The sequence below is a fragment of the Zingiber officinale genome, chromosome 4A, assembly GCF_018446385.1.
Source record: "Zingiber officinale cultivar Zhangliang chromosome 4A, Zo_v1.1, whole genome shotgun sequence".
Classification (NCBI taxonomy): domain Eukaryota; kingdom Viridiplantae; phylum Streptophyta; class Magnoliopsida; order Zingiberales; family Zingiberaceae; genus Zingiber; species Zingiber officinale.
In genome coordinates, this window is record NC_055992.1 from 81407648 (window position 1) to 81479736 (window position 72089).

Genomic DNA, 72089 nt, shown 5'->3' on the forward strand with positions numbered 1-72089 from the left:
AAGTGGAGGAGATCAAGACTTGGATTCTATCATGCAAGAAGCAATAGAGCTTATATGGGGTTACGTTGATGTGTGATGGCTAGACAAGACCTACACGGATGAGCATTATCAACTTTCTACTATACTGCAATAGAAAGGTGATATTTCATAAATCTATTGATGCAACTACAGACTATCATGATGCAATCTACATATATCGTTTGATGGATAGTGTAGTTCAAGAGATAGGTGCAGAACATATAATACAGGTGATTACAGATAATGGTGCCAACTTTAAGAGGGCTGGAGTAGACCTGACCACGGTTCGGAACCGACGGTTCGACGGTTCGGAACCGCCGGTTCGACGGTTCCAGGCAGGTCGACCCTTAACCTTAACCGCCCAAGACGGTTACGGTTCACGGTTCAGAACCGCCGATTCACGGTTCGGTTCACGGTTCGTCACGGTTCGTCACGGTTCAAGATTAATATGTTAATAAAAATTAAAAATTAAAAATTAAACATTAAACATTAAAAATTAGAAATTAAAATTTATTAAAAAAAGGGCTTGCACTTATTTAAGTTGCCTACGTATCCCTTTAGGGGAATCAAAGCCCACGTAGTTCTTTTACATTTTTATCCTTTTACATTTTCATTCACTTCCATTTCCTGTTCCTGTCGTATTTGTTCCTTCAGTATCAAAATCTTCAACTTCGTCATCTGAAAGTTGCATTCCTTGGATTCTTTTCTCCGCTCTGGTCCAATCGTCCAGTAATGCTTGGGCTTCCAATGAGTCAGGAGACAAAGTTGATCGTCGTTCATCTAATATGTTGCCTCCGACACTGGACAAGCTAAAATTTCTTTTGCGATCACGGAGAGAACGGGAAAGCTTTGAGCCTTCTGTGACCACCACTTTAAGATATCGAAGTTTTCGCTATCTGCTTCATTAAAATCAAAAGAAGTCGTAAAATAATTCTCGTGGACGTTTTGTCCGTTCTTTTAATAAGAGTTGTGCTTTTGTAAGTTTTAAATTACTACTAGTAGTTTGTTGAATTTCAGAAATATTAATTTGTGTTCCATATTTTGCATAATATTGATTATAAATATCATATAAATAAATTCTAACATTATATATAATATTAACTGGATCAGGGGAAGAAGAATCTTTAATTGGAATTAAAGCATTATAATATAAAGTTAACATTTCTTGTAAAACTTCTAATTTAAATCTAGGATCTAAAGCAAATGCAATTAAATAAATTTCAGGAATTAAATAAAAATATTTTTCCATTTAGTTTTCATAGCTAAGATGCAAGGAGATAAAGATTCATTATTAATATGTTCATTTAAAACTAATACTATATTAGAAAAATTTTCTAAAACTAATTGAACAGTGGGATAATAAACACCGGAAAGTTGTTGGTTGCATCATTAAATACTTTTAAAATTTCACAAATACTACTACAAATATTCCATTGTTGTGAAAATAAATATATATTAGCATTAGTGTTTTGTGCAAAAATGAACATAATAATTCTTTATATTGAAATGAATCTTGTAATAATTGGTATGTTGAATTCCAACGTGTTGGTACATCACGTGAAATTTTTAGGTCTCATTCCATTAATTTTACAAAACCTACCCCATTGTTTCATTATAGATGGATGAGACCATAAATAAGAAATTGCAATTCTAATTGGTTTAATATAACTTTCTAAAATTTTTAAACCATCTTGAACACATAAATTTAAAACATGGCATACACAACGAATATGAAAAAATAAACCTCCAATAATAGGTTGACAAACAAATTTTAGATCATCTATACAAGCGGTATTAGAACTAGCATTATCTAATGATATTGAAAATATTTTATGAGTTAAACCATATTCTTCTAAAATTAAACATAATAATTGTGCGATATTATGAGCATTATGTGATTCATCAAAAACTCTATAAGCTAATAATCTTTTGGAGATTCCAAGAGTTATCGATCCAATGGCAAGTCACACCCATATACGAATGTGTTTGCCAATGATCACTCCAAATATCGGAACATAAAGAAACTTTATTATCTAATTTACTAAATTCATCAATTAAATTCTTTTTTCCTTATTTTACTAATTTTTTAATTGTACGAGTAAGTGTAGTCCTAGGAACACGTTTAGCACATGGATTAAGAGATTCTTTACAAAAATCTTCAAATGTGCATTTAGATCCAAAACTAAAAGAAAGATGTTCTACGGAAACAAATTTAGCTAATGATTCTCTTAATTTATTATCCGAATATAAAAATAAACCGGAATCGGTACTACCGCTAGTTGAAGAAAATCTTGATAATTATGTTTGAGAACGGTCGAGTCCATATTCCGTCGGGTGCTTCGTTTCTACATGTCGTTTCAACGACCCATAGCCGCCGCCGGCTTGGAATTTGTAGGAAGCATTGCAGTGCTTACATTTTGCACGCATTTCTCCCGACGGAAGAGTGACCTTCTCAAAATGTTTAGTAAAAATAGAAGATTTTAGAGGAGGAAGTTCCCGAACCTTAGAAGTAATTGCATCGGTACTTCCTTGTGTGTCGGGTGTCGGATTCGGAAGATGCTCGATCTCATCATCGGTGGATTGAATGTTGGGGTCCTCCTCCCGCGGATTCATTATTTGCTTTCCCTTCCGAGCTCGAGATGATGCACCTCCGCGGCCTCCTTCCATTGTAATTGAAAACGAAAGCGTGTAGAGATTAGAGAATACGAAAATGAGATTAAGAGTAGAGAAGATGTGTGAAAAATGATGAAATAAGCTCTCTATTTATAGAGTTTTGATAGTGGACACTAAATCATAGCCATTGATCAAAAACGGTCAAATGATCCTAACCGTTGAAAAAAATACCTAAAAACCCTCCCAACGGCTACGAACCGCCGGTTAACCGACGGGTTGAACCGCGGTTAACCGGCGGTTCAAGCCGTTAAAAAAAAAATTATGAACCGGTTCAACTCCGGTTAACCCGCGGTTTACATCAATGAACCGAGGGACTTCTGCGACCAGGGTCAACGCAACCGCCGTTGACTATGTCGGTCGTCGCCGCCGGTCGGGTCTAGGCTGGAGAGTTATTGGAGCAACAGTATCAAACATTATTTTGGACACCATGCGTAGCACACTGTATCAATTTGATGATGGCAGATATCGATAAGCTTGATATAGTGAAGAAGGTAGTAAAAAAAGGTCAATCTTTAACAAAATTCCTCTATAACCATCATTGGGTCCATGGATTAATTAGGAAATTTATTGATGGGAAGATTCTGCGACTAGGAGCGGCTAGATTTGCTATTCACTTTCTCCTATTAAAGTCGTTGAATCAGAAAAAAATCGGATTAAAGGCTATGTTCTCTTCTGAGGATTGGGGGACCTCTCGATATTCTAACACGGCCAAAGGTAAGGAGGTGCAAAAAATTATTATATCTGTCAGATTTTGGGACTATATCGTAGAGATTCTTATAGCAGTAGAATCATTGTACGTTGTTCTACATAAAGTTGATATGGACAAAAAGCCACAAATGGGCAACGTTTACCGCCTAATTCATGAAGCAAAAGAGGAAATTAAGAAGCGTCTACAATCACCAACCAAGTATCAACATTACATTGATATAATCACTACAAGATGGGACAATCACATGGGAAAATATATTCATTTAGCCGGTACGTATTTTTTAATGATAAATAATCTTTAATATTATTATTAATAATTATATATGTTTAATTATCACAGGTTATTATCTCAATCCGGCATATCAATACCGTTATAATTTTGGCACAAATGATGATTTATTAGTGGCTCTCAGACATGTAATATCAAGACTGTATACAAATAGAGAATCAATTGCTGAGACTATTAATGAAAGTCGATTATTTCGAGAGGCATATGGTTCTTTTAGCGATCCTATTGTAGTGTCATGCAGATATAAAATGGATGCAAGTAAGTACAGTAAAAATTATTACTAATTATTGTCAACAAATATAAATAATATTTTAATTTTATTCTTATTTATCTTACAGCTGAATGGTGGTTACAATATAGAGGATCAGCTCCAAATTTGAAAAAGATTGCAGTACGAATTCTCTCAAAAACAACGTCTTCAAGTGGTTGTGAAAGAAATTGGTCAACTTTCTCCCTCATTCATACAAAAGTACGAAATCGTCTTTCTTATCGTCGCTTGGAGAAGATGGTCTACGTTCATTATAATATGCGTCTTCAACTAAGAGCAATAACAGAAGAGAATGAAGAACAAGAGTCTGGTGATGTAGACCCATTTGATATTGGATTTGTCCAAACTGAAAATGATCCAATGATGGATTGGTGGAGCGCTGTTGAGGCTGAGAATCCATTACTTGATGAAGCAGGAGACCCACCACGACCATCTCAATTTCTTACTCAAGAAATTGAAAAAATACAAGCTAGAGGAGATATCTGTGAGGAAGGAGATAATGATGAAGCATTTGATCAAGAATTTCAATTTTCTGGATCTCGGTCTAGACATTCTCAAACATCTCAACCCCAAATCCAATCAAAGTCTATAGATAAAGGCAAAAGCAAAGGCAAAGTTCCTGCAAATTTTACTAAAAAGAAAGAAAAACGTAAACCTCCTGCTTTTACAAGAAAGGGTCAATTGAGCATTAGAGAAAATCCACTCGATGCAATTGATGAGCAAAAACATGATGACAGTGATGAAACTTCATCACCTTCTGACACTGTGGTCCGACAAAAAGTTCGAAATGAGGATAGTGATATTGATAGCAGTGCAAGTACTCATGAAAGTGACGACAGTGGTGATGCATCTAGTGGTAAAAATTATGTTCCCCCTACTCTAGCACCGGCGGAGCCATGGACATGTGAGATAGATTACACACATGCAACTCAAGATTATGATCATGGAGCTAAAAGTAACGTTATTCAATATCAGCATCGATATAAGGGTGGCAAACAAAAGAAAACTCATAATTATCAAGATATGCGGGAGAGTTTAGCTGAGATTGATTCTGGTCGAAGTTCATCATACTCGCAACCTTCTTATTATAACTCTGATGCATCTATGGTGATCCATCATACCAGAACTCAAGGACGTATGCTTATCCTTATCCTTATCCTGTGCTTGTTCTTGTACCCGTTCTGATTTCAGTGGTGCCAGTTCAAATCCAACATCCAGTGATGAATCGAGACACACTGATGGACATGTGGAAAAATCAATATCAATATTGCATGTCATGGGATGATAATTTAATCTGGGCGTTGGAGAATTATGGAGTTGACCTAAATAGAATGTTACAAGAACCAATGTTTCCATCTGATTCACGCCACTCATTTTGGTTAGTAAGGTAACATATTATAATGTATCAATTTAATTCAAGTTATTGATAGATCAAATTTTTTAAATAAAATTATATTTAATTATTTTTTCTAACAATATTAAGTTGTTCAATAATTGAAAATTTATATAAAATCAACATATAACTTATTTTTAAATTATACACAATAAACATATTTATCTAATAATTACTATATATAAATAAAAAAAAACTGAAACAGTATCGACACGATACGATACGATACCAAAACCATATCGTTCCGGTCTGGGACCGAAACCTCGACACGGTTCGAGATTTTAAACCTTGAGTTAAACTAATAATGTCAGTCTAAACTGTATATCCTATATTGATAAAGCCTTCAGTTTAACCACCAAACACATTTTTCCTCCAATGGTTTTTACATGTTTTCAGTTGTCTAATGATCAATTACTCTTTCGTCGTGAATCACAGATGATCATTATCAATAAACCATAAACTGCTATATACCTCATGTTTCACCTTTGCAAATCGTACTAAAGATATACTCCCAGAATAAGCAAATTACATATAAAAACAGAACCATTTTCATCATGGATTGGTGAGAATATGTTAGGATGTATACTAAAAGCCTAGCTTTTTGTAAACATTTATTTTAAAATAAGAATCACATTGGTCAAATGTCTATATTTATGTTAAATGTAGTTGTCCATTTAATTTATATTGTAGATAACATGATGTCTAGTGCCCCACAGAAGATTCTTATAAATTATAAATAGTAGCTCACAACTATGATGAAATGAGACAAACCATTGGAATGGTTGTAGTGTAATTTGGTATTAGTTTATCTTAACTATAAAATTACACTAGTACACTATGTGTGTATTGAGCGGGACCATTTGAGGTTCTTTCTTTTTATACTGACTAGATAAAAGAACAAAACCTCTGTTATTATGGATGTACGTACTCTTAATCCTGATATAATAACAAACACATATACTTAGTATGTGTTTCTTTAATTTATCAATGGGTGAGATTTAGTTCGTTAAATCAATAGGCCCGATAAGTTGGGAAATAATATTATTTATATAGTGTATTATTGATTATAGAAGGAAACTGTGTCCTAGTAATCTAGGTTGATGATATCCCCTTGAGGAGCTCATAAGGATTGTCATGTAAAACCTGCAGGTGAACCTAGTCCGACATGATAATGAAGTCGAGTGGTACTATTCTTGGAGCTAGATATTAATTAAGTGAGTTATCAGTAACTCATTTAATTAGTGGACATTCGATATCTTAAACACAAGGAGATTAATGCACTCATGATAAGAAGAAGTTCATAATATAATTTGGGATTTGTGCGGTAGTTCAATAATAACTCTTTAGTGGTATGAGTTATTATTGATGAACTTAAGTTGGGTGTTCGGGGCGAACACAGGAAGTTCAAGCTCATCGGGAGACCAAAATCAATTTCTCCTCTCGGTCCCTGTCGTAGCCTCTATAAAGCATATCCACCAACTCCACTTCTTACCCAAGCAATGGGTCGGACACATCCTTGCTTGGAGCAAGGGGGTCGGCCAAACATTTGCTTGGAGCCCAAGAGGTGGTCGGCCAAGCCATGCTTGGTGTCCAAGCATGGGGTCGGCCACACCATTAGAACTAAAGGGAGATTTTATTTTTTGTTAAAATCTTTCCTTTTGTAGTCATTCATGAAGGGATTTAAAAGAGAAATTTTAATTTTAAAATCTCCTTTTATAGTCATCCTCATGGTTTTAAAAGAGAGTTTTAAAATTTTAAAATCTTTCCTTTTATAGCTATCTACAAAAGATTAAAGAGAGATTTTAATTTTGTTAAAATCTTTCCTGATTTGTAGTTATCTATAGTGTTTAAAAGAGAGATTTTAATTTTTGATAAAACTTTCCTTTTTTGTAACCATGATTTAAAAAAAGAAGTTTTAATTAATCTTTCCTTTTTTTGTAGTTGTCTACATGTTTTAAAAGAGAGAAATTAATTTTAAAACTTTCCTTTATTGCCATGTACAATAGCAAATTTAGAAAAGTGATATTTTAATTGTTGTTAAAATTTCCTTTTTTAAAGGGAGACCATAAATAAGGAAGTTTTAATTATGTTTAAAACTTTCCTTTTTTGCCATGACCAAGGATTATAAAAGAGAAGGAGAGGGTGACTCATGAAAAAACCTAAGTCTTGCCCCCTCTCCTCTATTCCTTGTGGCCGACCCTCTCCCTTCATCTTCTTTCTTTGTTTTCTTTCCCATAAGGGTCGGCGGCACCTTTCTTCTTGTCTCCTCTTTTGTTTCCTTAGGGTCGGCGACATCAAGGATTGGTAAATCCTTGTGGCTGGTTGCTTGGAGAGGAAGAAGAAGAAGAGGAGAAGCTCTTAGTGGTCGGTTGCTTAGAGGAGGAGAAGAAGAAGAAGGAAATTTCCTATTTTGGCATCCCTTGGTGGCTTGAGAGTCTTGGAGGAGAAGAAGTGGTTCGGGTGGATTTCATCTTGGTAGATCATCACCCACACGACGTCCAAGAGGAGGAGAGGAATACAACAAAAGATCAAGAGGTCTTTTGTCTACAAAGAAAGGTATAACTAGTCTATTATCCCGCTGCGTACTAGTTTGTTTTCTTTGTGTGGATCCTGAAATACCAACACAAGAGGTTATCATTTTTAGGTTTTCGATTTCGTGTTTCGATCTTGTGCTTCTATTGAGGTTTCTTTAATTAAATCTAGGGTTACTGTAAGAAGTTAAATATCCAATTTCTTTGAAAGACTTTGTCTAGGAAGTGGTGGATGATCCCATAACCAAGAAGGCCTAGTGTCTCGCCATGTTTAACCTGGAAGCCAATATTTGAAATAGATATTTAATTAACTTCTGTAATATGGTTTAACTTCTGAAGAACGCATAGATTAAACTTGGAGTAAAAATGTTAAGTATCATTTCAATCCAAGTTTAACTTCTAAAAAGCAACTTGGATTAATAATGTTAAGCATCGTTTGCAATTCAAGTCTAATTTCAGTAGAGCACATGGGTAGCTAAGTTAAGTTCTGTGCTTGTACAAATCTTTGTACATGGAAAAGAACGGTGTTCCAAGTAGCAACCAACAATTGGTATCAGAGCGAGATTTATGCCTCTGTGTGTTTGGTTTTCAGTTAAATTATGCACTTTTCATACACATATTTAGGCGGGATAATAGTAGGATGTGCAAATAGATTAACTCTGTGGTTGCAGACATCCTAGATCCAACTATTATGGTCATATTGTGTTTGTGCATGATTGAACCATTGGACATGTCGAGTACATTTTATGTGTGTGCATGATTGTAATTATTAAATACAACAGGAGTTGTATTAGTTATTAGGATTTTACATTCTGTTCGATCTAGATTACATGTACATTCCTTCGTGGAATATAGGATCGATAAATGTAAAATTTTATTTTTGTCGCGGATCGTATCCTTGCAAGCCGTGGTGCTATTTGAGAACCAGAAGCGCGGCGGAAAAGAAAGCATGATGGACGCGACAACGTAAACCCTTTGGCGACAGCTAGGGTTGGTGGCATACGGAGGACAGCATTGGATGAGGCCATAATAGTTGGAAAATTAGTTTTCATATTTATTGTCTTTTATGCTGTGATGTGTTTGTGTGCTTGTGTGCATGTTAAAATTCCTCATTTCTAAATAACTAAGTGGGAGAGGAATTAATTAAATTCCACGATCTCCATTACTGGTTTGTAATTGAAGCATTCAAACTTGCGCATTGGCTCTGAGTGTCTTCCTCCATATCGGATGAGTTTGTTTACAGATCACTAGATCAAACTTCCTTAATGGATGGTTATATGAAATTATTTAGGAGCGTGTGATCTTCTCCATCTGAAGAGGCACAATCCTATTTAATGGACTTAGTATCAAGTAATGGTATACACTTAGGCGCATTTAATAGTATCCTCCCCATCGGAGTCACTGTTATTATTTGTGTGACCAAAGAAAAACCAATTATTAATTTTATTTATCATAAAGTTAGGTTGACAAGATAATAAAATTAATGGGTAAAAACCCCTCTTACAAATGTTCGAATTTGTATATGACCACACTATCGTGGCATACAAAATTCACGGTGTTTGAGGTGTTGGTGAATTTAAATGATATTGTTTAAGGAATCAATATTATTTTAAATTCTAAAGTATTAACCAAATATTTTGTGATTCTTAGGATTTCAAATGGCCTTCAAATCTCCTGCTATTATATTAGAGAATAGATTTACTAGTCTCAATTATAATGATTGGAAACAAAACTTGGACACTAAGGTGGACTGTCCTCTCAAAAATGAAAACAATAAAGGTGTATCTTATTTATTAGTTGTTGAAACATATTTAGTGGTGTTATCTACCAGTACCTGGTGTATAGATACGGGAGCCATTGATCATGTTTGCAATTCATTGCAGGTTCCAGGAAACCCGACGAGTACATGAAGGGGAAATCACCGTTTACATGGGCAATACTACGAAAGTGACGGCTGTTGCAGTGGGAGATGTTTATTTATCCTTTGATAGGAATAAAACATTGATTTTGAGAAATTGCCTTTATGTACCAAGTTTTAGAAAGAATTTGATTTCAGTTTCTAAACTATTTAAGGATGGATATTCTGTTTCTTTTGATGTCAAAGTAATTGTCAATAAAAATAGAGTAGTTATCTATTCTGATACATTGGTTGACAATTTGTATACTCTACATCCAATAACTCACACGATGCAACAAATGGAAATTAATAACACATCTTCTAATTCTAATAAGAGAAAGCATCCTTCGAAAATGAACCAAACATATCTTTGGCATCTAAGGCTAAGTCATATTAACTTGAATAGGATTCAAAGGTTAATAGCCGATGGACCTTTGGGTTCATTGGTGGTGGAAAACTTTCCAACCTGCGAATCTTACTTAGAATGAAAAATGACCAAGAGACATTTTAAGGCTAAGGGATATAGAGCCAAAGATGTATTGGAATTGGTTCATTCTGATTTATATGGACCTATGACTATCCAGGCAAGAGGTGGTTTCGAATATTTTATCTTTTTTATAGACGACTATTCGAGATACGGGTACATTTACTTGATGCGCCGCAAGTCTAAGTGTTTTGATAAGTTCAAAGAGTACAAGGCTGATGTGGAGAAACGCCATGGTAAAAGTATCAAGACACTACGGTCTGATCGTGGTGGAGAGTTTAGGAATTACTTATCAGAGGCTGGGATTCAATCTCAACTATCTGCACCTGGTACACCCCAACAGAATGGTATGGCAGAACGAAGGAATATGACTCTTATGGAAATGGTTAGATCAATGATGAGTTATTCAAAATTACTAAGTTCGTTTTGGGGATATGCCCCGGAAACGGCAGTGCACATTCTGAACTTGGTATCTTCTAAGTCAGTACCCTCTACTCCCATAGAGTTGTGGAATGGGCGTAAGCTTAATCTGAAACATATTCGGATTTGGGGTAGTCCAGCACATGTGCTGAAGGGAGACACTAATAAGTTAGAATTATGAATAGAAGTTCGTTTGTTTGTGGATTATCCTAAAGGAACGAAGGGAAGTTTATTTTATAGTCCTAAAGATCAGAAGGTCATTGGTAGCAGCAATGTCCGATTTTTAGAAGAGGACTATATATAATGAACCACAAGCCCATGAGTAAAATTGATTTTTGAAGAAATAAGAGAAGGCACGTCTACTTTAGTACCAACGGTACAAGATGATATACCATAAGAAACTGCAACACGTGTCACAAAAGATGCACAATTACTAGGAGGATTGTTTTTGGAGAGTCTTCAGGACTTGATCCTTGGTGAACATGAACCTGATCCCTGGACATATGATGAAGCAAGAGATCTTGGAACATCCGGTTTAATGAAGTGATACAGTCTTATGGATTTATTTAGTGACCGATGGGTCTTGTGTATATAAGAAGAGTGACGGAAACGTGATGGTATTTCTTGTACTATACGTAAATGACATTTTACTCATTGGCAACAATGTCAAAGTGTTGTCAGACATAAGGGTATGGTTGTCCAAGTATTTTGATATGAAGGACTTGGGAGAATGTGGACATATTCTTGGAATCAAAGTAATAAGGGATCGCAAGAAAAGGATATTGTCCTTATCCCAAGCTTCATACGTCAATATCATCCTAGCTCGTTTTAGTATACAAAACTCCAAGAAAGGTTTTCTACCTGTAGTACCCTTTTCTAAAGAGATGTCTCCTCAAACATTAAAGGAGATAGAGGAGATGAAGACGGTTCCTTATGCTTCGGCTGTAGGAAGCCTAATGTATGCAATGTTATAGATTGGATGTCTGTTCTGCCGTGGGCATGGTTAGCAGATATCAAAGTCACCAAAGACCAGGACACTGGACTGCCGTAAAACATATATTAAAGTACCTGAGAAGGACTAGAAATTATATGCTAGTTTACAAGGCAGATGATTTGCTCCCTGTGGGTTACACGGATTCGGACTGATAAGGACAATAGTAAGTCGACCTCGGGGTTTTATGTTTACTTTAGGAGGTGGAGCCATAACAATTAAGGAGTGTTAAGCAGAAATGTGTTTCAAGACTCCACCATGGAAACTGAGTATGTGGCAGCCTCTGAGGCAGCCATAGAAGTTGTATGGCTCAAAAACTTCATGATGGACTTAGATGTGATTCCTGGTTTATCCAAAATTATTACAGTTTATTGTAGTGGTGCAGTAGCAAACTCGAAGGAACCACGAGCCTATAAGGCAAGTAAACACATAGAGCACAAGTACCACATAATACGAGGAAAGGTTGTTGTCGTCAAGATTACATCAGTAGATAACCTAGAAGATCCTTTCTCTAAGGCCTTTTCAGCGAAAGCTTTTGATGGACATGTTGAGAGGATGGAAATCATATGTATGGCAATATATATGGCAACATAGTCTTTTAGTATAAGTGGGAGATTGTTAGGATGTATACTAAAAGCCTAACTTTTTGTAAACATTTATTTTGAAATAAGAATCACATTTGTCAAATGTCTATATTTATGTTAAATATAGTTGTCCATTTAATTTATATTGTAGATAACATGGTGTGTGATGTCACACAGAAGATCACGTTATCAGTTCCTTATAAATTATAAATAGTAACTCACAACTAAGATGGAATGGGACAAACCATTGGAATGGTTGTAGTGTAATTTGGTATTAGTTTATTTAAACTATAAAATTACACTAGTACACTATGTGTGTATTGAGCAGGACCATTTGAGGTTGTTTCTTTTTATACTGACTACATAAAAGAACAAAACCTCTGTTATTATGGATATGCGTACTCTTGATCTTGATATAATAACAAACACATATACTTAGTATGTATTTCTTTAATTTATCAATGGGTGAGATTTAGTTCGTTAAATCAATAGGCCCGATAAGTTGGGAAATAATATTATTTATATAATGTGTTGTTGATTATAGAAGGAAATTATGTCCTAGTAATCTAGGTTGATGATGTCCCCATAAGGAGCTCATAAGGATTGTCATGTAAAACCTGCAGGTGGACCTAGTCCGACATGACAATGAAGTCGAGTGGTACTACTCTTGGAACTAGATATTAATTAAGTGAGTTGTCAGTAACTCATTTAATTAGTGGGCATTTGATATCTTAAACACAAGGAGATTAATGCACTCATGATAAGTGTTAGAATAAGTATAGGGGTAGTTTGGTCTTTTGATTTATTTCTTCTTTTCTATATAAAGGCCTAACTCGTGGTTCCTAAAGATACACGAGATTTTAGGTTTTACTTTGTACATGGTATCAGAACCAGGTTAAAAAAAACCTAAACCTAATTTCCTTATCTCTCGCCGCGCCTCTCCCTCGTCAGCGCCGCGCATCCCCCTTCCGTTCAGCACGAGCTTTCCCTCGTCGCGCCTCTCTCGCCGCGCCTCTCCCTCGCCGCGAGCAGCACCTTGCGCCGCCGCCGCCTTCCGTTCAGCGACGACATCTCCCTTTGCGCCGCCACCGCCTTCTGTTCGTCAACGCCGCCCGATCTTCCTCGCCGCGAGCAGAACCTTGCGCCGCCGCCGCCTTCCCTCGCCGCGAGCTTTCCCTGCGCCACCTCCCTTCTGTTCGTCAGTGCCGCCCGATCTTCCACGCCGCGAGCAGAACCTTGCGCCGCCGCCACCTTCCCTCGCCGCCCATTTCTTCTCACGCGAAGCTAGGGCCTGCGAGCTTTCCCTGCGCCACCTCCTCTTTCTTTCTTCTCTCCTGCCGGAGGCTTCTTCTGCTCTCTCGCTCTCTTGCGAGTTGCGTTGCGCAGGGAGAAAAACGTGACCTTTGGAGATCCGCTGCTGGTACGCCTCCGACCAGATCCTTCCCGACGGCCGAGTCATCATTATCGGAGGCCGCCGCCAGTTCTCCGGCGAGTTCTTCCCCCGAGACCAGTACTCTGGTGCACCCCTGTTTTCCAACCCTCCTACCTGGTCGTCTGCCGCTGTTAGTTCTCCTGGCAAAAGCCTTTCCAAAACAGATCCGTCTGGTTCACAGCTCTATTCATGGCTGCATCTGGCGCCCCAAAGCCAGATACTTCAATCATTACCAACCATATAACTACACCTCTTTCTTCCGAGCAGTTGGATGGTAAAAAATATATCTCTTGGGCATCTCACATTGAGCTTTGGCTTGTTGGACAAGGTTATGAGACACATCTCACTCAAACTGAAGAAGATGTTCAAGTCGTCGATCGTCCTCTGTGGAAGAAGGTTGGCGCTTAGTTATGTTGTATTATCCGAGCCACCATCCATTCATCTTTTAGGAATGTCTTCCGTACTCACAAAACCTGAAAAGCTGTTTGGACACAAGCTCAACAACTCTTTACAAACACCTCTCGGCGACTCTATCAAGTTTGTGAAGATCTCATGACCATCCTCAGCGCCCATCAGATTAAGGATTCAATGTCGACTTATCTAGGTTCAGTTTCTAGCCTTCTTTGTAACTTCAATGAACTGCTCCCACCTGCGGCCGATCCTGTTGAAGAGCTTGAAAATCGGAAGAAATTTTTTATGTCTTTGGCTTTATATGGTCTGCTCACAGATTATTCTCATGTCCGTGACCAGATCCTGGGCAGCCCCACAGAAGCTACCATGGAAAATACCTGGGCGACTCTTCTCCGTGTCACGGCCAAAGACTTGACGATGCCTTCTTCTGTTCCTGTCGACTCGTCAGCTTTGGTCTCTCGACCCAAAGGACCTCCACCTCGCAAGGGTGGCAAAGGACGCCCTTGGTGTGATCATTGCCACCGACCGGGACACACGATTGATAAATGCTGGAGTCTACATGGTCGTCCTCCTCGTGCTGCTCAGATTGTTCAGAGTTCTGCTGCTCCTTTAGCTTCCACTTCACAGTTAACACCTGATTCGACTTCAACACCTTCTTATACTGACTTTCTGAAATGGTTTGAGGATCGACAGGCTTCGGGTTCCACTGCTACCATTACAGACGCTGGTACTTCCTTTGCTGGCATATCTCATTCTTCGGGTCCTTGGGTTCTTGATTCTGGGGCCACCGATCATATCACTGGTAATAAATCCCTTTTTTCCTGTCTCGCTACTTCTGGTAATTTACCAATGGTCACCATGGCCAATGGTTCCCAAACTCAATCCCAGGGTATTGGTATTGTTCATCCTTCTTCATCTCTTTCAATTCATAATGTTCTTTATGTTCTCGGCACTCCTTTTAATCTATTGTCGATAAGTCAACTTACTCGATCTCTTGATTGTGTCATTTCTTTTACTAACACGTCTGTTTTCTTACAGGACCGGAGTACGGGGAGGATGATTGGCTTCGGATGTGAATCTCATGGCCTATATCGGCTTCAACAACCCTCTTTTGTTGGTTCGGCGGCGGCATCTCCACTACTTATTCATGCTCAGTTGGGACATCCAGGTCTTAATAAGTTGAAACAGTTACATCCTAGTCTTTCTCACTTAGAGTCTTTATCTTGTGCGTCGTGTCAGTTAGGCAAGCATCTTCGTAGTTCTTTTTCTCCTCGTATTGAAAGTCGGGCTATGTCTCCTTTTGCTTTGGTTCATTCTGATGTTTGGGGTCCGAGTCGTGTTTCTTCTACAATGGGGTCAAGGTATTTTGTTACTTTTATAGACGATTTTTCCCGTTGTACATGGTTATATCTAATGAAGAATCGTTCAGAATTGTTTTCTATTTTTGAATCCTTTTTCCTTGAAATAAAAACTCAATTTGGTACTTCCCTTCGAACTTTACAAAGTGATAATGCACGCGAGTATTTGTCTACTCAGTTTCGTACCTTCTTGACATCTCATGGTGTGATACATCGCACGTCTTGCCCTCATACCCCTCAACAGAATGGGGTTGCAGAACGCAAGAATCGTCATCTCCTTGAAACCACTCGGACTCTTCTTCTCCATTCTCATGTCCCTCATCAGTTTTGGGGTGATGCGGTACTTACTGCGTGTTATCTCATCAATCGCATGTCTTCTTTCACTCTCCAGGGTAAAATACCTCATCAGGTACTTCATCCACATCAGTCCCTTCATCCTCTACCACTTCGGGTCTTTGGTTCTATTTGTTTTGCTCATGCTCTTGATCCCGGCATTGACAAACTCTCTCCTCGGTCTCATAAGTGTGTCTTCCTTGGGTACCCACGGTCTCAGAAAGGGTACAAGTGTTATTCCCCTACTCTTCGTCGGTATTTCATCTCTGCTGACGTCACATTCTTTGAGTCGGTTTCTTTTTTTGGTCCTTCCGCTTCACAGGCCGAGGTTTCTCCCTCTCCACCTGCACCAGTGACTATCTTTTACCCTCCGGAGGCGCCTCTATCACCTCCAACCTCGTCTCCTCCTTTGCAGGTTTATCAGCGTCGTCCTCGTTCTGCTTTGCCGCCGACCAACACTGACACTGCTGTGGGCACATCTTTGGAGCCAAGTCCTTCGTCGTTTCCTCCGGTCCCATCTCCTGACTCTGATGTTCCTATTGCACTTCGAAAGGGTATGTGTTCCACTCGTAATCCTTCTCCTCACTATGTTTCTTTAAGCTATCATCGTCTTTCCCCTTCCTATTATTATTGTCTGTCTTCCTTGTCGTCTGTTTCTCTTCCAAAGACTGCAGGTGATGCCTTTGCTCATCTAGGATGGAAACAGGCTATGCTTGATGAAATGAGTGTCTTACAGAGCAATGGGACTTGGGATCTCATTCCTCTACCTCCTGGGAAGTCAGTGGTTGGTTGTCGATGGGTGTTTACAGTAAAAATTGGTGTAGATGGCACGGTTGATCGGCTTAAGGCTCGTCTTGTCGCTAAAGGCTATACTCAGGTATTTGGATTGGATTATGGAGACACCTTTTCTCCTGTTGCCAAGATGTCTTCTGTGCGTCTTTTTCTGTCTATTGCTGCAATTCGCCATTGGCCTCTTCATCAATTGGACATCAAGAATGCATTCTTACATGGTGACCTGCTCGAGGAAGTCTACATGGAGCAACCTCCGTGTTTTGTTGCTCGGGGGGAGTCTTTTGGTCTTGTATGTCGCTTGCGGAAATCTTTATATGGTCTCAAGCAGTCACCCAGAGCATGGTTCAGTAGATTTAGTACCGTAATTCAGCAGTTTGGCATGACTCGAAGCGAGGCTGATCATTCTGTTTTTTATCGCCACTCGTCTACTGGTTGCATCTATGTAGTGGTTTATGTTGATGATATTGTCATCACAGGTAATGATCATCTTGGGATTTCACAAGTAAAACAACATCTTTTCAAACATTTCCAGACAAAGGATCTTGGCAAACTCAAATATTTTCTAGGGATAGAAGTGGCACAGTCTAAAGATGCGATCATTATATCCCAAAGGAAGTATGCAATGGATATTTTGGAAGAAACAGGAATGTTAAACTCAAAGATAGTCGACAATCTCATGGATCCTAATGTCAAGCTCCTACCAACTCAGGGGGAGCCTTTTTCAGATCCTGAACGGTATAGGCAATTGGTAGGGAAACTAAACTACCTTACTGTCACTCGTCCGGATATCTCATTTGCAGTGAGTGTAGTAAGTCAGTTTCTTAGCTCTCCATGCAAAAAACATTGGGATGCAGTGACTCGCATTGTTCGATATATCAGGGGTGCACCAGGAAAGGGTCTTCTATATGAAGACAAAGGACATACTCAAGTCGTGGGATATTCTGATGCAGATTGGGCAGGATCTCCCTCGGATAGAAGATCCACTTCTTGATTTTGTATATTTGTCGGAGGTAACCTTGTTTCTTGGAAAAGCAAAAAAACAGAATGTTGTGGCAAGATCCAGTGCAGAGGCAGAATATCGAGCTATGGCTATTGCTAGTCAAGAACTTATATAGTTAAAACAGTTGCTTCAGGAACTAAGGTTTGGAGAGGTAACACAAATGTCACTCATATGTGACAACCAGGCCGCTATGCATATTGCCTCAAATCCAGTCTTCCATGAGAGAACAAAGCATATTGAAGTTGACTGTCACTTTGTCAGAGAGAAAGTCATATCTAGAGAAATATCTACTAGTTTTGTCAACTCAAATGATCAGCTAGCAGATATATTCACTAAATCACTTAGAGGTCCTCGGATTGACTACATATGTAACAAGCTTGGTATATATGATCTATATTCTCAAGCTTGAGGGGGAGTGTTAGAATAAGTATAGGGGTAGTTTGGTCTTTTGATTTATTTCTTCTTTTCTATATAAAGGCCTAACTCGTGGTTCCTAAAGATACACGAGATTTTAGGTTTTACTTTGTACAATAAGAATAAGCTCATAATGTAATTTGGGATTTGTGCGGTAGTTCAATAATAACTTTTTAGTGGTATGAGTTATTATTGATGAACTTAAGTTGGGTGTTCGGGGCGAACACAGGAAGCTCAAGTTCATCGGGAGACCAAAACCAATTTCTCCTCTCGGTCCCTATTGTAGCCTCTATAAAGCCTTGTATCCACCAAGTCCACTTCTTACCCAAGTAATGGGTCGGACACATCCTTGCTGGGAGCAAGGGGGTCGGCCAAGCATTTGCTTGGAGCCCAAGAAGTGGTCGGCCAAGCCATGCTTGGCGTCCAAGCATGGGGTCGGCCACACCATTAGAACTAAAGGGAGATTTTATTTTTTGTTAAAATCTTTCCTTTTGTAGTCATTCATGAAGGGATTTAAAAGAGAAATTTTAATTTTAAAATTTCCTTTTATAGTCATCCTTAGGGCTGTAAATGAACCAAGCGTTCGTGAACAAGCTTGGTGTTCGGCTTGGTAAAAGCTTGTTTATGTTCGTTCAATATACATAAGATTAATTAAACAAACAAGCTTGAACAGCTCGTTAAGTTAAACAAACAAGCTTGAACACATATGTGTTCAGCTCGTTAACGTTCGTGAACAACGTTCGTGAACAATGTTCGTGAACAACGTTCGTGAACAATGTTCATGAACCATATTTATTAATAAAACTCTTTTCAATATGCTAAATAAATAATAAAATAAAATAAAATAATAAATAAATAAATTTAAATTATCAATCTTAATCAATCAAACAATTAAAAGTTTCAAACAATCAAACAAGCTTGAATTGAGAGTTTGATAACATCTAAACGAACCAAGCTCAAACCAAGCTCAAGCCAAGCTCGAACCAAGCTCAAACCAAGCTTGAACCAAGCTTGAATTGAGAGCTTGATAACATCTAAACGAACCAAGCTCAAGTCAAGCTTCAAACAAGCTCAAGCTCATAAAAAATAAACCAAGCCAAGCTTGAACACTCATTTCAAAAGCTTGGTTCATTTTAAGCTCGGCTCGGCTCGGCTCGGTTATCTTATCAAACAAGCTTGAACACCTCAAAACTCGGCTCGGCTCGGCTCGTTTACAGCCCTAGTCATCCTCATGGTTTTAAAAGAAAGTTTTAAAATTTTAAAATCTTTCCTTTCATAGTTATCTACAAAAGATTAAAGAGAGATTTTAATTTTGTTAAAATCTTTCTTGATTTGTAGTTATCTATAATGTTTAAAAGAGAGATTTTAATTTTTGATAAAACTTTCCTTTTTTGTAACCATGATTTAAAAAGAGAAGTTTTAATTAATCTTTCCTTTTTTGTAGTTGTCTACATGTTTTAAAAGAGAGAGATTAATTTTAAAACTTTCTTTTATTGTCATGTACAATAGGAAATTTAGAAAAGAGAGATTTTAATTGTTGTTAAAATTTCCTTTTTTAAGGGGAGACCACAAATAAGAAAGTTTTAATTATGTTTAAAATTTTCTTTTTTTGCCATGACCAAGGATTATAAAAGAGAAGAAGAGGGTGTCTCATGAAAAAAACTAATCCTTGCCCCCTCTCCTCTATTCCTTGTGGTCGGCCCTCTCCCTTCATCTTCTTTCTTTGTTTTCTTTCCCATAAGGGTCGGCAGCACCTTTCTTCTTGTCTCCTCTTTTGCTTTCTTAGGGCCGACGGCATCAAGGATTGGTAAATCCTTGTGGCTAGTTGCTTGGAGAGGAAGAAGAAGAGGAGGAGAAACACTTGGTGTTCGGTTGCTTGGAGGAGAAGAAGAAGAAGGAAATTTCCTATTTTAGCATCCCTTGGTGAGAGTCTTGGAGAAGAAGAAGTGGTTCGGGTGGATTTCATCTTGGTAAATCGTCACCCACACGACGTCAAAGAGGAGGAGAGGAATACAACAAAAGATCAAGAGGTCTTTTGTCTACAAAGAAAGGTACAACTAGTCTATTATCCCGCTGTGTACTAGTTTGTTTTCTTTGTGTGGATCCTGAAATACCAACACAAGAGGCTATCGTTTTTAGGTTTTCGATTTCGTGTTTCGATTTCGTGTTTCAATCTTGTATTTCTATTGAGGTCTCTTTAGTTAAACCTAGGGTTCTGTAAGAAGTTAAATATCCAATTTCTTTGAAAGGTTTTGTCTAGGAAGTGGTGGATAATCCCATAACCAATAAGGTCTAGTGCCTCGCCATGTTTAACCTGGAAGTCAATATTTGAAATAGATATTTAATTAACTTCTGTAATATGGTTTAACTTCTGAAGAACGCATAGGTTAAACTTGGAGTAAAAATGTTAAATATCGTTTCCAATCCAAGTTTAACTTCTGAAAAGCAACTTGGATTAATAATGTTAAGCATCGTTTGCAATTCAAGTCTAACTTCAGTAGAGCACATGGGTAGCTAGGTTAAGTTCTGTGTTTGTACAAATTTTTGTACAGGGGAAACAAAACGGTGTTCCAATTAGCAACCAACAGAATAAAAATCCATAAATCCGCCAAAATAGAAATCTAAAGGAGTATAACAACATAAACAAACATGCAGGTCATCAAAAAAAATCAATTGCATAAAAGAATTTTGTTAAGAAGATCAAAATCATCAAAATTCAACATAGTTGAAACAATAAATTTTAGCAAATAGTTTGGGATAAGATTATATTTGTAAATTTCAATTAATATAGAAAAGCCTCATTAGGAGAGTAAGATACTCAAAACACCACATTTGATCTAACAGGATATTCTTTTCTCTGGCCCAAATCACTTGCTCGATCACGAAGATGATTGAGTCGCAGTGTCTCACTTGCTAACCACTGCAGCTCAATCACAAAATTCATGAACCATGTAATTATTCAGGAATCATTAACAGAAAACTTTTTGATACAACAAAATTTTTGTTGATTTACTCACATCTTTAACTCTCACTTCTTGTATAGCTTTGGCTTTTGTCAAAAGATCCCCCTTGGCATTGAAAATGGAAAAGAGATTCAGAAAAGGTATTGGGAAAACAAATGACTCTGAACTATTAGCCTAAATGGCACATGTTACCACAGTCAATCTTCTAATCAAGCCACATTTTATGCTCTGCCGCAAGCGCCTGCATTCCTCCTGAAAATATAAGAATAATCCCAAGGACTTCAGAAGGGAAAAAAAATTCAAATTATGAACCATAGATGACTTTAGAGAGCTAAATGCATTATTCATTCTTCTGTTTATTTTGTTCCTCCTCGATTTACATAGGGAAAGGTCAGATATGTTCAGCATTGATATATGAAATAAAGCATCATCGAATGCGATTCAAGATATCATTTTTTATACAGTTATATATCAGGGCCAATGCTCTGGCTTCTGCTGATTTGGCCGGTCTGGTCCAATTTTTATAACTATGCTTGAAAGTGCCTCCACATCAAAGAGACAAACACCTTACACCTGTGGTCAGTATATACATCAAGTACCAAGATAACTTCCATGCCAACAAAACATCAGTCCATAGATTGAATTTGAGTGGACACTTTCATAGATGTTCATACGATACACCTAAAAAATGCCTTATTGTTTATAGCTGAGTAAATAAAAACATTTGTAAACTTTTATCTTCAATCACTTCTGCAAGCAATGCAAAAAAGTAAATCCAGACTTTAGACCATAGGGCAGGTCCTCCATTTAAGTCTTTCTTTAAGAAATGGGATGACAATTTTACATTTTGAAAAGTTAATGAATTATGGTATGATGTATATGGCATAAAAAAAACGTACCTTTAAAATGCATATTAGGTAAGCATAAAGACAAAATCAAATAGAAATTAAACAAAATCCAGGGAAATGTGTTTTTTAAACTTTCAACCTCTGTAAAACCTTGGTTTGAGATTGCATCAATGGATGAAGACTCCATCTTGTCTAAGTTCAAAATATCCAGAGCAATGTCAGTTGATTTCTTGCCCACTTTGTATTTTTCAGAAGCTAAATGTGTGCCTGTATATAGAAATCATGATCCTAAGAAAGACTTTGATCTTGAATAGAAGCTATGATCAGTAAAACTTACCAATAACTTGAACAAGCCTATACATCTCTTGCTTTTGACCAGAAGCTGGAATCCTTATTCTAACAAAAGAGCCAACAACCTTCTCAGTGAATTTGGCATCATCGATTAAATCCTCCAACAAACTACGACGTAAATAAACAAGATTAATGTTATGGACATCTATTGCCGCATAATCATCAAGATTAGATTGCAGTTCTCTCTCTCCAACTCTTTTACGGTTTTTCTGGCGTTTATCAGAACCTAGATTTGTTAGATTACTGTATACTTCATCATCCATATGACCACGATCAGAATCAATAGCTCCTTGGTTATCATCAGTACCTGTCTGTTGAACCTCTTTGATTAAAAAGTGAGACTCCAAAAGCTTTAACATTTCAAAGTGTCCAACACATTCTTTACCAAACAAATTTTTGAGTCTTCCATCACACACAATTTGACTTTTTTTTCGAGGATCACGAAGGTTATTTTTCTTTATGTATTCCAGCAAAAGGGCTTGAACATCAAATTGAGAAAGAACAGAATTGTCACCATCCTTCATATGTGCCACAAATTCTAAGAGCACTGGTGAAGCCCATCTGTTGTCTTCAGAAAAATATTTCTTCTCCCTCTCAATGCCTTTGGCAGCAAGCTCTTTATTGATGGAGCTTTTAGAACCTCTCCCAACTCTTTTCTTCGAAGAAATGTATTGATGAAGTCCTGAAGAACCATCAGAACTGGCTTCTTCATCGTCATTAGCATCATATAACTCATCAGATGTTTCCTCTTTACACAAAGAAGCATCAAATCCTTTCCATGAACTTCTAGCATTAGTAACCTTTTCTGTCGTGAGTGATAGTTTTACTTTAAGAGTTAACCAATACACTTTGAACAAATATTCCCAGCTACTCCTGTCATCAAAGTCTACCCTGATCTGCATAAAGTAAAGAATATACTTTAAATAAAATAATGGAGTAAAGAGACGATGCTTTCCACTTTAAATTCTCTAAATCATCAATGTTTGTAGAAGTCGGTGCACATGGTTCATAATATCATGTCACTAACACAAGCTTTTTTAAGGATAAGTGTAACGTCCGAAAATTCTCAAATCAATTTTAGAAATATTTTATGATTTTTCTGGAATTTTAGAATATTTTTATGAAATTTTTAGAGTAACAGAAGTAGCAAAAATAAATAAAAACGTAGAACCGCTTAAGCGGGAATCGAACCCGAGACCTAGCGAACCCTACGACTTATAGATAGCTTTAGTAACCATGTGACCCCAGCAGGGGTGTGCTGAAAGAAGAGAGGAACAATAATATTTATGATTGAGTTGGGGTGAAATTAATCACTTAATATAAATAGGAAACTTAAGTGGGGATTGAGTTTTTCATGTTTCGGCAACTCCTCCTCAACCCTCACGCCGCCCCCTCCTTTTCCTCACCTCACGGCACACCAAGGCCCCGAGAGACCTAGGGTTTCACTCCTAGAGACGTAAGGGCACCTTCCGGCAACGACTCCGACACGAGGGCGTTCCTCTCCACGAGAAGAGCACGTAGACGCAAGAGGATCGTCGAGGGAATCGTCTCCACCGGAAAACCTAGCGATTGGATTATAAGAAAAACTAGCGCAGGAGGTAAGAAACCCCTCACCTGCAGTATAAGTAGTTCTCGTGTGATTTCATGCTTTAGTTTAGTAGCATATGAATTTGTGACACATAGGTTGCGCAATAGCGCACACCAAGTGTTCGAGAATATGTTCAGCGCAGGAAAAAGGGCAACTTAGACGCTTTAATAGCTTAGCTAAATGCAATAGAGACATTTATTTAGTGTATGCAGTTTATTACAGCTTATATGGGACTACGGTCCAATGGGTGGGCTCCTACAGTCGCCTCTAGGTTCAGACAACCTAGCTCTAGGCTCAGATAACCTAGAAATAGCAAGATAAGAAAAATTCAGTTATAACCAGTATTTTATTTTCAGCAGTGGCACTGTACTGGACTAGATGTCCATTGGGTTGGGCTCCCATAGTCGTCCCCAGGTTTAGATAACCTAATACACTCTACTAAATTCGGAATTTGCAACCCCGGATCTAGTTAGGGATGCGCGCACAGCAAGTACAGTTGTCGGGCCCATCAGCAGCATGATTATGTATTTTCATCTATTTATGATAATTAGTTTTCAAAACTTCACAAAATAGTTTATGAAAATATAGAGCAGCTTAGCATCAGTTAGCAGTAGTGTAGTTCAGCTTTCATTTCAGTTTAGTCTTATGAATCATCATGATAGTTTTATGCTTAGCTATGGTTGCCATGTATCGTATGAGATTATGCCATGTTTTAGAATCCATGTTTAGCAAGGTTCAGCATATTTTTCAAATAGCATGTTTTAAAACTATAAAGTGCATCGTTTGCATGTTTTGTGAGGTAGATGGTTTCTTACTAAGCGTAAGCTTACAGATACTTCTTTTCCTTATACTGCAGATAAAGGTAAAGGAAAGATGGACTAGCAGAGGCTGGAGGGCAATGCTACAAAGATGTGTGTGGGCAGGAACTTGGAATAAAGATCTTAGGGATCTAGCGAGTTTTGTTTTAAGCATTATAACTTTCTAGCATTTTATCATTCCGCACTTAGTATGTTTAAATGCCCTGAACTAGTGAATTATGCACTATGTCATGCTTAGAATGTCAGTTAATTGTTATTAGTATGTTTATAGCCATATTAGAACTCATGTGTGTAAATTTGGCACGAAACAATGCTGAAATCAGACTCCTGATACGAAATCAGAAACCCCGATCGATCAGCCGATCGATTGGGGGTCTTCAGTCGATCAGTTGATCGATTGAGGAGCTTGTACCGCGAACAGTAAGCTCCGGGATCGATCCGCCGATCGATCCGGACGCGTTCTGTCACAAACAGAATGCCCTGGAATCGATCACCGGATCGATCAACAAGTCTGGATCGATCAGTCGATCGATCCAGAATATTACCCCGCGCACAGTAGCGCGCTGAATCGATCAAGGGATCGATTAGTCAGGATGGATCGATCAGCCGATCGATCCAGAATCTTGTCCGTGCACAGTAGCACGCTCAATCGATTAGTGGATCGATCAAACGACTCCAATCGATCCACCGATCAATTGGAAGGCCTGATAATAGCTGGAAACCCCTCATCTCAGCTCTTGATCATATGGGAAGCCTAGATTATCTCCCTTAGCATAGGAACAGTATTCAAGATGTAGTTTAAACATGAATTCAAGATCGAATAGCAATTAACAGAAAAAAATTGTATTAGTTAGCAAAAATTTTAAATCAGATCAGTTTTCCGCACATTAAGAATAGTTAGTAACAGTATAATGTGACGATCCGGCCTTACAGCTTAGCCAGTAGAAGGCGGGTCGTTACAGAGTGGTATCAGAGCAAAAAGTTCCATACTTCCTATACACACATCAGCATTGAACCTGCAGCTTCCAAGTAAGAACATCTCTCACTTTACTTATGTCTTGTTTCATATTTAGAGATAACTAAAGCATGTTTGTTTATAATAGTATTTAACATGATAACAGTAATTACGCAATTATGATTGTATTAGTTATGTATGTCCTCTATGTCTCTAGAAATGGTACGAGGACGCCCAGCTAGAAGGGCACCAGCCACTGAGCCCCAGCAAGAGGCAGGCAGTTCAGTGCCTCCTCCAGACCTTACAGCAGTAGTGGCTCAGTTACAGCAACAATTAGTTGAATAGCAACAGGAAATAGCTACTTTAAGGGCTAATCAGCAGAACACTCCCACTGTCACTCCAGACCCTAACTTGGCAACTCCAGTAGTGATAGAGGTTCCACCAGTCCAACCTGCAGCACCAATGGCCCCAGCAGCAGGAACACAGAGAGAAGCCTATCTGATCCAGTGACAGAAAGTCAAGCCAGAGAATTTCTCAGGCACCAGTGAACCATGGGATGCTCAAGCCTGGTTCAAAACACTAGAGAGTACGATGGAGCTTTTGGACTGGCCAGAACATGAGAAGGTGAAGTGCGCCTCTTTCTGTCTGACAGGAGACGCACGTATTGACAAAATAGCTTTGAAATTCCAGAAAAAAGTGTCCCTTTCTTCTCCGGAGCTTTCTCATTAAATAGAATTGCTTTACAATTTATCTTTAGTAACAAAGTAAATATAGCTACCATATTAATTACTGATAATCTAATTTAAGTATGTACTAATTACAAATAATCTACTCTAGGTAATAATATATACACAGCTAATTAGCACAATTATGGCAAAGTAAATTCCATATTTGATAGGCCATAATATCTGCCATTGATATCCCCCCTCAAGTTGATGCTGGATGATCAACAAGCATCAATTTGTCAATAAGAAAGTGATGACGATGTCGGGAGAGAGCTTTAGTAAACACATCAGCAATTTGAAATTCAGTGGTTATATGTGGAAGAGTGATGACACAAGCATCATATGCCTCACGAATAGAATGACAATCTACTTCGATGTGTTTGGTGCGTTCGTGAAATACTGGATTTGCAGCAATTTGAATAGCACTAGTATTATCTGCATGAAGTGGAGTAGGTTCAAGTTGGGAAAACCCAAGTTCACCCAACAGTCCCCGAAGCCAAACTATTTCAGAACAAGCAGAGGACATAGCGCGATACTTTGATTCTGTGGAAGACTTAGACACCCGATCTTGCTTCTTACTTTTCCATGCAATAAGAGAGGTACCCAAAAACATGCACCAACCTGTAACTGAGCGTCGAGTATCAGAACAACCAGCCCAATCAGCATCACTATATGCAACCAAACGAATAGGAGAGCCCGCAGAGAAGAAAAGTCCCCGGGAAGAAGTGCCATGCAAATAGCGAACAATGCGTCGAACTGCAGCCAAATGAAGATGTGTAGGTGCTTGTAGAAATTGACTAACTTGTTGAATAGAAAAGGCAATATCAGGCCGGGTAATAGTCAGATAGTTCAAGCTCCCCACTAGTTGTCTATATAAAGATGGATCTGGGAGAAAATCACCCTCATCACGGCGATATTTAACGTTCACCTCTAAAGGATGATCAACAGAACGACCATCCTGTAGACCAGCCAAAGCCACTATCCCTTGAAGATATTTATGTTGGTGTAAGAAAATTCCAGCTGGACTAGAGTGTACTTCAAGCCCCAAAAAATAGTGTAAAGATCCCAAGTCTTTCATATGGAAAGACCCCTGAAGATGCTCTTGAAGCTGAGAAATTAAGACAGAGTCGGACCCTGTAATAACAATATCATCAACATATACCAGGAGCAAGACGATTCCTTTTACAGTTTTGCACAGGAATAAAAAAGAATCATACTGACTTTGGACAAAAGAGAAATTAATAAGCGTAGAGCGGAACTTGTCAAACCAAGCACGTGGAGCCTGCTTTAAACCATAGAGTGAACGTTTTAGTTTGCAAACATCAGAAGAGGGTGTAGAAAATAATCCTGATAGTGGAGTCATATAAATTTCTTCCTTAAGATCTCCATGCAAAAAGGCATTTTTCACATCCATTTGTCGTAATGACCATCCCTTGGAAGCAGCAATAGTAAGGATAAGTCGCACTGTCGTCATCTTAGCTACAGGAGCAAATGTCTCCTCATAATCCACTCCATACTCCTGGCGATTACCAAGTGCCACCAGCCTTGCTTTATATCTATCAATTGAGCCATCAGATCGTAGCTTAATAGAATATACTCATTTACAACCAATGGGCTTAACACCACTTGGGCAAGGAACAATATCCCAAGTGTGATTCTCCTGAAGAGCCTGAAGTTCATCCTGCATAGCTTTAACCCAACATGTCTGCTTAGTCGCATGCGAATAAGAGGTAGGAACTGTAGTATCAGCTAAAGTGGCAGAAAAACCATATTTATCAGGAGGATGACGAGTGCGAGAGGATTTTCGAAGAACCATTAGATTAGGATCGGGAAGAGTTTGTGATGGTGAGCTTTTCGTCGTTGATATATAACGCCAGGTATAAAACGATCAATTGATGGAGAGGTATTCTCAAAATGAGGAAGAAGAACACTTCCAGAAGGAGAAACATGTTGCGGAAAATAATACTCATGCTCAAAGAAAATCACATTTCGGGAAATACGCAAACGATTAGCAATCGCATCATAACATAGAAAACCTTTTTGAATATTGTTGTAACCCATAAAAGCACACCGTACAGATTGAGCTGTAAGCTTGTGATGCTCATGAGACAGCAAGTGGACAAAACAAACACACCCAAATGTGTGCAACATGTGATAATCAGGATGCATACCGAAAAGACGATAGTAAGGAGAATCAAAATTCAGTTGTTGAGAGGGCAACCGATTAATCAAATACACAGCAGTAGACAAGGCTTCCACCCAAAATGTAGGCGGAACTGAGGACTCTAGGAGGAGTGTGCGTACCATATCCAATAAGTGACGATGTTTTCGTTCAGCCACCCCATTTTGCTGGGGAGTATAAGGACATGACCGTTGTGATAAAATACCTTTGTTTTGCAAAAGGGCTTGAAATTCATGTGATAGATATTCACCACCATTATCAGACCGTAAAATCTTAATGCACGTAGAGAATTGTGTCTCAATAAAAGCCAGAAATTTTTGAAAAACAGTGAACACATCAGCTTTACTACGTAGAAAATATATCCACGTGAATCGACTATAGTCATCAATAAACGTCACAAAATATCTATATTGTGCATGGGAAGTAACTGGAGTAATGCCCCAAACATCACTATGTATTATCTCAAAGCATGTTTTAGCACGACCACCATGAGTAGGAAAAGGTAGAACTTTACTTTTCCCAAGTTTACAAGTAGTGCAGGCAAGAGGTAATAGATGTTTAAAAGACTGAATGTTGTCACCAAGAAAGTCATTCTTCATTAAATTAGATAAAATCACATTATTCGGATGGCCCAATCGTTTATGCCAAATATCAGCCTTATTTGCAGTAACAATAGAAGAGAAGGACAAATTTCTAGGAACAGAAAACTGCAACGAAAATAATCTTCCCACTTTAGGCCTCTTCGCGATCACCTGACCCGACACCTGATCCTGTACAATACAACCATCACGAGAGAAATGTACATCACAGTGATTATCAACAGAAATTAGATTTGTAGACAACCCAGGAGAGATAAATACATGACTAAAAGAAGACCCTATATCACCAATGGCTGTAATTGGAAGATTACTGCCATTAGCAATCTGAATATTTTGTGAGCCATTATACTGTCGTACATTATGCAACAGATCAGGTGACCCAGTCATATGATTGGACGCCCCAGAATCAACAATCCATGAAGAAGAAATATTCATACCTTGGCCCTGAAGAGTAAGAGTAGAAAAGGCTGTGAGAATCATCTGTTGGACCATCTCTGGCGTAAGAACAGATTGATTGGTGCCAGTGACTGTAGATGTAGGACCAATAACATTCAGATTTGGAATAGTAGCTTGAAAAGCTTGGGTTCGTCGATTTTCCGGACGTGTAGGACACTCCTTGATAATGTGCCCATGTTGCTTACAATAGTTGCAGAATTTCTTACTGCAGTTGCGAGCAATATGTCCAAACTCCTTACAACTATAGCACTGCAGTTGATCCTTACCACAGTTCCTCCCTTGAGCAGCATAAGCAACATTGATAACTGTAGATTTTTCTAGTGATGCACCTAGAACAGCTTGGGTAGCCAATCTTTGTTCTTCACGCAACAATTCTCCAAGACATATATCCAAAGAAGGAACTGGATTTCTATTTAGCAATCCAGCCCGAGCAACATCAAAGTCTGATCTCAATTTCATTAAAAATTGATCGCGTTTACTAACTTCATGAATTGCCTGAATACTAGCTAAGGCCTCCTTTGGTACTTTTGAATATATAATATTAGAATATTCACCCCAAAGATTAAGAAATCCAGAATAATATTTCTCAATAGAAAGATCACCTTGATTGAGGTTACCAATCTCAAGCTCTACTTGGAATCGCCTTGCAGTATTATCTTGATGATATATTCGTTTCAGGTAATCCCACATCTCCTTAGCCGTATTAAAAGGACATAAATTGTTCACCATATGAGCTTCGATGGATCCGAGAAGCCAAGAGATAATTCGGGCATCCTTTGTCTCCCATTGACCAAGGTCCTTAGCATTTTCAGGAGCCATTAAAGACCCATCAATGTGACCCCAAAGCTCCTTCCCTTTCAGAAACATCCGGAACTGAAATTCCCATGTTGCATAATTCTTTCCGGTAAATTTGATTGCCAAAGTCTCCGTAGGTATTCTTCCAGAAAAATTCTCATTAGCCATCCGAAAAACAAGTCAATCCAGAAAAACAGAAATCTTAATCCAAACTCTCAATCACAAGTCAATCAACCGAGAGAAAAAAAATTGTTGATTGGAAATCAACCCAAAAGAAACAAACCAGAGAGCTTTAAGGGCAGAAGAAATTTCAGCCTTCCTTTGGCTCTGATACCATGACAAAACAGCTTTGAAATTCCAGAAAAAACTGTCCCTTTCTTCTCCGGAGCTTTCTCATTAAATAGAATTGCTTTACCATTTATCTTTAGTAACAAAGTAAATATAGCTACCATATTAATTACTGATAATCTAATTTAAGTATGTACTAATTACAAATAATCTACTCCAGGTAATAATATATACACAGCTAATTAGCACAATTATGGCAAAGTAAATTCCATATTTGATAGGCCATAATATCTGCCATTGATACGTATGTGGTGGGAGAAAATCAAAGTGAAGCGCCCAGTGAATCAGATGACATGGGTTGACTTCGAAAGGGAATTCTTCGAGGAGTTTTTCCATATGCGGGTCACAAACCGCCACTACGACGAGTTCACTGAATTCCGTCAGGGCAACCTTTCAGTTGAGGAGGCCGTGAGGAAATTCAACAGACTGGCTCGTCTATGCCCTGAACTAGTCAGCACTGAAAAGGAACGAGTCCGGTTGATGCTCAAAATGTTAAGGCCGGAAATAGCAATGAATGTGGCTAGCGGTGTCCGTAGGCCGTAAACCACAGAGGAACTAGTAAGCAGTGCTTTAACCACCGAGCATTACCAGAACAACATCAAGCAACAGAAGCAAGCCCTCTCAGAGTCCAAAGGTCAAGGAGGCTTAGGTACTCAGAAACACCAGGGTCACAGCTCCCACGGCTCTAACTGGAAAGGGAACTCCAGCAACAAACGCAAACCAGGGAGTTACCCAAAAGGAGGACCGGCTAGTAAACAGCCCAGCTATCCCAAGTGTTCCACTTGTGGAAAATTTCATCTAGGAGTTTGTCGCAAGGGCACTCGAGGATGTTTCGAATGTGGTCAGGAAGGGCATATGGCTAAACAATGCCCAAACAAGACCAGTTTTCCTCCACCACAGCCGATTCAGTACGAAGTCAAGCCAGCACAGTTGCATCAGATGCAGGCTGCTTTAGACGGTCCACACATCAGCCAAGGCAGATTAGAAGCCCCCTCAGCCACGACGAATGCGAGGATCTACTCACTCACTAGAGAAGACGTAACGAATGCCTCGACGGTTGTTACAGGTCAGATTAGTATTTTACAGCAAAGTGCAACTGTTTTATTCGATACTAGGGCAACTCATTCTTATATATCCAGGGCATTTGCCGAAAAGTTAGCGATACCTCCAGTGGTACTCAGTAGTCAATTTCTGACAACACTACCTTCAGGAGAAATTATGGCATCCACACACTGGCTCCGAGCTGTGCCAGTCATTATAGCAGACAGAGAACTCTTTTGTGATCTGATAGTGCTAGATATGACTGATTACGATGTCATCTTCGGAATGAACTTCCTGATCAGATACGGTGCCTCTATCGAGTGCCGTAAACAGAAAGTCATATTCCAACCTGAAACAGGAGTACAATTTGAGTATAGCGGAGAACCAAAGAGAAAAGCGAAGAAATTTCTCTCAGCTCTGAAAGCACAGAAACTATTGGATTCAGGATGTACGGGATTTTTAGCGCATGTAGTCAATGCCAGTTAGGATAAGGACCAACAGCTAGCAGAGGTCCGAGTCGTATGTGACTACCCAGCAGTCTTCCCTGAGGAGTTACCAGGTCTAGCACCAGACAGGGAGATAGAATTTGAGATAGAGCTTATTCTCGGTACAAATCCCATCTCCAAAGCACCCTACCGCATGGCTCCAGCAGAACTGAAGGAACTTCAGGAGCAACTATAGGAGCTGCTTGACAAGGGCTTCATACGTTCTAGTCACTCACCATGGGGAGCGCCTATATTGTTCGTGAAGAAGAAGGACGGGAGCATGCGCCTGTGCATAGATTACAGAGCACTGAATCAAGTCACGATTAAGAACAGGTATCCTCTTCCCAGAATAGATGACCTGTTTGATCAGCTAAAGGGAGCAGCAGTGTTCTCTAAGATAGATCTCAGATCGGGATATCACCAAGTTAAAGTCAAAGAAGATGATATACCCAAGACAGCCTTCAGGACCAGATACGGACATTATGAGTTCGTAGTCATGCCCTTTGGCGTGACGAATGCTCCAGCTACTTTCATGGACCTCATGAGCAGGATATTCAGAGAATACTTAGATAAGTTCGTTATCGTATTCATCGATGGCATTCTTATCTATTCCAGAACTCAGGAAGAACACGCAAAGCAGCTGAAGATAGTACTGCAGACCCTTCAGCAGAACCAGTTGTACGCCAAGTTCACGAAATGTGAATTCTGGCTTGATCAGGTAGCCTTCCTGGGTCACATTATCTCCAAGGATGGTATGATGGTAGATCCCAATAAGATAAAAGCAGTGAGTAACTGGAAAAGACCTAAGAACGCCAGTGAAATCAGAAGCTTCCTAGGACTAGCGGGCTATTACAGAAAATTCGTAGAGGACTTCTCCAGGATAGCCTCCCCACTGACAGCTCTTACCAGAAAGAACAGAAAATTTCAGTGGACAGAGGACTGTGAGAACAGCTTCAGCGAGCTAAAAAGGAGATTGACCCATTCTGACTCTACCAGAAAACACAGACAGCTTTGATATTTACAGCGATGCCTCTAAATTGGGACTAGGAGCAGTACTGATGCAAAATGGCAAGGTGATCGCCTACGCCTCCAGACAACTCAAGGATTATGAGAAGAACTACCCTACTCATGACCTCGAGCTTGCAGCAGTTGTCTTCGCCCTCAAAATTTGGAGACATTACTTGTATGGAGCTCAGTGCAGAGTGTATACAGATCATCAGAGCCTGAAGTACTTCTTCACTCAGAAGGATCTGAATATGCGACAGCGTAGATGGCTTGAGCTAGTCAAAGACTACGACATAGACATCCTCTACCACCCAGGAAAAGCTAATAAGATAGCAGACGCACTTAGCAGAAAGTCCAATGCTACCTTACTATCCCTAGCAGCCATGTCACCGCCCCTACAGAAGGAGATCACAGATTTCGGTCTCGAACTTATAGTGGGACAGCTCTCTACTATGACATTAGCATCTACCCTGCTTGGTGACATTCAGGCAGCTCAGGAGCAGGATCCTGAAATTCAGAAAATCAAGCAAGGGATAGCAGAATCAGAAAGTGGAGAGTTCAGAATGTCCAATAGTGGGGTATTGTACTTTGGTGACAGACTTTGTGTTCTAGATCAGGAGGAACTACGAAGAAAGATCCTAGACGAGGCACACAGGACTCCTTATGCGATGCATCCTGGTTCTACCAAAATGTATCAAGACTTAAGAAAACGTTTTTGGTGGCCTGGGATGAAGAGAGACATCGCTAGATATGTTAGCACCTGTCTGACCTGTCAGAGGGTTAAGGCAGAACATCAGAGACCAGGAGGAGTTTTGCAGCCTATTCAGATTCCAGAATGGAAGTGGGAAGATATTTCCATGGACTTCATAGTGGGACTACCCAGAACCACGAATGGTTATGATGTCATCTGGGTAATAGTTGACAGACTGACTAAATCAGCCCACTTCTTAGCCATCAGGATATCCTACTCCAAGGAACAGCTAACTCAGTTTTATCTCAAGGAGATCGTTAGACTACATGGACTCCCACGAACCATTATTTCAGACAGAGACAGTCGATTCACATCACACTTCTGGGAGTGTATACAGTCAGCATTGGGCACGAAGTTAAAATTCAGCACAGCTTTCTATCCTCAGACAGATGGTCAGACGGAGCGAGTAAATCAGCTACTCGAAGATATGCTCCGAACATGTGCCCTAAACTTCAAGGGAAGTTGGTGTAAATATCTGAGTTTAGCAGAATTTGCATACAACAACAGCTACCAGGCCACTATCGGTATGGCACCCTATGAGGCTCTTTACGGGCGGAGGTGTAGATCTCTAATCTGCTGGTATGAGAGTGGTGAACAGAAAGAACTAGAGCTTTAGACAGATCTAGTAGCAAATACCACGGCAGTTATACAGCAGATCCGCCAGAGGATAGAGACAGCTCAGAGCCGCCAGAAAAGCTATGCCGATATACGGCGCAGACCCTTAGAATTTTCAGTTGAGGATACAGTATTCCTCAGAGTAGCTCCCATGAAGGGAGTAATGCGTTTTGGGAAGAAGGGCAAACTAAGTCCCAGATATGTGGGACCATACCTCATCACTAGGAGAGTTGGCAAAGTAGCATATGAGCTAGAGCTACCCCAGGAGATGTAAGCTATCCATAATGTATTTCATGTCTCTATGCTGAAGAAGCATATCCCAGATGCCACCCAGGTGATTGAGCCCCAGTCGATACAAGTCCGCGAAGACCTCAGCTATGACAGTCGACCTATTCAGATAATAGACCAAGCAGTTAAGAAATTGCGGAACAAGGAAGTACCATTAGTGAAAGTTATTTGGCAAAGTCACACAGTAGAAGAGGCAACTTGGGAGACAGAAGCCAGTATGAGACAGAAGTACCCAGAGTTATTCTAAGTTCGAGGACGAACTTTTGATAAGGTATGGGGGATTGTAACGCCCAAAAATTCTCAAATCAATTTTAGAAATATTTTATGATTTTTCTGGAATTTTAGAATATTTTTATAGAATTTTTGGAGTAACAGAAGTAGCAAAAATAAATAAAAACGTAAAACCGCTTAAGCGGGAATCGAACCCGAGACCTAGCGAACCCTACGACTTATAGATAGCTTTAGTAACCATGTGGCCCCAGCAGGGGTGTGCTGAAAGAAGAGAGGAACAATAATATTTATGATTGAGTTGGGGTGAAATTAATCACTTAATATAAATAGGAAACTTAAGTGGGGATTGAGTTTTTCATGTTTCGGCAACTCCTCCTCAACCCTCACGCCGCCCCCTCCTTTTCCTCACCTCACGGCACACCAAGGCCCCAAGAGACCTAGGGTTTCACTCCTAGAGACGTAAGGGCACCTTCCGGCAACGACTCCGACACGAGGGCGTCCCTCTCCACGAGAAGAGCACGTAGACGCAAGAGGATCGTCGAGGGAATCGTCTCCACCGGAAAACCTAGCGATTGGATTGTAAGAAAAACTAGCGCAGGAGGTAAGAAACCCCTCACCTGCAGTATAAGTAGTTCTCGTGTGATTTCATGCTTTAGTTTAGTAGCATATGAATTTGTGACACATAGGTTGCGCAATAGCGCACACCAAGTGTTCGAGAATATGTTCAGCGCAGGAAAAACGGCAACTTAGACGCTTTAATAGCTTAGCTAAATGCAATAGAGGCATTTATTTAGTGTATGCAGTTTATTACAGCTTATATGGGACTACGGTCCAATGGGTGGGCTCCTACAGTCGCCTCTAGGTTCAGACAACCTAGCTCTAGGCTCAGATAACCTAGAAATAGCAAGATAAGAAAAATTCAGTTATAACCAGTATTTTATTTTCAGCAGTGGCACTATACTGGACTAGATGTCCATTGGGTTGGGCTCCCATAGTCGTCCCTAGGTTTAGATAACCTAATACACTCTACTAAATTCGGAATTTGCAACCTCGGATCTAGTTAGGGATGCGCGCACAGCAAGTATAGTTGTCGGGCCCAACAGCAGCATGATTATGTATTTTCATCTATTTATGATAATTAGTTTTCAAAACTTCACAAAATAGTTTATGAAAATACAGAGCAGCTTAGCATCAGTTAGCAGTAGTGTAGTTCAGCTTTCATTTCAGTTTAGTCTTATGAATCATCATGATAGTTTTATGCTTAGCTATGGTTGCCATGTATCGTATGAGATTATGTCATGTTTTAGAATCCATGTTTAGCAGGGTTCAGCATATTTTTCAAATAGCATGTTTTAAAACCATAAAGTGCATCGTTTGCATGTTTTGTGAGGTAGATGGTTTCTTACTAAGCGTAAGCTTACAGATACTTTTTTTCCTTATACTGCAGATAAAGGTAAAGGAAAGATGGACTAGCGGAGGCTGGAGGGCAATGCTACAAAGATGTGTGTGGGCAGGAACTTGGAATAAAGATCTTAGGGATCTAGCGAGGTTTGTTTTAAGCATTAGAACTTTCTAGCATTTTATCATTCCGCACTTAGTATGTTTAAATGCCCTGAACTAGTGAATTATGCACTATGTCATGCTTAGAATGTCAGTTAATTGTTATTGGTATGTTTATAGCCATATTAGAACTCATGTGTGTGAATTTGGCACGAAACAGTGCTGAAATCGGACTCCTGATACGAAATCAGAAACCCCGATCGATCAGCCGATCGATTGGGGGTCTTCAGTCGATCAGTTGATCGATTGAGGAGCTTGTACCGCGAACAGTAAGCTCCGGGATCGATCCGCCGATCGATCCGGACGCGTTCTGTCGCAAACAGAATGCCCTGGAATCGATCACCGGATCGATCAACAAGTCTAGATCGATCAGTCGATCGATCCAGAATATTACCCCGCGCACAGTAGCGCGCTGAATCAATCAAGGGATCGATTGGTCAGGATGGATCGATCAGCCGATCGATCCAGAATCTTGTCCGTGCACAGTAGCACGCTCAATCGATTAGTGGATCGATCAAACGACTTCAATCGATCCACCGATCGATTGGAAGGCCTGATAACAGCTGGAAATCCCTCATCTCAGCTCTTGATCATATGGGAAGCCTAGATTATCTCCCTTAGCATAGGAACAGTATTCAAGATATAGTTTAAACATGAATTCCAGATCGAATAGCAATTAACAGAAAAAAATTATATTAGTTAGCAAAAATTTTAAATCAGATCAGTTTTCCGCACATTAAGAATAGTTAGAAACAATATAATGTGACGATCCGGCCTTACAGCTTAGTACGGGTCGTTACAATAAGTGATGCAAACAAATAACTGGGACAAATTTTGAATTACAAATTATGATGTAGATTAGAAATAGGATTCAAATTTCAAATTATGGTTTTGAGTTATTTGGTAGTGATCTTATTTTGGTGGGGTGTCTTTTAACTTGGTAGTTAATTAATGTAGATAAATGTATTTCCTTATTTATTTATTTCCTTGTTCATTTATGGTTGAGTTTATAAAAAAGATGTCATTTCTAAATGATAACTTTTAATCGATGGAATATTCCACCTTCTCAATCTCTATATGGGCTTATTTTCTCTGAAAAAGTTACCAATGCTTCGCCAATTTTGTCCCAAATTTTTGTGATTTGAAGATTCAATTTTGGTACTACATGACACCCTAGCTTACTTTCATACACTCAATTGTGGGCTAATAAAGAAAGTTAATAAGCTTAGATGGGCTAACTACTATTAACTTAGAGTTTAAGCTCTTTGGGTTGGTTGTCTAGCCTAATTAATTTAATGAGTGAATTCTCTCACCGGATGGATCATCACACATGGAACTACATGATCTTCACTAAACTCGTAGTATACTATGAGGGGAAAAGACTCTCTCTTATAATTCCTCGTCTTTAGCTAAAAATTTATTTACACCTTCATGGAGTTGTCTACTCCAAGCCATGATTAACACTTAAATTTAAGTGAACAATGATTAAGGGAATTAAATTCATCTGACCATACTTTAACATATGTTGAAGCATATCAAGTATTTGTTTGGTATATTATTGTCATCCCATTCTGAATGTGAAAAAATTTAAAGTAATATCAATTCTATCCACATTTTTTCACATCGTATCAGAACTTTAGCCTTCATTGTTAATTCTTTTTTCTACATTTCTTCATTATGGCTGATTCTCAAACAACTATTTCCAACAACGCTAGCCAATCTATTGTGTTTGATGACAATAGTTCAATCCAGAAAAATGATGATCTATAGAATATTCGAGCTTCCAATCGAATCAACAAGAAGAACTACTTGAAATGGTCTAAGTTCGTACGTACCTCAAAGGCAAAGGGAAACTTAGTCATATCCTTAGGACAGACCTGCCACGACTATCTAGGTTTTGAGGCATGAGATGAAGAAGACTATGATTATGTCTTGGTTATAGGATTCCATGGAACTATTCATCAGTGATACGCTCTATTGCTCATGAAATTTGGGATTGCATTACCCGCTCTTACTCAAAAGCTCGTAATGCTGCCCAAGTTTATCAACTCAAAGTCAAAGCAAGTGCTACTAAGCAGGGAGATAAATCAGTCACTGAATATTCCATGGTTTTGCAAAATTTGTAGCAAGAACTCGATTACTACCAAGTAATTGAGATGTAATGTGCTTCAGATGCTGCTGTTTTGAAGAATTTTATTGAAAAGGAGCGTGTATATAATTTTTTGGCATGTTTAAATCCTGAATTTGATCAAGTCCGAATCCAAATCATTGGCAAAGACTGCATACCGTCGCTAGCAAAGGTGATCTCTCTACCACAGGCTGAGGAAAGTCGACGAAGTGTGATGCTTGGGCGCCAACCCATGGCTGGATCAACCCTTGCTGCCAAAACTGACTCGCAAGAGAAAGAAAGTATGGTGTGACTCCAACAATAAAGTTCATCTTTGGTGCAACTACTGTAAAAAACCTCGTCACACCAAAGAGACATGTTGGAAACTACATGGTAAACCACCAAGTAGAGAATGGGGAAGTCATGGGAGGCAACACAAATCTCAAGCACACCTAATCGAGTAATCCCATATTGAAGACAATTTAATCCTGGGCAGATTCAACATTGTAGAAATTGAAAAACTTCAAGGATTGTTGGGTTCTCTTGATAAGCGCATGCTCTTTTACTCTCTCAAGTCACTCTCTTCTTGTATGAATACCTCAAACAATTTATTTGATAACCTATGGATAATAGACTCTAATGTCACATACTGCATAACCCCCAATTCTCAAATTTTTCACACTTATCACCCTAGCCCAAGTAACAAAAAAATTATAATAGCCAATGGATCTTTAGCTTAGTGGTTTTCGAATTGTTCATCTTACTCCTAACTTTATCCTCAAAAACGTCATCCATGTATCAAAATTGTCTGCTAACCTTATTTTCGTTCAAAAATTAACTACTGAACTTTACTGCCATGCCATTTTTTTCCCCTTCTTATTGTGTTTTTCAGGATCAGGACACGGGAAGGAGGATTAGACTTGCTAAGGAACATAGTGGTCTTTACTACCTTGAATCCACTAAGAAGAATAATTTGTCTCTGTCCTTTCACAATTCTTCTAATAAGGATAATATTTGATTGCATCACAAACGTCTTGGTCATCTCTCTTTTAGAGTTTTAACGGTCATGTTTCCTCATCCTTTTCAAGGATTGGATGTTTCTGAATTTCAATGTGATGTTTGTGAATTGGCAAAACATTCTCGTGTACCCTTTTCTATTAGTAATAAAAAAAGTTCTAGTCCCTTTCATTTAATTTATAGTGACATATGGGTCCTTCTAATATTTCCAATGTTTCTGGGGCTCGATGGTTTGTCTCCTTAATTGATGATTGCCCTTGGGTTACATGGGTGTTTCTCCTCAAACAAAAATCTGATGTCAATATTATTTTTCCTAATTTTCACTCAATGATTCAAAATCAATTTAGAGTGAAAATCAAAAGCGTTAGAACTGATAACGCTAGAGATTACTTCAACCAAACATTGGCCTCCTATTTCCAATCCCAGGAGATTATTCATGATTCGTCTTGTGTTTATACATCCCAACAAAATGGAATAGTAGAACGGAAAAATAGACACTTACTCAACACTACTCGTGCTATTCTTTTCCACGACAATGTCCCTAAATCCTATTGAGGAGAGACTATCCTTAATGTCACATACATGATAAACAAACTTCCTTCACATGTTCTAGATAACAAGAGTCTCATGCAACTCCTCAATGAGTTTTATCCTCATTTCCGAACCACAAATGGACTTACTCCTTGGATTTTTGGGTGCGCTGCTTTTGTTCATATCCATAGTCCATTTCGAGGTAATCTAGAGCCTCGTGCCATCAAATGTGTCTTCATTGGATACTCATCCACTCAAAAAGGGTATAAGTATTACCACCCTTCATCTCAAAAGTTTTACATCTCGACTGATGTTACCTTCTTTGAACATACCCTATTCTTTTCCAAGTCCTATCCTCAAGGGGAGATTTCAATGACAAAAGATAGCAGTTGTGAGTCATTTGAACCCATTAATGCTCTTGATCTTCCTCCTACTCAAGTTCGTATCGAATCACCTTCTTTTCAATCTAGTGAGTCTCCTCCTAGTGATACTCTAAGTATTCCTCAAGTGTATTCAAGGAGAAAGGCCGCTCCAGAAGCGATACATGTCCAAGAACCTCAACCACAAACCTTTGGCCCTGATACTGGGATCATGGTAAGTTCTGACCCACCTTTACAATCTACTGAATCATCCACTAACCTAACAAATAGCCTTGACCTTCCCATTATTGTTAGAAAAGGTAGAGAATGCACCAAACACCCTCTCTATTCTCTATCTCCTTATGTTTCTCTTAAACATCTATCACCAGCCCACAAAAGATTCATTGTGAGTCTAAGTACCATGACTATTCCTAATACTATTTCTGAGGCATTGTCAAAAAGGGAATAGAGGGATGTCATGAGGGAGGAAATGGATTCATTAGAAAAGAATAAGACGTGAGGTTGTTAAGAAGCCAAAGGGGAAGAATATTGTTGATTGTAAGTGGACTTTCACATTAAAATACAAAGAAGATGGATCTCTTGAGAGATATAAAGCTAGGTTAATGGCAAAAGGTTATACTCAGACTTATGGGGTAGATTATCTGGAGACCTTTGCTCCAGTTGCAACAATGAATACTGTCAGAGTTCTATTATCTTTGGCTACACACTTTAACTGGCAACTCCTATAGTATGATATGAAGAATGCATTTCTTCATTGAGATTTAGATGAAGAAATTTATATGAACCTCCCATCAGGATTTGAAGGGGATACTGGTAACAGAGTATGTAAACTGAGGAAGGCTCTTTATGGTCTAAAGCAATCTCCTAGGGCATGGTTTGGAAGATTTACAAAAGTCATGAAAAAATATGAGTATAACCAAAGCCAAGGGGATCATACTCTCCTTGTTAAGCACTCAACAACAAGGAAGGTGACCGCTCTCATAGTTTATATAGATGATATCATTGTGACCGGAAACGATGAAAAGGAAAAACATAATCTAAAGTAGCAACTAATAAAAGAGTTTGAAATAATGGCAAACTGAAGTACCTCCTTGTTATTGAGGTAGCATACAAGGAAGATTGGGTGTAGACCGATTTCTAATCCAATGGATCCAAATCACAAGATAGGAGAAGCTAAGGAAGAACCAACTGTTGACAAAAGAATGTATCAGAGGTTGGTTGGTAGGCTCATATACCTTGCTCACACTCATCCCGACATTGTATATGTTGTGAGTGTAATCAGGCAATTCATGCATGATCTAAGAGAATCTCACCTTCAAGCTTACTTGAAAGGCCCTCCAAGAAAGGTAATTTTGTTCAAGAGAAATGAAACACTAGCTTTAGAAGCTTACACAGATCCAGACTATGCAACTTCTCTAATGGATAGAAGATTGTACTTTCCTTGGTGGTAATATGGTGACATGGAGGAGCAAGAAGCAAAATGTGATGGCAAGATCATCTACAGAATCAGAATTTAGAGTCATTGCTCAACGATTATGTGAACTACGATTGAAGATTATTCTGGATGATTTGAAAATCAAATGGGAATATCCCATGAAACTCTATTGTGACAATAAGTTAGCTATAAATGTTGCTCATAATCCTATTAACATGATAGGACTAAACATATTGAAATTGATAAACATTTCATCAAGGAAAAATTGAAAGAAGGATTAGTATGTATGTCATATGTTCCGTCAGAATTACAATTGGTTGATGTATTAACAAAGGACTGAACAGTTCAAGATTTCACGATCTCATAGTTAAGCTGGGGAATGGAAAACATCTATTCCTCAATTTGAGGGGGGTGTCAAACAGCTATCATAGCCTATACAAATTTGACAAGCTATTCATTTCACAATTTTTATAGTTGTGTCAAACAGCTATGAAAAGATTTCATAGCTTATACAGAAATAAAACAGCTGTGAGCATAAAGTAGAAAATCAAGGGATTTAGTTAGAAAGATATTAATTTCTTATATACAAAATAATTAGTTTCATATTCTCTCTTCTATTGTAATGTTGTATATAATGGGTATTCCCATTTTGATTGTAAAAAAAAAAAAAAAAATTGGAGTAATATCAATTCTATCCACATTTTTTCACAATTACACTAAAATTTAATTCAATTAAGTATTTAATTGCAATCGTACTTTTACAAGTGAATAAACAGAGTGGAAGGACATTAAAGAAATAATATTTATCTAAATTATTTTGGCATACTTTGTTTCATGGCAAAACAGGCCAAGTGTTTGGTTAGGACAACACGATGTCAAAATCAAATCAATCTAATTGAGTACCAAACTCTAGCATATTTGAGTTATCTTCTTATTTTTCTTCATTTTATGCCTCCACTATATCTAATTCACCATGTGTGAGCACAACTAAGGGCAGGATTTAAAGAATCATTGTAGTGGAGGAACAAAATGAAGTATCTAAATCATTATGACTAGAACGAAATGAAGTATCTCAATCGTTATGACTAGGTCATATCATTATAGTATCTAAATTGTGCCAAAGGTGGTTTGGTCTTTGACTAGAACAATACAATTTTGGTTCCATTTGGAGTGCTCACATGGGGTTATTCATTATGAGTTGGATATGACCGGACACAACTAAAATCAGAACAAATAAGGTATATCGATCTTTTTTTTTTCAACTTTGCCATAAAGGTAGTATATAATTAGTCACGTGATATATTATATTATATTTTGTCGTGATCACATAACATGACATTAATTGTCACCTCTACTTGTTGTCACTCCTCTTTATTGTTGATGTTTTTGTTAGCACTTCTTTCCTTCCCATCTTGTTTTATGCATTTGATCTCCTCCCTGATCTAAGAATGAGTTATATGAAGAAAATCTTCCAACCTCGACGAATCCTATATAGTATCGGCCAATATAGGCTTTGTAGTCGTTGTCACCATTAAAATTGAATTGGCATGGTTGACAGTATGTACCTATGCTGACATCATATTTGGTATTGGTCAATTGTCGAAAGAGTACATATCTACATGCTAACCAATAACCATCAGCGCTTAAAATCCATGGATATATGTTAAAATGTATATTAGCTAAACATTGTTCAATCTCAAACATCTTATTTGGAACTAGGGTAAATCTTAGTATACACAATTCTCATCTCATACACTAGTATCACATGGATCTTTTATTGGAGTGTTGCAACAAGACAATGATTTTCTCACGGTTAAATGCCTCACTATGACATTCATCTCACATGTGCATGAGCAACAACAACAACAATGTAAGCAATAGATATCACATGAAATGGAAAATAAATCTCATCTAAAAATAATATATTGACATGAGTAATATGTAGAATATGTTTTTTTATCTATTTAGAATAATTATATTAATCAAAATTAATTTGAACATGATTTTAACTTTGACAAGTTATGGTTTAGTTTAGCATTTGATGCTTACACAAAGAAATGCAATTTAATTTCTTTCCATATAAGCCTATGTTGTCATATACAAGGCATATTCTAAGGATTTCTAAACCAGGTTGCACATGCATGACAAAGAGGTGGTCATATTAGAAGTCCTCATGTAGGATTACATACAAATAGAGAAGATTAGAACCATAGAGGCAAGGAGGATTATCATTTGTGAGAGTTTGCCTTCAATGTTAGCATGTTAGCATAATGGCAATGCATGAGAGTCCTCAAGAAGTTACATGAGAGAGTTTGACTTCAATGAGAATGGATCATCTAGTGCATCTTCTAAGGAGAATAAATTTTTATGCAACATGTTAGCATAATGGCAATGCATGAAGTATATGCAATTTCTCGAGGCGCCTTAAGAAATATGTGACCAAGTAAACTATTTTTTAGAATAACAAGATACTTCTTAGAAAAATGAAACCATGCAAAACTACATCTTGGAATAACAAACCAAAGATAATTGCAGCAACTAGGTCAATTACCATAAAGTTTATTGGGTTGCAACAAACAAAATTAAGATTAGGGACCTAGAAAGACACTTTATCTCATGTGGCAGACTATGGCTAATTAATGATTAGCCTACTAGTCTTCATTATACATTAACCTGTATGAGAAGAACAGAGTTCTTAATAAACCAAGTACTATTTTTTTAAAGAATCCAGGTTAACTGAAACCATATACAATTTAGACCAAACAAGCAATAGAATTATGGCTTTTAAATTCAATTTTATTTTTCAATAAAGGTGTTTTCCGACATGAGAAGGAAAGCAAAAAGAAACTACAGTAAGCGAAAGATTTCCTCAATGACACCACAAAAGAGGAAGGAAAAGAAAGGTTTGGAATTTTTTTTAAAATTTTCTATATTACTTCAAACTCCACCCATAGCGAATAAACTCTACCATGGCCAATCTCAAGCCTAGATAAGAGAATTGTGTTAAGTTGTATGCCAACATCAAACAAAGGCAAATATTATGTGTAAATCCATCAAACTATTACATTAATCTTGCGCGAATATTAGATTGTTCTCTAGAAGAAATGCATTGCAGAATTGGACTACAACGTCTCTATATAGACCACTATATCTCCATGAGAAATCAGGTATAGTGTTAAATATGCAGACTGCAATGTCTCTGCAAAAACCATTATATCTCCATGAAAAATTAGATATAGTGTTAAATATGTAAGAATTATCACACTATAGGTTGGATAAGAATAGACATTATCGGAAAACTAATTGTCTTAAATTTGGAATATAAAACATAGGAACACGCGCTGTAAAATGATAGGCAAAGATAATTAGGAGAAGAATTAATGTTTTATTCTTATAAGAGACAAAATGGATAGGAGAGATTACAATGATGATAAATAACTAAAGTTTTAAGTTATGAAACATAAGAAAGCTTAGAGTAGATATTATTATAGATAGCTCATTAAAGGATAAAATAGTAATAATAGTTGGGAAGGGAGCTAAAATTATAACTCTTAAGATAGTAGTAGCAAAAGAAACTATGTATTTAGTATATATGCACCTCAAATAAAATTAAATGGAAACACCAAACATTTATTAATTTTGGAAAGACCTAGATGAGGTAATATAAAATATTTCAGCAATCAAGATGATTTTAATAGGAAGAAATTGAAATGGGCATGTATGGGTAAGAAATGACGAATACAATAGGATATATTGGGTTATGATTTTTGAACCAGAAATGAAGGAAAAGTTATATTGAATTTCACAATAGCATATGAACTTATAATAGCTAATACATTTTTCAAGATGAGAGAAGAAGATTTAGTTATGTTCAAAAGTGAGAATAATAAGTCGCAAATTAGCTTTCTTATAATTAAAAAGAGAGAGAAAAAATTATAAAAATTACAAGGTTATCCCTAGAGAAGATTTAATTACCCAACATAAGTTAGTGATATATACACGCCTCAAGCATAGTATCAATAGAAGGAAAGCATGCATAACTCCCACAATCAAGTGGTGGAAATTAAAGGATATAAAGCAAAGTATCTTTAAGGAGAGGGTAGAAGCATAAGTATTAAGAGGAATACATGGCAACTAGAGTACAACATCGAATAAGATGGCATCGGATTTGAAAATTGTGACCAAGAGCATACTCAGTCAAGAGGATGGGCACCACCAAATAGAGAATCTTGGTGGTAGAATAAGTACAAGAGAAAGTAATAGAAAAATAAATTGCCTATAAGTTATTATACACTTGCAATAACGAAGAAAGTTAAAAAAGTATGCAGTAGCCAAGAAAGAAACCAAGAAAATAGCGAGGGAAACTAAAAAAGAAACTTTTAAACCCTTGTATGGACAACTTAATACAAAAGAAGGGAAAGGGACATCTATAAAATAACTAAAGTGAGAGAGAGGAAAACAGGGGATCTTACCCAATTAGGATGTAATAAAAATGAATCGGATGAGGAAATAAAAGAGCAATGAAAAAAGTATTTTCATCAACTTTTTAATAATTAAGTGATCAACTTAGCTTAAGAAACTTAAGTATGCAGAGAAGTATAGAAATTTAAATTTTTATCAAAAAATTAAAACTTCAAAAGCAGTACAAAAGTACAAATATTAAATGGAATGTAAAATAGGAAAGCGGTTAGACTTGATGATATTCCAATAGAGATATGGAAATGTTTGGGGAAGCATGATATTGAATGTCTTAAAATTGGAAACTCAAAAATCCACTCTAAATTTGATCTAAAATCTGGATTTCATCAGATTGCTATGGATCCTGCCTCGGTAGAATGGATAGCTTTCATCTGTCCATCAAGATTATACGAATGGTTAGTAATGTCATTTGGATTGAAGAACGCTCCTGTAGCATTCCAGCGAAAGATAGACCAATCTTTTAAAGGTACAGAAGATTTCATAGTTGTATATATTGATGATATACTCGTATTCTCAAATTCAGAAAAGGAGGACAGCAAGCATTTAGAAATTATGCTAAAGATTTGTGAAAAGCATGGACTGGTTCTCTCACCCACCAAATGCAAGATAGTTGTACCTCGTATTGAGTTCCTAGGCGCTGAAATTGGGGAAGGAAAGCTAAAGCTTCAACCTCACATAATTAAGAAGATTTCAGAGTTTAAGGAGGAGCAATTGAAAGACAAGAAAGGACTTAGGTCTTGGTTAGGTATTTTAAATTATGCAAGAACTTATATACCTAACTTAAGTTCAAAACTAGGTCCTTTATATGAGAAGACGTCACCTGATGGTGACAAAAGGATGAAGAGCTCAGATTGGGCTCTAGTCAGACAGATCAAAGAGCAAGTTAGCCAACTCCCAGACTTAGAAATCCCCCCAAAAAATGCTTATATTGTACTGGAGACAAACGGCTCAATGATGGGCTGGGGCGGTGTTTGTAAATGGAAGCCCGGTAAATATGACCCAAGAAACATGGAGAAAATCTGTGCATACGCGCATGGAAAATTTCCAGTGGTCAAATCCGTAATTGATGCTGAGATTTATGCCGTTATGGAAACTATGAACGCCTTAAAGATCCACTTCCTTGACAAGAAAGAGATTACATTGAGAACAGACTATCAAGCTATTATTAGCTTCCATAATAAGTCTGCAAGAAATAAGTCATCTCGAGTCAGATGAATTGCCTTTACTGATTATATAACCGACACGGGAGTAAAGGTAAATTTTGAACACATTGACGGTAATCTTAATATTCTTGTAGATACTCTTTCTAGATTGGTGGAAGGCTAAGAAACGGTAGTAATGCTAACGGAGGCAGAAGAAGAAGCATCTGCATCCACCAGATTCCCGTTACTCACGACGTATGAAAACCTGATCCATGACACATTGCCCAAGATACTTCTAAAGGAAGAACACGCCAAAAGGCACCAGATGGCAAGGATCGAAGATGAACCCATCAACAACTTGCTGGAGAAGCTTCAAGAACTGGAACCCATAATGCAGATGAAAGAGTATGACTTCAACCACCAACGACACCTGGAAGGAGGACATGAAAGCTATTATCACAAGAATCTGGAAGCAGTGTGTGAAAGCAGAAGGGACCTATTCAATGAGGTCCAGCGCGTCCAGCAGATAGGACGAGAAATAAGAAAGGTGTCACCTTGAAAGCAAGTGGTGGGCCCATTTCCCGAATAATCCAAAACACACCTAATGCACTAAAGGATTTGAGCCTCGGGGAGCCAATCCTTGAATAAAGAAACTACTGTAAAGCAATAGTAAGTGAGCTGTAAAGGTAAGCTAGTGCGTTGTAAAGTTTATTCGGCGGACAAAGGGAATCCTTATGAGGGGTGATCGGGCAAAGAGATGCACCCGCCTCAATAATGGACTCAACCTTTTCTTGCCTATAAAACTGAACGAATGTTAGAAGGTTTGAGCAAGCCTTGAGCAACACCAAGACTCTCATTCCTTTAGTGTAAGCTTATAAGTTTGAGTTTGTCCTCTCTTCGGAGGGAAATAAAAATTCTCTGAGTATCATCTCGGGTTTTAATTTCATTCTTGAAGAGCGATCCTATTTTGGTATCAGAGCTTCGTTTGTAACTTGTAAGCTCATGGCAGGATAAAATCTTATTCAAGGTGAAGGTAAGGGCTACTTATCCATGTCTTTTATCTGCAAAACTCAATCCCTTAATAGTTGAGAAGTAGCTTGAAGAGAACGATATCTAGAGGAAGAACCACAAGGCTGGAAAGCGGAGACTCGACATGCATCCTTGGTCCGGAATCCCGCAAGGCTAGTAAGTGCATAAGACGGTAAGCTCAAAGGCCTCAACAGCAAATATCCTCATGAATTCAACCAGATATTGAAACAAAAGAAATGTGTGATCAGGCAAAGTAAGTCCCCTATAAAACCAAAAAAACGTACAAAATTATGTAAATTATAAGGGCATTAAGTTAATTAATCATACTATGAAACTTTAGGAAAAAGTAATAGAAAAAATGAAGAAACTAAAATAACGGAAAATTAATTTGGATTCATATCTGAAAGATCGATAATAGATACTATACATTTTCTCAAATAACTATTGAAAATTATTGGGAAAAGAAGCTAGACCATGGTATTCATTAACCTTTAAAAACAACTTTTGATAGAATCATCAAAAAATTATATGGAGAATTCATAAAAAAAAATGTTAGCTTAGCATATATTAAAGCAATTAAAGATATATATAAGTATGTAATAATAAATGTGAAGACTCTAGCTGAATTAACTAAAGCAATTCCTATAGAAAAAGAGTTATATTAAGAATCAACTCTAAGTACATACTATTTTATACTAGTCATGAACAAACTCATGGAAACATCTGAGACATGTTACCATAGTGAATGTTATTTGCAAATAACTATTTTGGTCGATAGACATGTTACCATAGTGAATGTTATTTACAAATAACTATTTTGGTCGATAGACATGTGAAAGAATAAATATTAAGCTTCAATCTTAGCAGAAAACATTAAAAGGAAGAAGTTTTAAGCTTAGTAAAGACAAATTATATAGAATTTAAGTTTAGCAGTATTAGGCGTAGCAAGGAAATTATTAAGATTGGAGGTGACGAGTTACCGGTAATTGAGAACTTTACTTATCTAAGATCATGTTTGCAAAAGGATGGAGTGGGTGATAGAGATGTTTTACTATAAACAAGATGGTTGAAATGGAGGAGAGCATCAAATATTCTTTATATTATCTTAAGGTACTTTTAAAACTTAAAGGGATGTTTACAAAGCGGCGATTAGACATGCTATGTTAAGCTATAAAATAAACACACCAACAAAAGATGAAAGTCACATAGATAAGGATGTTAAGGTGGATATGCGAGCATACAAAGATGGATAAATAACAACGAGAACATTAAAGAGCAAGTTGGAATTGTGTCTAGTGTAGAAAAACTCCAAGAAAAGCATTTAAGATGATCTGAGCATATACTTAAGCGTCTAATAAAATGCTCTAGTTGGGTGATGTGAGACTATAATAAATACATACACTAATAGAGAAAGAGAGATAGTAAATAAGACTTAGTTAGCAACAATAAAAGAGGATAAAATTTATTTAAATATAGATGAAGATATATTAGGGGATCGACCCCAATGGCATAAGAGGATACATATTTCTAATCCCACTTTACGACATAAAAACTTGTTGGGTTGTTGTTGTTTTCTATATATTGTCATATTTTGCTTCAATCTGATTTGGATATAAAAAAAAGTCATTTTTGTGTGAAATAGAGCTCAAATCTAAACTTTAAAAAAATAATAAAATTATATTTTCTTTTCAAATCCATTTATAATTAATATTTATAATAAATAAAGTTTTATAATTGAAGTTTCCCCCCTTTATTCCTTATATTTAAGGAACTAATCAAATGAAAACTATTTTATAATTCTTCTATTGTGAATTTTCTTTTCCTAATTCCCTAATAGTTTCCTTCCTTTATAAGAAATATGGCCTACAAAATGTAAAATTATATAGTATTATATGCAAACCAAGCCAAATTATTCTATTTAAAAAATAACAAAAAAAAACAAACTAAACTAAATAGATTTAGATATGTCTTTTTTGGTTTGGACACAATAACCAATGTCAATATTTATAGCACAGCAACATGATTTTATTGTTTACAAGAAATAATATGATGTTTCAAATTAAGGCAAGGTTTCAATTTTTTTTGTTTCATCTTGATTAGGACAAGTGAAACTTTTCATTGCCCTACCAATTAGCACACAAGAAAGCTTCATACTCCTAATTTGTAAGCAAAATAGGTGGGAAGGAGATTCTCCATGGGCAAGTTTGAATCTTCCATCCTTATGAGTGCCATCTATGATTGTCTTCTTCTCTAGTTTCTGTGATCATATTTTGTGCAACCGAAGGTAGGATATATTTGAGTGGATGATAAGGCCCCGACAAAAGTGAAGCTACGGCAATAAGGAGGAACAATAATGTTCCATAAAGACCATTCTATGCCATAATGGTTACATCGAATTAGACTCAAAAGTCATAACATGGTTTACAAGTTCAAACTCTAAAATGAAAAGAATGTGCAAGTGATGAAAGAAGGCAAACCTTTTCCTCATTAGTTTTTTCATTTGATTCTATTAACATTATAGTCTTATAGCAAGTCTCACAAAATCCCTTTTGGCCTTGAACACTGAAAAAATTAGCACCTCCAATGCAAGCTTTGCAAACAGAATATGTACATGTATAGCACATGTAAGTGACAGCCTTTTGACAGATGCTGCATATATGCCACCCTGCAAATCAGAGAAAGATCCAACAAGTTTTCAGGAGCAAGAAATCAACTGCATGTGTTACTGGAAAAGGTTCCACTGCTTCACGGAAATAACAAGAAATTTGAAAGAATGAGGACAAAACATAATCTCAAAGATCAACCTTTGATATTTAACAAAACTAATGTGGTGTGTCATTGGCTCAATGGACCATCAGAGGTTTAAGTTAGATAAAAATAGAGAAATAATTGAAATTATGAGATAAAAATAACAGTATATTCCTATCATATGTCGGTACTAATATTGTTTCAATGCATCCAAAGCATGAAAATGATAGCAAAAATAAAAATTTAAACATTTCCAAACTTCTCTAAAAGTCTTGAGCCCCTCTCTTGCACGAAATACTCTCTGAATCACTGAATTTTCAACTATCAAGCAGCGAAAGTCTCTCTCTCACAAGCTTCTTGCAAACAAACTCCTTTCCCACATGAAGATCTTGCAGGCAAGCGCCTTGCTTGCCCTGAACTCCTCTCAACTAAGCCCTTTGCTGACAGCAATCCTTATGGATCGCAATTTGTAGGTGGAGTTTGTTGTGCGCTGGACTATAATGGAGCTCCACCTCACACAGATAATGCAAAACTTAGTTACTGCAGAAAGCAAGAAGAAACGACAAACAACAGTGGCGGAATACATGATGGAGAAACAATATTGTTGTCAAGTATAAACACACAATGCAAGAAACAATAAGGCCATTAAATTTTTAATTAAGACACACATAGGGTAATCTAATAATAATAATGATAATAATAATATATAAAATAGAATATCATTTAACAATTCAAGATTACTTATTAATAGTTGAATATTAATTAAGATTTATATCACCATTATCAAATTGTGTTTGTCCAATATTAAAAATATTGATATCAATCTTAATAAAAAAAAAACTGACAGTTTTTATTAGCTTAGCAACCAACATTCAAAATATCTAAACCTATTGGCAAGGATTAATTAGAATTTTTGTAACTATAAGAACTTTAAATTACTCAGACCAAAAAAAAATATGGGACATTAGCACCCTATTGTTAAGACTCGATGACGGATTATGGCCTATTAAGTATGTAAATACAAGTTTCACATTAAGCACTTCTCTATCCAATACTTTTGTAGGCTGGTATGACAGGGACTTTTTAAAAAGTGACAATGTGCTTGGACCTTGATGTGGATCCTTTGGCAACCTGGTGCAAGTATTGCATAGACTTGGTTGGCCAAGATCCCATGCTAACCTCTTTTCAATGGAATACACACTTATTGAAGTCATTTTGGGGTCGGCAGGCACAATTTCCTATCCCAGATTGTATGTTCATGTTGGCATTCCCCTGGTGAGAGAGTTGCTTTACCTTTCATAGAACAAAGTTCATCAAACAATAACTCATGTAAAAATGGTATCAGAATTCGGCAGAGTTATAGTAGTGGATCCTCAGCTTAAGTGAGGTCTTATAGGCAAAAGTCAAATGATCAACTTGGCATAAGGGCTTGGCAATGTTGGGCGGGAATATTGTTCCGCGTGCAATCTGTTTCGTTCTGGCATATATTTACCATGGAAGCATTCAGTGAGGGTTGGAAAAAAAGGTGAAGATTTGAAGGTGCGTTAAGTGAATTGAGGAGCAAATAAAGAATACAAAGCTGAATCCGATAATACAAAAGGATAGAAGGGTGCCTATGTAGAACTATTCTAGATATCTTTAAATTAAGGTGAAAACCATAATGGGGTGTCATCTTTTGAACAAGAAACACTTAGAAACTGTAAAAGAAGCATTTGAACTCCTGCATAACTCAACAGCATGCAGGTAAACATACCACAATTCCAGCGACTCCGTGAACGAAAAAATGACTCATCCCGGTGGATGCAAGAGGGGTGGTATACTTTAGGGCATCCCCTAGTAAAAGAAAAGGAGAAATTCAGATCAAATAACAAGAGAAACTTCAGGAATTTAGACAAAACACCAACAGAGCGGAGCAGGTAAACCCACCTACGATCACAGACGACAAGATTACCACCATCAAAGCATATAAAGCACACTTCCTCCTCATCCTTCTTCTTTGGAGCCGTAGCCTTCCTCCCGGCACCATGAGCCTTCGGCGGGCGCCCTCGCTTCCGCTTCACAGGAGCCGGAGCGGCTTCCGCCTCCGCACTCAACCACAAGCTCTCCTGACAGACCGGCTCCATCGAATCTACCGGTAAGAAAGCGTGAGTTCGCTCGATTGCAGAGCCACCAAGGTCGGCGGCCGTCTCTGCACCTATCGGCCGCGCATCTTCCCCACCGACGGCGTCATCATAGCTCAGCTCAGTCGGCTCGAAGGCGGGCGTGTTGTCGACCACGCCGTAGGCGTCAGAAGGCACCACGTCAACGCTGTCATCGGCCGACACCAGTGGCAGCAGCCGCGGCGACTGTTCATGGGACTCGGGGTGGAGGACCTCAGAGGCGGGGGCATCGCCGACCCCTGGCTCCATGGATGGAGACCGAGAGTCTGGACGAGCCGTAACTGAGATTGCTTCGGTTGCAATGGGCGAGGCCGCGGGTGGGGAGGACAGCGACAAGTGCCTTGTGGCCAGTGAGACAGGTTGAGCAGGAACCAAGAGGCAAGAGCCGAGGAGCGATGAGGCGGCGTATGTTTTACATTTTTTTCTCTTTTTTGTTTTTTTGTTTTTTTTTTAAATCAGATGATTAATGAAAAATTGGATTAAATTGAATAAATCAATTGAATTTAAAATTATAGTTTCCTTATTTCTAAATTTTATTTTTTAAAAAAATAATTATATCAATTAATTTCATTAAGATTCAATTTTAAATTTTTTATTCAATTAAATCAGATAAATTGAAATAAAAAATATATCGATAAAAAATTCATTACAATAGAAATTTAGTATCCCTGTGATTTTATAAATTCTTTATTTTAATAAAAAAAAATTCAAGTAATTTAGTTTCCATCTATATTTTATTAATTTTATTTATTTAATTTTTATTAAAAAATTTCATCGATTCAATTAGGTTCGCCACAGTTTAACTTTAATCGAATACTCAATCCTCATTTTAGAGATAATAATCACATAGAATTTTTTCATTTACCTTTTAAAATAAATCGGGAAGCAAGATGAGTCTTGATAGACAGCTTGGTAACGTCACAAATTATTTGAATTTCTTAAATGTAAAAATGTTTTAAATGAGATTTGAATATTTATTACCTAAAGAGTTCATTTAATCGTTTACCATCACGTCATGACCTCGGTACCTTTCCTCCCATTTATCCAACCTCTATGCAATCTAACTTTCATTTGCCAATGCATGCATTTCCTAATTAAAGGTTTATTTTCACACCAGATTATACCGACTAAGATTGAACTATGAGTGAAATTGAGACGTCACATTATGAGCTAACGCATTTCTTAGATTTATTTAATAGGTGGAATATACAATCAAACCATCTATTCAGATTAATCAAGTTGTAACCTGTCATATTTAGTGAAAAAAAAAAAACAGTCTGCAATTTTTAGGTGCGTGATTAAGCCTACCATCAGCAGGGCCAGTCAAGTTAAAGATATATTTAGCATGTTTATTAGTATATGGCAGAGCAAAATCAAATTAAAACGGTAGATTTAAGTTGACCCAATTAATACATATTGTTTGTAAAATTTTAATATTATAAAATTTAATAACAAAACGTCCTTATTAAAAGTACTTTAATTTTAAAAATAAAATAAAATAGCACTCTGTTATATTTCTTGTAATGAAAATAGCACTTTATTAAAAAAAATTGATTTAATTTAATTTAAAAAATTAAATGTCAAATATTTTTGGGCATTTTATGGAACGACTCGGTTTTGCATACCACCCAAAAACATAGTCTATTTTCAAATTGTCCAAATCTTTTAGGGAACTTTTGGTTTATATTTTTCATGTTATTCTCTGATCCTGTCCGAAAGCTGAATCGGGCAAATGCTGGTCGCGATGATCTAGTTATTGACGGAAAGTCGTGGGTGATCCGGCTCTCACGGGCGGCTGACGATGCTGCAGGACTATGCACACACTCAGACGATCCTCCCTCTTCACGTTAGAGACCAGAACTCCAGGGAAAAAGTCTCCGGGTCAGGCCCTTCGACGCTCAAGTCAGCTACTTTTTCCCCAAAAAAATGCAAAGAGAAGGGAAAAAACTCACTGAAAGTGAAAAGTTGTGGAAAAAAGTGACCAGAGAGCGTACCCGCGTACGAAGAATCCTCCTCCTTTTATGCATCGGCCCCGCTTCTAGAACCTGCCAGCATGTCAGAAAGCGTTAGACGCTGGGCTTTGTTGTGTAGTCCCGGACACCTGTCGTGCCGCTATTGGTTGTGAAAGCATCTTCTCGTTTAGGAACCTCCGCCTTTACATATGGGTTTTGTCTTGTAATGAAGGACATCTGTCAGGCTACTATTGGTTATGAGGGCATCTTTCCGTTTAGAAACCTCCGCCTTCGCACATATCGCTGGTATGTAATGATTACCCCTTGACGGACAATTGTGATTCTCCGACTCCAGCACGGCTTAGCTCATCCGCTCTATTGTGGCTGTCACCTCGCATCCCGTCGATCCGACCTCTAAGCACTGCGAGTTGGTGACACGAACTCGACTGCACCTGACTTTGTATTGGCGAGTATCGAGCGGCTGTACGATCCCGACTGTGATTTGTACTTCGGCCTTGAATCGCGGCCTATAAGCGACTCACCTCGACCACTGCTTTGTATTTCGGCCCCTCCCCATCGAGCTATCTCTAAATAGCTCATCGACTGTGATTTGTACTTCAGCCGAATCGCACAGGTCGAGCTGTCTGCCTGATCCCGATGATTTGTACGAATCGTTTGTTGTCTTCGACACCTTGTATTTCTTCCGAGCTCCAGCATCCGATCCCGAATTTGTACAAATCGCACTGTAAGTCGAAACTGCAGAGCTTTGTACTTCTTCAATCATAGATCCCGTGTGATTTGTACTTCCTGGCCTTCAATCGTAGGCATGTAGATCGAGTTGTCTCTAAACAGCTCTGCCGATCCCGACCTGTGCCCTGTGTTCCGCCTGTCGTCTCCCTTTGTCTTTCTACTGCTTTGCCCCCTTGATCGACAAGTCTGCCTGGCCTCTGACTACCCCATATGCTTGACTTTGACTGCCCAATCAGCTTGACTATTGACTGCTAAGTCACCTTGACTATTGACTGCCAACTCACCTTGACTTTTGACCGTTATATGGCCTTGACCCTTCTCATCCTTCCCTTTTGGGCCCCTCCATTGCCAACCGTATTACAAGCCTCCCCCACAAGTCTAGTCGAAGGAGGACGACAGTCTGACTGACTAGACCTCAGCACATCTCTAAGGTCTCAGCATATCTTTGTGGCCTCAGCATATCTCTGTGTTCTACCATACCTCTACGCCCTCTGCTTCCTGCCTCACGTACCAACCTTTGACTGTTGTATCCCGTCGCTTAGGATACTATGCCTCTTTAATTACTTTACCCGTCGCTTGGGGTATCGTGCCCAAGTAGTTGCTTTGACTTAAAGACGAGCTGCCCTTTTTAAAGAACCTCACAGTCACTTCTTTATTCTATCCTTCCTCTTTCGCGCTTCCCTACTTTCTTTTGATAACCCACGTTCCACCAGTTTCTTCCTCGCGCGATGCATTCTCCTTCTTCTGATGAGGTTGATCAACCACCCTCCCAAACGCGGATAGATCAACTCACCTCGCAACTTGCCGAGAAAGAACACGAACTGAAGCGCATGTCCAAGGATCGAGCTCATCAGCTGGCTGCCTTGCACTCCATGGAAACCCAGTATCGTCTCGCAAAGTTTTGCGTGCATGCTGAGAAGGCGAGGAAAGAGGAATGCCAGGCTAGCCTGCAGCGCCAACTTAGCCTTCAGGAACGTTTGCAACAAGAGCATGAAACGGAGCTATCTCTCCTCTGTGCGTATCTCGACGATAAGCAACACACGATCGCTCAGCAACAAACAGTCATCAACTCCTTACACGCGGAGCTGGCTAGAGCCTAGAACACCCCAGAGGCTCCTGAGTCCCCAGGCATTTCTTCACGCGGCAGTGCTCATACTCCGTAACCAATCCTTTCCCCGAGTTAAAGCTAGTCCGGGTTTTAGTTGTCTCAGTGGCTTCTGACTCACGGGACGTTCCTTCTTGTAGCCTCAGCTGTATCGCCCACTTATCGAGTTGTGCTACTATACTTGTATATTTGTCCTTTTCCTGCGTAGTCTTTCCTGATCAAATTTCATCTAGCAAGCATTCTTAGAAACTGGCCTGTATGTAAGAGACAAGAGTTGCGTCATGACTCATTTTTATGAATTGTGGATAATCAAACCAGTATAATACTTGAAAATTAAAACTATAATGAACGGGCAAAACCTGATTTCGCAGTTAATATTGATGCTTTATGGGTGTAACGAATGACCTCCCGTATTCAGTACCTTGCATATTTACTGCATATTCGCAATTTGCATAAAGGAACTAAAATAAGATCAGCTGTAGTTGACCTGATTATTTGAAGACGCTCGGCTCAGCGTGAGGCATATCAGTCTGAAAGGTCGTTAGGCGTGGGCGTCGGGTTCACTTTTGATTCTCGCAGGGGAGCTGATTTTTGATTCCCGCATGGGAGCCGACCTAAAAGGTCGTTGGGCGTGAGAATAGAGCTCACTTATAACTCGCACTGAGGCGAGAGTCTAGGATAACCGACCTAAAAGGTCGTTGGGCGTGAGCATAGGGCTCACTTATGATTCTCGCATGGGAGCCGACCTGAAAGGTCGTTGGGCGTGAGAACAGAGCTCACTTATAACTCAAGAGTGGGATAACCGACCTAAAGGTTGGGCGATGGGCTCACTTATGATTCTCATGGGAGCCGACACGAAACGTTGGGCATCAGAGCTCACTTATAACTCGCGAGGGGTGAGAGTCTGGAGGCATAACCATTGCACTGACCACGAAGGTCATTGGGCGTGAGCAGAGCTCACTTATAACACGCAGGGCTCACTTATAATTAGACCCGTCAATTTGGGTTGGGCCCGTCGGGCCCCGCCAAACAATTTAAGCGGGTTGGGTTGGAATTTTATCAACCCAAGTCACTGTGGACTGACCCCCGGGTTGGCCCGCGGGTTGAAAAACATATGTAAGTTAAGTTTTAGGTCAATTTATTATCTTTCTTTGTTATAATTTTGAAATAAAAATAGTATTTTTCATCCAACATAAGTACTCGTTTGTGTTCATTTATATTTAAAATACATATTTATGTATACATTTAATTGTAGAAAAAAATTTCGAAGTAAAATGTCGAAGAGATGAAATATTTTTTAATTTTTTTAAAAATTTTTGATGGGCCCGTGGGTTGGCCCACCACGCTTTAGAATGGGTTGGGTTGAAATTTCTCAACCAGTTGGTGGGTTACGCAAATGGTTAGCCACGCCACGGGTTGACCCGCACGGGTGTCCGACTCTATAATTCTCATGGAAGCCGAACTGAAGGTCGTGGGCGGAGAACAGAGCTCACTTATAACTCGCACTAAGGTGAGAGTTTGGGACAAAGGTCGTTGGGCGTGAGCACAGGGCTCACTTATGATTCTCGCATGGGAGCCGACCTGAAAGGTCATTGGGCGTGAGAACAGAACTCACTTATAACTCGCACTGAGGCGAGAGTCTGGGATAACCCACCTAAAAGGTCGTTGGGCGTGGGCACAGAGCTCACTTATGATTCTCGCATGGGAGCCGACCTGAAAGGTTGTTGGGCGTGAGAACAGAGCTCACTTATAACTCGCACTGAGGCGAGAGTCTGGGATACTCCGGTCCGAGACCGGTGGCGATGGCGCTGGTCTGAGACCAGTTGGACCCCAAATGGCAAAGGCGTAGATGAATTGCTCTTTTCCGCTTTCATCCATCTTGCCTATGCCGACCTAATTGCTTTTGTCGATCTGGTCGTTATTGCTAGCCATGGGGCTTACTCCTTCGCACCACTCTTCTCCCTGCAATCGCATTATGTATGGTATAGGATTAAGAGTAAGGAAGGGAGCACATAAACCTTACTTGACCCTTGAGTCATAATGCCCTCGTAGTTTGCGATGACCCCGCAGCTCTCGCGATACGCTTGGTTAGATGATCTAATCAGGCGATACCTACGCAAAACTACGTACTCGGATGATCCGAGCAAGCAACACCCCCACAGGTCTGCTCGCTACTTCTCCGATCTGACCCTCACTCCTGCTGACCTGCCCTGTCTCATTCTCGGCCCTTTTGAATTGCCTGGATTCTGCAGCTTTGTGAAATTTCCCGCTTAGTCTCGGGCCTTTCATGAAGAATGCGTCTTCTTTAGGCCACGCCCCTTCATGATTGCCTTGCCATGTCAATCCTTAATGCACTTCTTCTCGCGACAACACCTGTTCGACGCCTTTACTGCTCACGCCTCCTGACGGCAGCTTCTGACGCTTTTCTCGACTCTACTCTCGATGTTTCCTAGGAATGAATGGGCTTTATAAACCCTAAAGGCAGTCCGCCGTCTTCACTTTGACACTTCGTTATCCTCTTCCTTTCATTCGTGGTCGTTCCTGGCAGTGCAACTTCTCGCCTTCCTGCTTGCGCCCGACCTGTGACCCTTCTTGTCTTCTACCCCCTCACTTGCTTACTCCTCGTAATCATGGATGGTAAGGAAATCTTCTGGTATTCATGCTACATCTCTGATTTAGACCATCGTGACCTGTCTTCACTTCAATCCAACTTGGGGCTAGGCGTCGCCTATGAGTTTCGTCTCCCTTCGCCAAATGAACATCCTTCTTCTCCTCCCGATGGCTTTATCACTGTCTTTAGGGATCAAATCTTAGGTGGTCTTCGCTTTCCTTTACATCCTTTTCTCTCCGAGTTGAGTCAATATAGTTTGCCCCCAATGTATTCCGAGCCGTCTGCGGAATCATCATCTTGTGCCGCATTTATCAAATTCCCTTGACCGCTCAACTATTCCACCATTTCTATTCCTTCAGGCGGGCCGAGCCAGGGGTGCTCAACGTACAGGCCAAGCTGGGCTATAAGTTTTTTGATGACTTACCTTCTTCCAATAAAGGCTGGAGATCTCGCTTTTTCTTTCTTAAGCCCCCCGTCCCCTTAGCTGGGCCTTCCCAATGGCGTTCCATCCTTTTCTCGGACTTCCCTTCACATGTTTATGAATCTGCCTGCTCCACAGCCTCTGACAAGCTGACTGGTGTTGTTGTTCGCTTGTCCGTGCTGATGCTAGAAGGCATTCTGTACGCTTTTGGTCTTAGCCCAGTTTCAACAGAAATCGGAGCTCCTTTTGGTAAGTTGCTAGTTTTTATATGCCGTTCTTCGCTAACTGAGGTGTCTTTTCTTCTTATTTTTGTAGTGGCTGCCATTCTCCGTTCTTTTGCCAGCCAGGAAAAACCATCTGTGGCCGTTCTGCAAGCTCTGAATGAAGAGTTAACACAAGGCCTATCTTCTGATCCCGCTGCTTCGAGTCTCTGATCGGCCTGTAACTGAGCCATCGCCAGCAGGACAAGTGCCCTCTCCTCTTCCTACTATGAAGCTGCGTCTTGCGCGCAAGGGCAAAAGAGTGGCACCGGTCACCGCAACTTCTCCGCCACCCCCTCGTCGTCAACGTGTAGTTGGTATCTCTTCTCCTTCCAGGTCCTCGGATACAAGCTTGGCCCAGGAGAGGGCCTGTGATCTGGAAATTATAGACCTGTCATTGGACCTGACAGCTCCGGTACCAGTCCAGAGCTTATTACCTGTCCCGCCTTCGCCCTCTGGCGACCAGCCCTAGGGCTCGATGACTCCCTCAGCTTCTCCTCTTCTCATGCCCACAAGTTCAGCCCCACCGACCCAGGAACTGCCTTCCGCGGAGCTAGCTTTTGAGGCTTCCTGGAGACTTCCCTCCGAGACTGATCCGGCTTATGCACCCGCTGTCGCCCTGTCTTCTATCCTTGGTAGGGTTGACTTCTATGGGGACTTGGCTACCTCCTGGCAATCAGCAAATCGTCAATTCTGGGAGAGCAGTTCCCCTTTGGAGGGGTTTGATCAAATTGCCTGTTCCTTGCCTCCTTTCCCTTCCTATGGCCATTTGCAGACCTGTTCTGCGAGTTTGAGCGCCGTTCAACAAGCGGCCGAGCTTCAGCGAGAGAATGCGGTGCTCAAGGCCCGTCTTCGGGAACTAGAGCCTCCTGTGGCTTCCTCAGCCCCTCCTGAGCCTTCACTAGGATGCATATCTGCTTGCCGCCGGGGAATCTGCGGCCTCTGTCCGAGCCATCTCCCATGCCGCCTTCGATAAGATACAAAAGTTGGAGGTGGCCTTAAAGACGAGTGAATCCTCATTGGCCTCTGAAGCGGAGCGCCATCGAGTGGCAGTTTTTGAACTGAAAGATAAAGAGGCAGAGCTGATTTCCCGATCAGCTGAGTTGACACTGTTACGGCAAAGTCAGGAACTCCTGCAACCATGCGAACTCAATGGGAAACTTGCCAAGCTACCCTTCAGTCTTTGCAAGCAGATCTCTTGAAGGCCCAGGAAGCAGCATCTCAGGGCCAGGGCGACTTATCTGTGGCCCGCGCCGAGGCTGCCGAGAACAAGAACAGTTTGGAAGTGTACCAGGCTGGCGAACCAGAGCGGTTGAAAGCCTACAAACTGGCCTATATCCGCTCTTCCTTATTCCTCCGAAAGTTGGGGAGCTGGATGGTCTTGCTGCTATGTCACGGGGCCGCTGGCGGGGTCAGACAGGCATTCGAGTAAAGCTTTCTACGCTCGGCGCCCCCTGCCACTTTTCTAGACACAACTCGCTTATCTAGGGAATTGCCGCAGGAAACTTTTCCTTCTTTTGAAGCGGATGATGGACTCTTCCTTCTAGAGGCTCCTCCCCTCGTGGCTGACCAGACTCCCATTGATATTTCTGCCCAGGCTCTTCCTGCTACTGTTCCTGGAGCGTCTGCTGATCCTGCGTCTTCCTCCACAGTGCTGGCCGAACCCGTGCTCCTTCCGTTGGTATCCAATGACCCTGCACCCTCTCTTCCGGATGTTGCGTAACCGGAAATATGCTGTAATGCTAACGTTTATGATGTGATGCTGAATCTTTCATGACAGTACTTATCTGTGTGATCCTGCTAAACTTTTGATGACTATATTTATCCGCCCTTATATCTGGATGGTCACACTGCTTCCCTTCCATGCATCCTTAGCTTGTCTCTTCTCTTAGCAGGTCGTCCACGGCTTTTGTTAATCCGCTGATCTCTAGTAATCAGCTCGCCTTTGCTTATTGTGCTTTGCTACACTGCTTTTCTTCTAATAATTGCTTTTATACTGAGCTCGACGAGAGCTAGATTTTACTTTTTGTCTCTGGTGCATGTCCACGAAGCCCGCTGATTTGATCTGCCTATCTTTCTGACGGCCCTTCTGTACACCTTTGTCCTTACGAGGTGCCTCGTATCTCGAGCCTCTACCTTTCCTATAATGCCCCCTGGTTATATTCTCGAGGATCCTCACAAGGCGTTCCCTGCCTATCTCCGCCCCTACATCCATCGTCCGTGGTCGACTTACGAAAATATCCTTCCTCCGCAATACCTATAAGTATCTTCTTACTTTCTTCCTTCTGTTATGATTCGCCATTACCACGGAGCACTCAAACGTCGCCGCCGCAGACCGACTTCCCTTAAGACTTCCCCGAGATCCTTCCTTTTCTCCAGGCTTCTTCTTTTCGTTTGTTCTTTCTCCCTCCGAAGGTAATCTCTCTTGCAATGACCTCTTCTTCCTTGGTTCTCCCTGTTAGCGGAGCATTTCCCGGACGCTTCGACTTTTGCTGAGTTGGATTGGGATGACCTATGGTATACTTATGAAATCCCTACTAGCTTTCGCCCCATCATCCCTACTGGTGCGAACCTATACTTCGATCCTCCGCCAGGTTCTTGTACTTTCTTCACTGAACAATTTGTATCTGGCCTTCGTCTACCCCCACATCCTTTTTTATCTGGAGTGTGCCGCTACTTTAAGATCCCCCTAGGTCAACTGACTCCCAATTCCATAAAGATTTTGTGTGGCTTCGTAATACTCTGCGAAGTTTGTGAGGTTTCCTGGTCAGCTCCCCTTTTTCACTGCTTCTTCGCTCTTGCTCGGCATGCTGACGGTCTTTTTTATTTCCGCTAACTGGAGGAAAAAGTTCTTTTTTCTCCGGTTTCCAGAGGAAACAAGCTGGCCTATGCATTGGCAATCTGAGCTGCCTCTACCTCCGGCACTGGAAGAATTCCATATGGACCTCCCTTTCCTATGGCTGCAACCCAGATGGAGAATTGGCGCTTGAATCTAACAAGACTGCTATCTGAAGACCTACTTTCTTATTTCAGGTTGAGCCCCCCTTCTCCTGAAACACCACACTCCTTAGATAAGTTCGTGCTGAGCTCCCCCTTTCGATCATTTTCTCTGTTAGAATGACCTTTCGTGTTGGTGCCCACAGCTGAGGTTTTGTATCGCGCATTAGAGGCTCTGCCTTTGCCCCTCAGTGATCTGGAAATACTGCGGCACGGTCGGGTGATCTTGGAGAGGAGGCTACTCCCTCATCTTGGATCCACCTCATTTGGGGCAGCGCCTCAGCCTACCTCCAACCCCATCTCACACAACGCTTCTCCTTCACCTGTCGCCCCGAGCCGAGGTCGGGGTCGTGATCAAGCCGGCCGTCTGGCCAGACGCGTCTTCCGAGGAGACTCCCGGGACTCTAGACATGCTCGCGCAGCCCTTCATCATGTAGGTCGAGGCTCATCCGGTCGGGGCACCACAGACAAGGGTGCTCCAACCTTTTCACGGGGTCAGCCTTGCTCTGATAATTCTGACTCTGACAACCAGCCCCTGCTTCACAGACGGCGTCGAAGACCAAGTCTGACTTCACAAACGCTTGATCCTGTTCCTTTTACTACCATATTGCTCCCCGCTGCCACCACGGCTGGCCGTAACACCACTCCCCTCTTCATTATTATTTTATTTATCTGGCAGCCTCTCCCAACCCTTACAGGGGAAGACCAGCGGCATTCCGCTCTGCCCCTACCCCTGCTGAGGAAACCAGCTCAGGCGAGCGTCATGACACAGCGCCAACTGAACACATTCCCGGGCCACCTCCAGCTCCTCCTGGTCCTGCCGCCGGCCCTTCTCAACCTTCCTCCTCCGCCCGCTATCGTTACAAAACCACTATCCCTTCTGATGATGAAAGGCTGTCTTGGCAGCTTGTGGGCAGAGAGCATGAGTCAAATGGATAGCGCGTCGCCATTAGTCCAGATGGATAGGTTCTCGAAGTCCTAGGCTAAAGTAAGTACCCCTTACCTTACACTTGTTATTAATTTGCCTTAACTGAAGGTTATATCTTCCATCCAGACTCATGCAGAATCTTTAGTTCTGAACCAATCTTTCCACAACCTCCATCATCAAAGCAAAGAACTCCGAGAGAGAGTCTCTGAATTAGAGTTGTAACTGAATGACCCAGCCCAAGCTAGTTATGTATTGCGAGCAGAAATCCAAGCCTTAACCAATCAGACCGATCGGCAGAAAAGGTCCCTGGTACAGGTCAAAGATGAACTCTAAGCTTTGAAGGAGGAAAGAGCTGCATCTGAGGCAGGGTATCAGCAACAACTAGCTCACCAGGCTCAGGAAATACAGTCCAGGGATACCCTTCTGCAGGAGAGGAACAATAAATTGGAGGTTCAGGTGGCTCAGTTGGAAACTCAAGGAGCTGAGCTGAGGGCTCTGAGGGCGGAACTATCCCAGTCTCGGGCGGCTTTGACGGGAGTATCTATTGCCCTGGCGGTCTATCAAGAAGGAGAGAACGATCGTTGCCTGCGAAGTCGAATGTCCTATCTGAGCTCTCCTGAATTTTTATCCCAGGCTGGGGCATGCTTTTCTACGACCGTACCCTACACGGCGGTTGGAGTTATCCGACAACTTCACGCACAGAACTTCTTGAACTCCATCCCTCCCGCAGACTTCTTGGATCAAGACAAGATCATTCAAGGCTTTCCGGATGAGATCTTTGCCCCTTTTAAATGATCTGTACCAACTGATTAAACTGATGAGATTTTTACATGTACATACATGTCTTTGAGTTTCTACTTGACTATCCTGCTATCTCCAGGCCCTTCGCCTGACCTGGCTTACAAAGTCAGCCCCCTCAAACGCGATAGGGCCGTAAGTAATTAGCACTCCAAGGTCGATCTAGCTTCCTTCCTTGAGCATCCTGCAAATAATAGGCCCCTGATGCCAATTTCTTGATAACTTTGTATGGTCCGTCCCATTGAGGCGCCAACTTTGTCACTTCCCCTAAAGGTTTCACCTGCTTCCAGACTAGGTCTCCTTCTCCGAAGAATCGGGGGATCACCCTTCTATTATAGTTCTGTCTCATCCTCTGTCTGTAAGCTTCCAACCTGGCAGCTGTTTGTTCACGAATTTCGCTGATGAAATCTAGTTCGGCCAACCGTCGCTCTGTGTTCCCTTCGTCATACATCATTCTTCTGACGGATGGTATCCCAACCTCCAGAGGTACCACTGCTTCATTGCCATATACTAGATGGAAGGGTGTCAGACCTGTACTTTCTCAGGGTGTCGTACGATAAGCCCACAAAATGCTCAGTAGCTCGTCCACCCAATTGCCTCCCGAGTGATCCAGCTTGACTTTGAGCCCTCGCACTATTTCCCGATTGACTACCTCTGTCTAACCATTGCTTTGAGGATGAGCCACCGAAGTAAAGGCCTGAGTTATGCCGAACCCCTTGCACCAACTTTGTATCTTGCATCCTTGAAATTGTCTGCCATTGTCCGACACTAACTTATGAGGCAAGCCGAATCTGCACAAGATATTCTTCCACAAAAACTGGATCACCGCATCTTCAGTAATTCTGGGCAGAGCTTCCGCCTCTACCCACTTGGAGAAGTAATCTACTGCTAACAACAGAAAGCGTCTCTGCCCTGTAGCCATCGGGAAAGGTCCCACAATATCCATACCCCATTGGTCAAATGGGCAAGACACTATAGAAGTTCTCAGCAACTCTGTGGGTCGGTGCGTCAAGTTCTGATACTTCTGGCATGACAAACAAGTATTCACCAGCTTCTTTGCGTCCTTTTGCAGGGTAGGCCAGAAATACCCGGCCAGTAGTACTTTTCGAGCCAGCGTTCTTTCGCCTGCCTGATTGTCACAGCACCCCAAATGTATCTCCCGCAAGGCCTGATCTGCTTCTTCCATATTCAAGCACTTGAGCAGAGGTCTAGAGAAAGACCTTTTGTACAGTTGATCTCCAATTATGACATAAGAATGAGCCTGTCTCCTGAGCATACGCGCCTCTTCTAAGTTGGTTGGTACAATTCCTTGCTGGAGGAAATTTATTATGGGCGCCCTCCAATCAATTACTCCTCCCAGGTTATTTTGTAGATCTATCTGAGCTATAAGGAAGGTCTGTGCTATAGATCTATCAAGTACCTAAGTGGTTAGGGAGCTGGCCATCTTAGCTAATTCATCCGCTCTTTCATTTTCAGCCCTGGGAATCTTAGTGACTGTGACTTCTTTAAAATCTTGCCTCATCTTCTCATAGGCTTCTTTGTAAACTTGCATATTTTCATTATTTACCTCGAAATGTTCGGTCACCTGTTGAGTTACTAGCTGTGAATCTGAATATATTACGACTCGGCTTGCCCCCACATGCCGAGCATTGTTGGTAGCTCTGAAATTTAGGCGCACAGCCAGCTGTATTATGTCTCCCTGCAGAGATATTAGAAGCGCACCTACACCACTTCCATGATGGGTAGCAGACCTGTCTACATAAACTTTCCAAACCTCCTCCGAATCCGCCTGATAAACCTCTGTCAAGAAATCCACCAGAGCCTGTGCCTTGATCGCGGTTCGGGGATGATACTGTATATCATATTCCCCTAGCTCGGTTGCCCATTTGATAAGCCGACCCGCTACTTCTACCTTGGTGAGAGCTCGACCCATTGTACTGTTTGTCAAGACGGTAATAGGATGCGCCAAAAAATACGGTTGGAGGCGCCGAGCCATGAGAACAAGTCCGTAAACCAACTTCTCCAGGGCCCCCTTCAATAGATGGCTGAAAAAATACACTGGTCGTTGTACATTATCCTGCTCTTTAACTAGCACGACCCCCACGGCCTCGGGGGTGGCTGATAAATAGATCCAAAGGGGTTCTCCAACAACAGGTTTGAACAGCGATGGTAAAGATTCCATGTATTACTTTAGCTCCTCAAAGGCCTGTGTGCACTCTTCCGTCCACTGAAACTTGGCTGCCTTCCTGAGCACTTTGAAGAAGGGCGCGGCTCGATCCGCAGATCTGGAGATGAATCTGGACAGCGCCGTTATCCTGCCTACTAACTTCTGCGTTTCCTTCAGGTTCTGAGGGATCTGCATGTTTCGGAGTGCTTGAACCTTCTCAGGATTAGCTTCTATCCCTCGTTCAGTCACCAGATATCCCAGAAACTTCCCTCCTTTGGCCCCGAACAGACATTTCAGAGGATTCAGCTTTGCACCATATTGTCTCAGAGTCCCACAGGTTTCTTCTACATCTTTTATTAGACCGGACGCCAGGGGGGACTTGATCAAGATGTCATCAACATAGACTTCAACGTTCCGCCCGATCTGAATCCGAAAGATTTTATCCATCATCCTTTGGTAGGTGGCCCCAGCGTTCCTAAGTCCAAATGGCATGACCGTATAGCAGAAAGTACCATCAGCCGTTATGAAGCTAACCTTTCCTGATCCTCCCTAGCTAAGGGTATCTGATGATATCCTTGATAAGCGTCCATCATGCATATCCTCTCACAGCCAGCAGTTGAATCCACCATCTGATCTATCCGCGGGAGAGGGTAACAGTCTTTGGGGGTGGCTTTATTGAGGTCGCGGAAGTCTATGCACACCCTCCACTTGTTGTTAGGCTTCTTTACTAACACAATGTTAGAGAGCCAGGACGGGAATTGCACCTCCCGAACATGTCCCACCTTCTTAAGCCGATCCACTTCAGCTCGGATAATTTTATTCTGGTCGGCAGAGAAATTTTTCTTCTTCTGCTTGACTGGCTTGGCTTCAGGTATTAAATGCAGCTTGTGCTCAGCTATCTCTGGTTTGATTCCGACTTAAGCTCTGGTGGTAGGTCACTAGCAATGCGAGTGATGCTCTCTGCTCTGTCAGTATGCAACTGAATCTCTTCCCAAGGGATGGGCTCCTCAGCAATAGGCAGAGACTCCTCTTGGATAGCGTGCACGCCACCGTCCTGAGTCCTCCTGCTCTTGCGTGCCTCCACCCGGACCATATCAATATAGCAACTACGAGACACCCTCTGCTCTCCCTTGACTTCTCCGACCCGCTCGTCGACCGGGAACTTAATCTTTTGGTGAAAAGTGGAGACAGCAGCCCTGAACTCATGCAGAACTGGCCTTCCCAGGATGACATTGTAGGAGGAAGGAGAAGCTACCACTATAAAGGTGCTCCTCCTGGTGCGCACCAGTGGCTCAGTGCCCATGGATATAGTCAGCTTGATCTGACCCATGGGCTTGACTTCGTTACCTGTGAACCCGTATAAAGAAGTGGTTACGGGTTGGAGCTCAGCGGCATCAATCTGCATCTCCTCGAACGCAGCTCTAAACAAAATATTGACCGAGCTCCCGATATCCACAAAGACCCGAGCCACTCGGCTGTTAGCAATAACTGCCTTGATTATGAGAGCATCGTCGTGGGGTAGTTCCAGACCCTCCAAGTCTTGTGGCCCAAAGCTAATGACAGGGCCAGACGCCTGCTCGTGGCTGCACCCCACATCTCCCACATCAGTGGGCCCTCCTGAAATCATGCCAATTTCTCGCACAGCAGCGTTACCCCGGTTTTCCAGCTCCCCGACATCTCTTCGGTCTTCCACGGGACTAGCTTGGTTAGAAGGACCGACTAGGTCGAGCCGGGTCTGACGAGCACGTCCGGCTGCGGCTCGCTCTTCCTCCATTCTCTGAACTTGGGGCGCTAACTCCGGGGGAGGCAAACCCTGCTCTGCAGCTCTCCTGGAGTCACGGCCAAGCTGGTCTGACTCCCTGAGCGGGCTGAGGGGCAGGCCTGGGTTGAACGCGCTGGAGAGGCTCAACTGGCTGTGGTGCTCTCCTTTCAGGTCGGTTGCCAGGAGCCACTGTCTTTTCGACCTTCCTCCTAGCTGCCTGGGCTTCCTCCACTTTGATGTAGCAAGAAGCTTTCTCCACCATATCATCAAAACTCTGGGCGGGGTTTTTGATGAGGTCCCTGAAGAATTCCCCTTCTAGCAATCCATGGGAGAAGACGCTCATCAGTATTTCTGAGGTGGCGGAGGGGACGTCGTTTGCCACCTGACTGAACCGGTTGATATAGCTCCGCAGGGACTCGGTTGGACCCTGTTTAAGAGCGAAAAGACAGTGGTCGATTTTTTTATACTTACGACTGCTGGCGAAACGACGTAAGAAGACCGTTTTAAAATCCAAGAAGCGATTGATGGACTCTGGGGGCAATCCATCGAATCACTTCTGCGCCGAACCCGACAGGGTATATAGGAATACTCGGCATTTGACAACATCGCTGTATTGATACAACATAGCCGCGTTCTTGAACTTTCACAGATGCTCTTCCGGATCTTTGCTTCCATCGTATTCTCCGATGTTCGGGGCTCGATAACCCCTTGGTAGGTTTTCCCTCAAGATCTGAGCCGAGAAGGGTGTTGGTGCAACATCCCTCAGGTCAAGGTTGACCTGGTTGACCAAGCTTGAGTCTTGGTTTGGGTTTCGATGTTTGACAATGCAAGGTTGATTGAAGAAGAGTCAAGTTGGTCAAGGATGACCGGATACTTGACTGGGAAGTCCTAACTGGGATGTTAGGCAGAAGGAAAGACCTAGTGAGTGAAGCTAGGCAGGAGGAAAATCCTGGTGAGTGAAGCTAGGTGAAAGACCTAGTGAGTGAAGCTAGGCAGGAGGAAAATCCTGGTGAGTGAAGCCAGGTGAAAGACCCAGTGAGTGAAGCTAGGCAATTGTGAAAGACCTAGTGAGTGAAGCTAGGCAATTGGAAAAGTCCTGGTGAGTGAAGCCAGGCAAGAGAAATCCAAATGGGTCAAGGTTGACCAGACATTTGGTGAGAGTCCAAGTATGTCAAAGGGATTGACCGGATACTTGGCACGAAGAGAAAAGTCCAAGTGAGTCAAAGGGATTGACCGGACACTTGGTGATTGGCAGTCAAGAGTGACCGGATGCTAGGCATGATATACCAATAGGTCAAGGTTGACCCAATGTTGAGAGGCTTGGGACTTGGTTTTGGGCAAAACCAAGAGCTAGATCGATCGGTGGATTCAGAGAGCCGGATCGATCGCTGGATCGATCCAGCCTTTCCATCGAGTAGAGCCTCGATCGATCCGTGATCGATCAGGTCCCAATCGATCACCATCGATTGGGGTTCGCGATAAAACCGGATCGATCCGTGGATCGATCCAAAGCCTCCCGATCGTTTGAGAGTTTTCGAATCGATCGGGATCCGACCGTTGCGTCGTATTTGAGCTGCAGGCGGGCGTCTCCTTCGGCAGTCTTCACGTTTCATATCGGATCTCTCGCCAGCTTCTCTATAGTGCTCTCAAAGCTCGGATCGCCAGTTCTTGAAGGATCTTGGAGGTTTTCCAAGTCAAGAGGCGGATCAAAGACAAGAAGAGAAGCTAGGGTTAGGGTTTCTGTACTCATTGTAAGCTTTGCACTTGTATTTTATTTACCTTTCCCTTCTTCTTGTATTGAGAACTTGTAGGGCTTCTCCGCCTTCGGTAGTTACCGAAAAGGAGGGTTTTATTAGTGGAGGGTGCGTGAGTAGGTGTGGATCCTTGGACTAGTCACCTCTTGTGAGGTGGATACCAAGTAAACCAACCTTGTTAGCGTTGTGTGGATTGTTTCTTGTATTTCCGCTACGCATCTTTGAAGAAACAAGCAACGACGAGCACCTAGCATACGACGAGCTATTCACCCCCCCCTCTAGCTATTTTTCGGTCCCAACAAGTGGTATCAGAGCGATGCCGCTCTTCACCGGAATCATCGCCGGAAGGGTCAAGCATAACAAGAAGAGCTAGAGGGTGAAGAAGTTGAAGCAAAATTGTCAAAGTCAAAGAAATCAAAAGCTCAACTTCTACAATGGAATTCCGAGATGGGCTCGGATTCGACATGAGGGTGGCTCCACCATACACTTCCACGAGCTTCGATGCCTGGAAATCAAGAATCGAAAATTTTTTTATGATGGAGATAGAGCAATGGTTTGCTCTTATGGAAGGCTTCAAGACTCCAACAAACTCAAAGGGCAAAGTTCTCAAGAGGAGCAAGTTGAGCCAAGAGCAAGTCCAAAGGTGCGAGGCCAATGACAAAGTGACCAAGCTTTTGGTCAATTTATTGCCAAGCACCATCCTTTGTAAAATTGGAGAATTTAAAGATGCAAAGGAATTATGGAGTAAATTGTCCAAACTTCATGAAGAGATCCCCTCCACTGTACAAGAGCAAGAAGAATCCAGAGAGGGTGACTCTTTGGAGCAAGACCAAGAGGAGGACTCCGAGGTTGAGAGATGCTCAACCTCCGAAGAAGAAGTCCAAGAAGAAGCTTCATTTTCAAGGGAGTGCAATGAAGAGAACAAGGAGGGAGCATACTCTTTGTTCAATGTACAAG

General features: G+C 40.4%; 1 protein-coding gene and 1 long non-coding RNA gene across 2 annotated transcripts; both read right to left on the reverse strand.

The window, feature by feature from the left end:
- Positions 1 to 20853: 20853 nt before the first annotated feature.
- LOC121970030 lies at positions 20854 to 21213 on the reverse strand. The gene is made up of 3 exons (XR_006108822.1): positions 21152 to 21213; positions 21014 to 21064; positions 20854 to 20916 (listed from the first exon to the last, which is right to left on the reverse strand). It is a non-coding gene; the product is annotated as an uncharacterized LOC121970030 (long non-coding RNA).
- Positions 21214 to 21703: 490 nt separating this feature from the next.
- On the reverse strand, positions 21704 to 53997 carry LOC121972462 (zinc finger CCCH domain-containing protein 44-like). Its single transcript, XM_042524128.1, has 6 exons — positions 53395 to 53997; positions 53222 to 53301; positions 51198 to 51385; positions 22145 to 23054; positions 21947 to 22074; positions 21704 to 21709 (listed from the first exon to the last, which is right to left on the reverse strand). The coding sequence occupies exons 1-6, from the start codon at positions 53874 to 53876 to the stop codon at positions 21704 to 21706; spliced, it is 1794 nt and encodes a 597-aa protein (XP_042380062.1). The 5' UTR covers positions 53877 to 53997.
- Positions 53998 to 72089: the final 18092 nt, after the last annotated feature.

Bases quoted from the DNA above. Each gene is read 5' to 3' on its own strand.
- LOC121972462 (XM_042524128.1), bottom strand. From the start codon at position 53,876: ATGGAGCCAGGGGTCGGCGATGCCCCCGCCTCTGAGGTCCTCCACCCC. The intron at 51,386-53,221 runs GTATGTTTACCT...TCTGATTTGCAG, and splicing joins ACGGAGTCGCTGGAATTGTG to GGTGGCATATATGCAGCATC. The intron at 22,075-22,144 runs GTAAGTTTTACT...TTCTATATACAG, and splicing joins TAGGCTTGTTCAAGTTATTG to GCACACATTTAGCTTCTGAA.